Raw genomic sequence first — 64393 nt, 5'->3', positions numbered from 1 at the left:
GGGTGCTCGCACACCTATATATATGCTGTGTAGACCCCTGTGTGGCCTTGGGGAGCTTACTACTTACTTAGCGGGGCTCCCATTTTGTCACACAGGTACAGCACCCGAGCTGCCCCTCCAAGTGAAAAGCACGTAGCTAGCAACAAGTAGAAGATACTCTGCTCGAATAGAACTCATCATCTGTTACTATCAATGTGTGCCAGAGTCTTGAACTAAACCTCAAATATGAATTTCTATAGTTTATGTACCTCTTTCTAATACTTACTGCCACGCGTGCTTGTGAAATCCAAACCAAAACAACCCCCCACCCCCCCAAAAAAAGGGTTTTTTTTGCCTTCTATCTTTCTTTCCCCACTGCGATACTCGATATAGATGAAACACTTTATGCTAGAAACCCCGAGCGTTATTACTTCCAGTAGGTCCAGCCGTCGCAGAACTAGTAGCTGTCTTGAAAACGCCAGAGTAATCTGCTGCCCCTGTCCCAGTCTGAGTCTCACCGTGGGTGTTATTGTTGTTGAGGCCCGTTGGTTGCATCAGACTATCCAACGGCGCTGGCCACCCGTCCGTGAGAGAGGTTGGAATATGCTTGCCCAGCACGACCGGGACAACTATCAGTCCGACAAATAGGGCTAGCATAAGGAAGTATAGGATAGTGTAGCGTAGTACTCTCTTCTTTCTCAACCTCTTCTGCTTCATAGAGTAAATGGGAGGTCGGATTTGCTTGCTAGAACCTTTCCGTCAGCAACAAGAACCCAGTCTATCAGGATAGGATAGCGTACCTTGGACGGAGCCAGAATAACATCATTGAGTGTAGTCTGTCAATATACGGAACCACAATGACGGGAAGCATCGTGAAGAGCAGTATATGCCCCAGGACAAAGTCGGACGCAAATAGGCTCAGCTCAGTAATTTTGCAGATGAACTCACGGGCCGGCTGCGACATAGAATACCAACCCATAGAGTACCACTTTCCGGTCCAGAAGGCGATATTGCTCTGATCTGTCTTCATCTCACGTGTCAAAGCAAGTGAGATGATTAAGTTTATAGCAAATCTCTGGATGGCTACGACCGCAATCATCCCTAGGAGCGTCCTGGTAAAGTTGAAGCCCTCCAGGTAAAACATGACCTCAAAAGATGCAAGAAGACCAATGACGGCAAAAGTATGAGCGATAGCAGCCAGAACGCTGCCAAAGCTGCGACAACACATGCTAAGCACTGGTCCCATGCAGCAGGCTAAGCCAAACATCGACACGGCAGCACCAATGTTGATGACAATCGGGGCGAATGCTACAATGAGCACTCTGACAAGCGACCCAGTAGAACTTGCGGTTTTGACGTTATCTATGACTCCCGTCTGCGCATTGATGAACATGTAGGGGATCAAAGTGGCCGCAAGAAGAATAAGCGGCACAAGAATCTCAGCGGCGAAAAAGTTCAAGAAACTAGGCCGAGGAATGTCTGCGGACTTGTTTGCGCTAGGTTCTCCGATGACCTTCCGCTTATAGCCGGTAATCTGTGTTCTAGACAGCCGACAGTAGGAGATCCAGGAGGCGGCGTGGGACCGTGAATTTCCTCGCGATAACCAACGTATAAATTCCCGATAGTCAATAAAAAAATCGCTCCATGCAAATTGATGAGGGTTGAACAAGAATGGAGAGATACAAAGGGCAAGTATGGACACCCAAAAATACGTCAAAGCCGCTTGCCAGATCGTGAGGGTTGCGAAGAGCAACATCATCAGTGTGCGAGCTCCAAGATAAATGGATGGCCCAGCAAACCGTGAATAGAGAATACCGAACGGGATACGAGCAGTAGCGAATCCGCGACCGGTGTTAATATACCGTGCTCCACCAAATGACAGATTTTGTTGGACGGAATTGGCGTAAATCTGAATGACAAAAACTTCAAAAAACGGGGAGAGTGAGCAAATATGTCTCATGAAGCGAAGGCCTGCTCGAATAGGCCCACGATCTGCCAGCTCGTGGATAACAAGAGGTATGAATGAGAGGAAGAAAACAATAAAGATTGATAGAACGCTACGATAGACCCAGTCTGTAAGTGCGTCGGTGTTTTGACATCCGGTAGGAAACAGAGGATCTGTAATAGGAACATGGCGGCTATAGTGACAAGGGATTGTCTCATGTCGTAGTGCCCCGAGACTGAGGAGGGTGACCATAAACATCTGGACTGATAGCATGATGAAAATATTGTTGATATGAAATCCAGGATGGGCGTAGTAGAAAGATAGGAAGCGATCTAAAGGTAGCTGCGTCCCAAGGTAATAATATTCTCTTGAAAGCATCTGTTCGCCCATACCAGTTCCGATTTTCGTTGTAAAGTTAAGAATAGACCCAAAGCCTAAGTCTCGACCTTTTCCACATTGATAATATTCACAATGCTTGATTCGGCCACCTCGTAATATTGCGGTCATTCCAGCAAAAATATCCTCATTTAGATGTAATCCTTTCTGGGCTTTTGACACACCGCCACGAGTAGTCATAAAGATACCGTTGAGGAAGTCAGGATGGCCATAATGGAGCTTGCCACCGATTTGGGCCATTGTACGGGCAAACAGAGTACCAAATGTTTGTTCTTTGCCAGCGGCAATATCACCGAGAATGCCAATGTTCTCCGAAAATATATATTCCCGTGCACCTAAGATTGCGACCGGAGGGCCGACCTTCTTAGCTGAGGGTACATATGGTGATACATCGTCGACTGTCATCTCCTCGAATTCGGCTAGAACGCTGCGGATTTTCAAGCATTCTTCTAAATAGTTGTCCTGGTTAGCGTCTATAAGTTGAATATATTCGCCACGGTAGAAGATAAGTGCATGATTCTGATTATCAGACTTCCCATCGCCAAGTATCGGGTTGCCAGACAGCTGAATACGGAACTTTGGTCTCCTAATACCATTTTCGAGGATTTCGGAATGACCATCGATTAGTGTTGAGTATATCCTTGGCTCCTCTCCTTCAGTGACTGGCGGATCCTCATCGAGATATGCGATCTGTAAATCTGGATAGGCCCTAAGGAGAAATTCGACGTTTTCCGCCTCTTCCTTTTTGAACTTTGTATACCGTTGCATAGACACACAGATTTTGAATTTGCGGCGTGCCATACGCTCAAGTTCTCTCTCAAGCTTATCCGTATTTTGACCAAGGTACTGTACTATCTCAGGGTTTTCAACCCTATAAAGTAGCTTGATAGCTCGAGCATAGTTCATGAAACCAGAAACAGTACGGTAAAGGGTTTGAGACCGAAGGGAGGCCCAGATTCGTGTTCTCAAAATATACTCGGGAGCCGAAGACTTAAAACCGATACAGTAGAAAGGCAAGTCATCAATTTTGCTCTTTTGAATGTCTCCTGCTGACTGTGACGTCTCGTCAGCTAAGACCTTTGTGTCTTCAACAAAACACTCCCACTCATGAGGGTATAGCTGTTTGAGGTATTCTAATAGTGTAACTCGCGAATAAGGTTCATCTTCACGAATGATTTCCCTAAGAGATAGCAAAATCTTTTCGCTATAGTGTGGAATTAAGACAGTAAAGGTCGGCATATTATCGATCGGGACTGGCTCCGGAACAGGTGTTGACAGTGATTGTGCAAAAAAGGAAAGACGACGCTCTGCTTCGCTATAGGTCGGGAAATATTCCGTCTCAAAAGCTTGATCATCCTGCGAGCTAAAGAAGGTTGGAGCACGTAAAGTGCGTTTACCTTCTTGCTCAGACGGCACCTGGTGGTATAGTAGCTTCTGTACATGCTCGATAGATAAAAGGTGCTCCCGGTACATTGAAATGATGACTGCATTCCAGATCTGAGAGATCAAAACCTTCGGTTTATATTTGATCTCCATGTGGTTAGTTGCGAGGACTTTCGAGTAAATACGCTTAGGGAGTCGTAAGAATATGTTTCGCCATGGTGTCAAGACAGTGCTTCCTAAGAAAAATGATCGAATGATTGAAAATACCGAGTTTACCAAGATATACCATAGGTAGGTATCGAGGAAGAAAAAGACAAGATCGGTAACGATCATTAGGATAAGAAGGATAGTAGGTTGTCTTTTGCATAGTACGTTGCCTATGATAGAATCTCCAAGGCAAGTAGAGACATCCATGATAGACAGATATCGGATAGGGTCGCGGATCGATAACGTAAGATAAACGTATGATTCGCCGAACTTAGCACCGAACACGGTAAGCCATAGCCCAAATGATACGACCCTGTCGTTAGGATCTAGAGCAGGAAAGCTTGCGGTAAAGCTTTTGCTAGCTGTATGTTTGTGTGCCTTAATGAAAAAATTGCCGAAGAGGCCACGTAGCGGCATGATTGAGAACCAGATATAGGTCCCAATGGCGATAAGGAACTGCACGACTCCAAGGATGTGCGCAATTTTGCTTTCTTGCTTAGTTTGGTAGGCTGCGTCGTTACTAGCGGGCATGAAGATGTAGACGCTTGGCGCGATATTGATGATCAATACAACGATCAGGACTACGAGACGCACAGTCAAGTTCTCAGCTCCGGGCCATCTCCGGGGCACGAATGTCCATTCTGCCAATGTGGCGAGTATCTGTATAAGCGCTGCCAGGCCACCTCCCAGGGCCACGATGGACAGCTGAGCCGACGCCGGAGGTTGCTGATTCACTTGCTGCTCATAGTTGTGGACCAGAAGAGTGGGAGCGTTGTGAGCGGTATAGAACCAGAACATGCATATATGAATGACCCAGATCCGGTTAAAGTTCGTCAAGAGGTGTGACCACGAACGAGTCTCTCTGTAAGTCTTGAAGAAACACTTCTTCCAGTTGACGCCTTTGAGATTGATATACCGCTCAGCTGAAGGCAGATCAATGAGCCTCGTCTTATCTTCAAGAATAATACGCTCGATTCCCTCAGGGTACCAAAAAAGTTGGTTACAGTCATCATATCCAATGATCTGATGATGATCCTTCTCCCGGCGTACATATACGCCATCGAGAATCTCGTAGCCTTGGTCGCGGCAGTATTGGTATAATGGGGTAATGACGTTGTTAAGGTAGCTGTAGTCCTCAGCTCGTTCAACTTGACGGTCGTAGGCCGCGGAGTTGAGATAGTCTTCGGCACACTTGTAAATAAAACATAAGGCCTCCGGCATAAATCGCACCTGGTTAGCCTCACCCCAGCAAAGGAGATATAGTGCTAGCTGTCTTGTACGATCGTACTGGGACAGGTGGTTCATACGAGACTTCCAACGAGACTCGGCTGTTTCGAGAGAATCGTCGTCATCTTCAATGGAGGTATCATCCTGAACTTCATTCTGAGTCGTAGGCTTTTTGCCCGCTTTTTTTGCCTTCGCCTTTTTTGATTTGGAGGATCCAGTACCGCGATCGAGGCCTCGAAACGCTGCAAAATACCACTTCTTGTAGTTCGCATTGTCTCCACCGATGTAGTCGGCGTGCAAAGATAGTAGTGACTGGTTGGGGGTCATGCGCGATGCTCTAGAGTCAAGTAGAGTCATAAAATGATCATACATATTCCTCATACTGTCGCGTTGAAACCCGAACTTGTCAGTGAGATCGACGAAGATCTGCTCGATCTCTTCTTTGGTAAGCGGGATATCGCCGTCAGAAGTCCAGGCAGGATACGGTTCATGAAGGCGCTGCATGAAAGGGGTAGCGTTATTGTAGTCTAACTGTTCGTTCAGGATGGAGTTTCTGGATGACCTGTTCACGGTCTCCGGTGTTTGTGAAAAGGCGCGATCTCGGAAGGCCGGCGGAATATCTCCATAGTAGCTGCTGTTTTGCTCATCATAGTAACCGTCATCCTGCTGAGCTACCATGGCCCTGTGGGATCTCATGAAGCTTGCTTGGCCTGTCTCTAACTCTTCCTGAGAACCGGTCTGCCAGCGTGTACTTTTGCCATAGCTATCAGGAGTGTCTTCCTGACCGTATTTGTTGTAATCATGGCTCCAATTCTCGTCGCGTCTTTGGTCGTAGCCCTCGTAGTATCCACCGTCTTTATAGTACGGGTTGTTGGTGTCTGGGTTGTAATAGCCACTGAATATCGAGTACGGTAAGCATTTGGTACACTTTCCAATAAAGAAATTACATACAACTCATCGTAGTACCCATTTTGTCCCTGATCTGTGAATCCCCAAGAATCGAGGCCGCCATCTCCGGAATGCTGGTGATATTCATCTGAATTATACATATCGTGGCTATCGTCATATCCATGACTTGCATCGTCGTAACGATACCTGGCTCTCTCTTCAGACATGATGGAAGACACTGTAGGCAGTAGCGTTAGAACTTGATCAGAAAAAATCCATAATCTATTGACGAAAGCGTCTAGAACTCAAATGGAATTGTAGTATTGACTTTATGCACGGCAGACGTACAAGCAAACAGTTATTGAACGCAAGAATCTGTAAATAACTTCCAGTGTCCCAGTTTAATGATGGCTGAAGGGATTGTAATAAACAGGGAAAGAATGGCAGGGGAAAACCACAAAAGCTTGGAGCATGGATAAAACGAGGGTCTAGGATCAGTGGGTACCAAAGATGTGGACAGACAAGTAAGGCGGAGCTCGTCGATTCCATATATCCTCAATCCATCCTTAGTATGCCCCTTTAGGCACTACCCCTATCGTATTTCCCGGGCTCTTGCGGCAAACAAGCGCCTCCGCCGTCTCGTAACGGTTCGCCTATTTAGATACTACGCGTAATCAGCTATGGGCCCGACTTGTTTGATCAAAACTTTGTATGGGTTGCAAGAACGGCCAGTGCTTTAGGGTGTGAAGTTTGGAATGGCTTTGATGAATAGAAGAATGAGGAGGAGCCCGGAGTATATATACATGCATAATACGCGTGTTCAGGACAGTCCCATCCCCCCTCCCCCTAAGACCTAGAGCCCGCCTCTACTTGTCACGAACTAGGACTAACGCTATCTGCGTGGCGCCATTTGCATGGCGGTACACACACGGGTTTTCATCAGTCCTAGCAGCTTGTCTGACGTTATTTTTAGTCTATATGTGTTCTCTTCATCAACTAACGATACAGGGTTTCAAACGCCCACAGGTACTACGGTGGACCTGCGACAGCCCCGATGCAGGTACGGAATGTAACACCCACAATTTTGCCGGATTCGCTCTCGGCATTGAGCTTACTGCGGACTACTCTATATCTACCCAAATAAGATAGTCAGCTCTTGGCGGGAGGATGGAGGATACACAAGCCCACTCTCTTGCCGATGCTTAATTCTTGACCACCTATGAAATACGCTCAATAATGCAATCGCACGGGCACCTCACTGCTTATTCAGCGGCCCTTGCGCGCTAAACAATAACAAGACACCCGAACCGGGAGCCATTCTCCAGAGTCCGGCCTCGAGAGAAAGGTGACCGGCTCGTCCGGACTCATTGGAATGGCAATGCTCGACTCTCAGTGCGGCGACTATGCTGACTCCTGAGTACTCAAGTAAATCTTATTCGAGTCTCCACAAGTTGAAAGGGTGTGTGAGAGCTAGTCTACGGAGATAAAAATTTTGTGTAGATGCATAATACGCGGATCCAACTCCACACTATCTGGCTCATTTTTGCTAGTTACACGTATCGGTAATGTTTTGACAGGGCGCATAGGCGCTACGAGACAAGATCTACTTGAGCCCTCCGCCACAATGAGATACGTGTCTCGCTGGAAACCCGGGAGCTAGTGTAACCTTTGCGGATAGGACGCCCCGGAATGCGGAAAAAAAAAAACCCCTTCCCTTATGCCTACTTCGGAATCGGGCATCGAACCCCTGCCAAATTTTGCTATAAACCCAAACAGGCGCCCAAACGGTACATTTCGATACCAAATGCGTTAAATACGTTCCTACTACTACGAAAATCTGTTAATATCAATTGAGGCTATGTTCAACTACTCACATATAATCGAATGACAAAAGTAACGCACACTCTTCATTTTTTCACCTTTTATTTTCTATACCCTTTTTAATAATACGCTAAAACGCAATCAATTTATATATCAAAAATAAACAAAAATACTAGCGTTTACCAAAATGAAAGGACTCTATACAGTTTCTTTTTAAAATATTTTGTATATCATCTATTTGCTTTGATAACTACTTTTAAACGTCTTCTCATTATTACTATCAACTTTCTTAATAATTTATTTTTAAACTATTCTTATATATTAATCGTAGTTTAGATATACAATTAATTTTATGCTAATTTAGCTATAAATATATTTATATTATCTTAAGTGAAGATAGAGTCAAGCTTATAAATTGTAGGTAGATTCTCTTATAAATACTCAAAAAGTTATACTAAAAAGACATCTTTATTTTAATATTAAATCTTTTGATAGTAGCTATAATAAAGTATTAAAATCATATGAAAACATACTCTAGAATATTTAAGAATGTCTCATTAGCTTGATTATGACTCTATATTCTTTGGATATAATCTCTTTTGCTAGGATATACTAATAGCTGAGAAGTATATAAGTAAATAAACTTATAGTTTCATATTAAATATTGACCTTAACGTTTTCTTAGGGGAGCTTTAAGTTGTTTTGCACTATTAAGACGCTATAGGGCTAAAGCGGGTTTGTTTTATAGATTATTAGAATAGTCTATATAGATTATACTAGTAGCTAGATATCCCATGTCACCCCATCAACAAACTCTCTCTCGCTCTCACTTTCAAAGCTTTCGCTTCGTAGTTTGATTCGTTCCCCCATATTAATTGGATCCCTAACGAAGGGCGGGGTGGCTTACGCCAGAGGCGGATATGTCCGTTGCTGATCCTGTGTCAGGGCCAGGAACCAGGCCGCTGCCCCTCCAGCACTAGACCCGGCAGTCAAGTATGGTACTTCATTGTCTAGCAGTGGAGTGACATGAGGGCATCTTTGACTTTTGGACGAAGTTTCCATATTGAGGCTGAAGAAAACAACCCTTCGAAATACGTCGAGAGAATCATGCTTGGGTAGGTCTTTGGACAGAAGAGCTCGCACGATGTCACTCTTCGAATTGCCTGCTGAATCATGATTTCATGTAACTCCAATGTGTATCGTAATAAAGGGCAAATACGAGCTGAAACGTTGTCTCCGTTTGTAGGCAGGCGTCGCTCTCATTGAGATCATCGCGCGGCCGTCGACGTGCTTGCTCCATTGAGGCTTAACCCGAGCTAACCAACGATATTATGCAGCCTGCTGATGCATCAGGCAATGATCACCTAGAAAGATTTTGCGACTCGTGGTCAAGGCTTTCAAGTACTCATCATATAGAAATCCCTGCTCAACAAGTTATAGAGTCTGTCCATACTAACGATTCCTTTGCTTCTGGCCTAAAGTTTGCGTTCTCATCGATAGCTCAACAGCTTAAAAAATACCTGGACGATCATGATTTCTCAACATGATGTTAAGGACAAGAACGTCAAAAGGAGCTAGATGAATCATAGCTCTTCACAATTTCCCCCTATCTGCTAAGGGTACCCGATCAACACTGAAAAACGAGGAACTGTTGCTGCTGCTTTTCTATAAAATCGAGAAAGAAGGTATACACGCCTAAAATCTCAAGGCGGTCTGCAGAAATCCGTCAAAGGCAAGACATATCTTTGAAATGAAGTTCTAAGCTTCTGGCCTCCATGGGTTCTCTTAACAAACACGCTTGTACAATACTCAACTACCAGAAATCAAGTTGTTGACATTTGTTCAACGCTAAACAAGGAGTACTGATAACGATCAATGACTATTGGGAGCCAAGGACAGTGCCAGCCTTCCGTTCACTTGCTGCCTTTCGACAAATTGGGAGCCGTGTGTACCTGCATCCTCGTGTTTGTGGAGAGCAGCAGGCTTTCCAAACCTCAGCCCACACAGAAACGCCGGGTCCAAAACGAAGCTTGAAAGTCGCACTGACCTCATCCAGTCAATCGCCCAAGCCGCGAATGTGTAATGAGTGCTGAAGCAACCATCTAGAATGAGTATCATGCATACGGGGATATTTGAGGATGATACTAGTTCCTCTGTCAATTCTGTCTCTCGCTGCGTAGATGAGTACTTTGATGTATCGTCTAGTTTCAAATTGCCGTCATAGAAGCCCCTTTGATAGCTGTTCATAAAGAGTCTACTCATGGAGAAATACAAAAGTGGTGGCTCTAAACATAGGCAGACCAGGTCAGTAGCTATGGCAAGCGCCCGCTATTCCGGTGCTTGCATAATCTGGAGCACCCCTGAACTAATCCAGGTCCAAGTTCTATTTTTGGCGGAGGGAAGGCTAGACAGCGGTTGCAGGAGGAGTACCTAGCTGGACCCTTTTGTGTTTATATACAATAAACTTCCCTGTAACCTGACCCACTCCAAAGCTTGTCACTTGGGGCTTGGTTCATGCTAGCCTCTTCGATACGGAGATTCGTTCAATGCAAATTGTTGTACGCGTGAAAGAATGTAGGGATCTGACCAGTTCCTCTTGATTTAAAACTTCAACATCTTGCGTTGAATATGACGACAGGTAAAAACCGGTTGAAGCTACAATGAGCTTTTCACCATTCCGCACCACTTCTGGACACCTTTGTCTCATCTCAATGTTCACATAACGGCCATGTCGTCTTGCAATGTTCTCTATCAATATGTGCCATCAAAATCAGTAGCGATCATCTTTGCGTTATCCTTCTGCATATGCGCTCTAGTCCATCTTGTGCTGATGTGGCGCTGCAAACTCTGGCTCATGACTCCTGCCATCATCGGTTGCGCACGTGAGTAGTTCTATCTATTCAAATCACTAGCATGATTATTATTGTCATGACGCTATTACTAACAGTTCTTTTGCACTTATAGTCGAAACAACAGCTTACATCGTGAGGGCTGCATCATCCGGTCGAGAGTCCTGTTCCTCACAGTTCTCCACCCAACGCCTCTTGCTATACATCTCTCCCGCGTTAATCACCACACCGACGTGTGTGATGCTGAACCCTCCAGTCGCAATCAATAGCAGCAACTACAAAGCATTCTTCGCTTCTCGTCAAATGATTTTTGGGTTGCTTGCTAGTAATTTGTTGTCTTTTCTGACAGAGCTTGTCGGTTTGTCTTCCCCGAACACGGAGAGTCCATCAAATTTGGCCAACTTTGATATTAACTCCATATTTTAGGTAGCAGTCTTGAAACCCAACAAGGCCGAATTCACAAAGTCGGCAAAGACATTATTATCATTGGCCTTTTTATGCAAATTTCCAGCATTGTTCTTCTGGTAGCCGTTGCAGGCAAACTACACTACCGAGTACACCAAAGTATCTCAACTGCGAAGTCTGACCATCAGCAGACTGGGTGGCGATCTCGTTACAGAGTGATTTACATGATTAGCATTCTGATCACCGTTCGAAATGGGTTTCGCATTGTGAAGCTTGTGGTGGACATGGATGCAGATGTATCTGAATTTGTTCCATATCTTTACGATGCGATCCCGGTTCTCCTATCATTGATCTTAATGATTCGGAGCTATCTAAGCTCTTCGGATAGGTAGCAGCCTTTATCAAGCCTTTCAATGAGAATTCAAGCCATCCATACTCCTCTTGAAATTCCAGAGACCAATATGCCTATGCCATTATGTACCTCGTATTGGCCTTCAATTAATCAAGACATCCAAGTGCGTCTCAGTTCCCGACAGACACGACAATACCAGGCGCAGCGCATTATTAGACTAGGATTTCCCGTTTCGGGGATTCCGGCCACGAAAAGAAAACATGTAGTTCTTATGCCATACCTGATCCCACGTTCCCGTGCCACCTTGACAATGAATTTCCTTTCACGTGACAGTGGTCATCCGGATTGACAAAGATCGAACAAATATTCCTCAGAGTCTGACGATCTTGTCGGATTACGGATTATCCAAAGTAATCATCATATACATGGGTGACTTCCCCATTACCGCTCCACAGAACATGACGTTATCGAATACGACACGCGAAATAGTAACAAGTCCTGCATACCGTAAAAGATCGAAGTCGGCTCTCAGCATCGAATGCTAGAGCAGCGCTAATTGGCATTTCCGTCATGAAGGGGATTGGATAAGAAGTTCTTTGCTTGTAAACTACATGAACGAAGCTCTCAAAACCTCTACGGCAGGGGTATAACTACAATCCTTAGTATATGCAAATACGCGGGATGATTATTCTGTCCCACCAATCAATGAACGACTAGACTGGGGCTCGGGTCCCACAGAGAACACTGCCTCAAGTCTGGTCAATACAGTCGCTAAAACGAATCCATCATCATGCATAAAGGGGTAGCTAGACCAGTTCTAATTGTGGCAGGCCCTTTATCGCAGCTGAATTCCAGATGTCATATATAACCATTCACCTTGCACTTCTTTGAGTAGTCTTGCAACGATCTCGTCTCTAATCTCGTCTTTAACACCACTTTCCTTAATTGACATAATCATTTTGCGTTAAATTCGCCAATTATCAATAGAAGAAACGAAAAGAAGCAACAAAGAAGTGCTGAAAGCGCGGTGAAGCTTAATTGGGTTTGCGCCATGGCGGTTGGTGAATTCGTCCTCTACCATTACAATCCATCACTGCCGGCAGCAGTCATTTTTGTCGTGCTTTTTGCTTCATCGGCATGCTGTCACCTCTTTCAGCTTTTTCGGTCAAAGACATGGTATTTTATACCATTTCTCATCGGCTGTACTTGTAAGGTTCACCTTGAACTGTAAAATTACTTGATGTTGACCTAGCTATCCTGTTAGTTGAGGCTGTCGGGTATGCTGGCCGTGCGATCTCGGCCACCCAATCGCCTGACTGGACAACACTTCCTTACATCATCCAAAGCCTTCTATTACTTCTTGGTCCGACTCTTCTGGCGGCGTCCATCTATATGGTACTGGGCAGGCTGGTTGTCCTCCTCGAGGGCGATTCATTGTCTCTGATCAGGCCGAGATGGTTGACGAAGGTATTCGTCCTAGGAGATGTGATTTCTTTCTTAGCTCAGTCGGGAGGTAGGAGACTAATGCTAGACTCGTTCGATACAGAAACAATTTGCGCTAACGTTTTCGTGAAGGCGGAGGCATGCTTGCAAATGCGAAAACACTCGATGATCAGAATCGTGGCGAGAATATTATTATTGGTGGGCTCGGCATTCAGATCGTCTTCTTCGGATTTTTCATGGTAGTAACGTTCGTCTTCCACAGACGCATCGTTGCCAATCCGACGCGCGCCAGTCTCTCCTTCCGCGGCCCCTGGCAGAGGTATATCTTCATCCTCTATATAGCCAGTACTTTCGTCATGATCCGCTCGGTATTCCGAATCATCGAGTATATCACCGGTGCGGATGGCGCCCTTCAATCCACAGAGGTCTATATCTACATTTTCGACGCTTCGTTGATGTTCATCGTGGTTGGGGTGTTCAACGTGTACCACCCGAGCGGTATCATTTCTGGAAAAAAAGACTTCTTTGTTGAAATACCGGACCAAGGGGATGGACAGGAAACCTATTCTATGAATCATAGACATGCACCCAGCGACCAAAGTATTGCCCCGCACACACCATCCCCAGACTACCATGAAGCCCAATCCTACGGCTCATATTACCACCAACCTCAGTCATCCTATAGCTCCACACAGCAACTTCGAAGATGATAAGGCCGATGAATTCGAAAGTTATCTATCATATGAAGTTTGGGATTTGTTTAACAGAGCCGGTCGATACAGTCACAAATTGGAGGAGATTCACTCGGGGTAGAATGGAACGGCTATCATTAGTGCCGGCTCACTTGAAGCTTTTTGAGGGAATTGGGTACCGGGAGGTTAGACTGCAGGTGGGGAGTTATTTTGTATCAAGTGATGTGTTTGATAATGATATAGACTTTCCTTTGTGAACCTGACATTGAGAGAATGTTACAGAGAATATGCTCAGGATTTGAAAACACTGAAAGAGCCTTTGGAAGATTGGGCTCTCGGTGACAAACCTCGGAAACTTGTTATATGAACACAAGTCATACTGGAGACCCCGTGCATAAGAATAGGAAGGCTAACTAAAGTTCTACGCCATTGATGCCGCATATAGCCTCCCTTGCGTAGGTGGCGGCCATATGTTCGGAGCATTCTTTCCAGACCGTCCCGTGACTTTGACGAGACAAGGGTGGCTGGCGAATGTGAACTACTACATAGTAGCGATGCTCACAGCAATTCAAGGTCATTCGTGACTCATTGGGTCCCTGACAAGGAGCGCGGAGTCTGGCTATCTGCTCATCCCGAATCTGGACGGAGCCAGCGACCGTGCCATGCTGGAGGCTGGAGGTGTGTTGATCAATACTAGGATAGCTCAGCCCAGTCAAGGGGGTGACAAGGAACAGAGACCGCAAACTCGCTAGATCTAGGTAGTTATTCAACAACAAACCCTCTTACTTCACATAGCTTCTACACTACTATCTTTAAATGATAATCTCCCAAACTTCGATAGAAATGAAAAGGTCTTTTGAAGTTATATCCTTCAAGTTTTTAGAATTTTCGAGGCACGTTGAAAAACGCGGTTGACGCTCGAATTTTGGCTGCTGTTTTGCGGTGCTCGTTTGTTTGTCACCCCCTTGCCAGTCTAGAAAGCTTGTACAAGGTATCAGTAGCTCCGGTAGGTACCTAGCTGAGCCTAGCTAGCCTCGGTAGGCGGGGTAGAGATGGGGAATCCCATGCCCCATAGTTTTGCCTCAACTGACAACCGTCAACGTCAGGGGCAATACTCGATAGATGCATGATACGCGTGTTCGGAAGGTTCCCTGACAATCCACTGGTCCATTTGCCCTTGGCTTACCCATTTTGCAGATCACATAAATTCCGTAACACTAGCGGGACTGTCCAGCCTCGTGTCGTCGTACTGAACCCGCGCATTGGGGAGAAGTTACGCCGACCTTGTTGCAGATCTGCTGCCACTGGCCTAGACAAGCAGCAAGGCTGCTTCTGCGGCCCGAATAGGAAAACGGATCGGGCAGATGCGCAACGCATTGATGCTGGTTTGACGTATTCTTCGGATTACGATCTGATGGAATACCGGTATGTCCGTCTGAAAGAATCCCAAGTCCCTTCAATCTGCAAGCAGCTTGTTCAGAAGGAGTGCTCCTTTCTTCTTACGGATTGTGGACTAGTAATCAGCGGTATGTGCCAGCCAGGTTGCGGTGGGAATGTCTGTGCTGGCATCGTGCGGCGCGCAGTTCGGCAGCACGATAAGTTAAACAGAGTACGCATAAGCTACTGCATGTATTACTCAATGCCTCACGGCTGTCATGGAGGACGGTAAATTGCTTAATTGCATCTTGGCTGTGGTTGTTGCACCATTTCGAGCCCATTGATTTTCGGGGCGGCCCTGAAAAGAATGAGCCGAGAGATCCGGAAGTTATCGGCCCAATGCATACATATTTGGCGTAGCGTGGGGCTGTTCCTCGGAACTCCACTTTCAGCCCCCTGAATAGCGCTAAGCCTCTCGGTCACGCGGATAAGAGCCTTCCTGGTGGAAAAGTTGAGAAGTCAACTGTGCTCAATGAAGCCCTGCAGGCTATTAATTAATTTGAAGCTAACGGTACTACTGTACTCCGTAATCCGGCAGATGAAGTCACTGCTGCTGGGGTTATCGCCGATCGATGCCTTAGATGGTTGCAGGGTGGTTGTATCTTCGAATTTAAGTGCATTGCCGCGGAGTAGGCTGAGTGATACTCAGCGATGCCTCCCTCATCCACATTTGCCCAATCATTTGTGGTGATTTGCAACAAACTGCTGTTCAAGGGCCAGAGGGCCGCGCTATGTCGCACACAGAGATACACAGTGCTGAAATTCCTGTCTCATATGTGACCCTCAATATATCCACCCTGCTCAAAGCAGAAAGTCACAGTTGTCTGCGTAAAGTCCCAATGAATATCATGGTCTGTGGGCTCACAGTGCCTGCGTGGGCACGAAAGTCAAATACAAGGCATGTCATCTGCCTCCAGGCCGCCGACCGTTCCATTATAAGTATATGGACTGCCACCTCACAAGATGTGACTTCTACGAGAACAACGAAGCCCACTGCCTGAGCCATAAGAAACATCTTGCCGCCCACATCATAATTTGTTCACTGTCCGGTAAAAATATTTGAATATGAAGGCAGTTATTCTTTTCACTTGCTTAGCATCCGCATCGAAGCACGCAATTCATGGACGGCAAGATCTATCATGGGCGCCTCAGGGGCCAAATGAGTGTATGATACTCAACAGCGCGTAGTTACTATCACAGTCCTAGCTAACGGTTCAATTAGTCCGGGGTCCTTGCCCTATGATGAACACATTGGCAAATCATGGATTCCTTCCACGCGATGGTCGAAATATCACAAAAGCCAACGCTGTTGCTGCCTTGGGAAATGGCATCAATTTCCACCCTGATCTTGCTTCCCTTATGTGGGAACAGGCTGTGATTGCTAATCCGGAGCCCAACGCTACGTTCTTCACTCTGTAGGTCACTTACTACTTGTTTAGGCCGAGGACTCTCAAGACTGATGGAGGACTTTGTAGTGACCACCTGAATCGTCATAATGTTCTGGAACATGATGCTAGCATGAGGTGAGCCTCTACCAAAGCATTGTTCCGTGTTGCTAGCTAACTTGAAGACCGCTAGTCGTTCGGACGCATTCTTTGGAAACAACCACGTTTTCAATCAAAGCATCTTCGACGAGACATTGATCTACTGGACTGATGAAAATCTCACCGCTCGCATGCTAGCGAATGGCAAACTTGCTCGACAGATCACATCGAGGTCGCAGAACCCTAATTACACTTTCACGGAGACCACTGAGCACTTCAGTCTTGGAGAAGTAGCCGCACCCATTATAGTATTTGGCGATATGTTGGGCGGTACGGTCAACCGATCATGGGTCGAGTACTTCTTCGGTGAGCTTTGAGCCCGCGTAGCTTTGCATTGGGAATCCGCCAACTAATAGCATTCTTAGAGAACGAACGTTTGCCAACCTCTTTGGGATGGACTAAGAAGACAGATCCCGTGACTCTAGAAGATGTTAGCGGTGTGACTGATTTGATCGACGCCAACACCGTTCTCACAACTTCTTAATCATTTTGTCGCAAGGAAACAACCGTATTTATCGATACACGTGCAGTGGGGCATAGTATTTATGAATTGCATGCTGGCCGTGCGGCTTTTTCTTTCTGCGTTTTCTTTGTGTTCGAAGGAGCTTTCATATGATGCTATGTGGTGAAACATGGTATTGTAAATGGTATCTATTCGATAGTCCTAGTAAATGAGACCCACTGCTTCGAAATCACTTTGACTGTGCCTTTTTAACTCGCTGGATGGCACGAAATTCTATGATTTGACTTTATAACATGTTCGTGGTTTGCTGCTGAACACTCCTGGAAGTCTAAGGCGAAATTGGCTATGCTATAACGCTCTGGGACTGATGATTAGGGCTGTCCCAATGGTTGGCTCCAAATATTCACGTACAGATTCTTGAACACGCTTGATTTCCTGAGCAGCTGAGCTCAACCGTCCTCATTTGAGATGGGCTCTTATAGATGACGGTGGGCTCTATGTCTTAAAAGCATAGCATAATGAGTGTCTATTAATTGAATTATGGTGATCCCTTGCAAATGCATTTACACAGCCGGCCGCGATGGATGTCCTGAGCCGTGTCTTCAAGTCTCTTCTCAATGCGATGATTTACGGCCGAGAGAATGGATATATTCATGATCCCCTGGAAGTTCCACCGGCTCCGAAACCGCAGCAAGCTCGACAACGATAGTCTTTGACGGTAGCTCGGCAGTTGGAGCTACTTGGTCGCGTATGTGATGATTCTGCTGACCGCGACCAAGAGATTCGAGTGATTCCGAACAGCTAGGAGGAGATACTGTCGACAAGTTCGTGGTTCTTTGGCTTTCTTGGACGAGGATTTGTAGCAGTTCTTGTACTCTTTTATCCCTTTTCCCCCGGCGGGACTCGACACATGCTCGCACGAAGAGTGTAAAGTGTGACACACTAGAGTAATTGTCGTCAGTGATACGAGTTGGATGACACCGTCGTAGCGCCATACTTACGTAAGGACTGCTAGCGATCCGGTGAGGGCACTCATGAGGTTTGATGCATGAGCACTCGATGCTTGTTGCATTGCCGTTGCCGTTATTCCGATCACCCACAACAGTGTTTCGATGACAATGTGGACGGGACGGACTTGATTCATCCAGTCCCTACCCGTCTGCGTCAGGATCACAACCACACAGTTCCATGTGATACAAGCGAAAGACTGTTGCATCCATATGATATCAGCAATTTCCAACAGTTTAATCTGCAAGCAATGCGGGCAACTCACGAGTGTGATGGGAAGGAGAGGCGAGACAACTGGAGTGGGCGATGGAAGCAGAATGAATGATTCGGCCAGGGCTGCAACCGCGACTGCAAGAGAAATCACGCGAAGCACGATCTTGACCCGGTTCCACGCGGTCGCATGGCGTATCGACGACAGTTCGGTCAGCTTGTCCTGGGTCGACAGTGCGTCGATATTCATATCGACGTCTCTGTGCTGGATGTATGTCAAGATTGAGTAGTTGAATTTCTGCTGAGATTGACTGCCGAGTGCCAAAGTGGCTTCTGGGAAAGTCGCGCTAGGTCTGTAATTGATCAGCTAAAGTTAATTAGTCCTGATGCTGAACATGTTGGGACACCTGGATACCTAGCTGAGCCATTCGGGGGTACACATAGGTAGTAGGACCCATCATTGCCAGAGAAGCTGGTAACCGCCCGACACTGTCAGAACATCCTAGCCCAACTTGAAACCACCGGTATACTAAAGAGAATCACGTACTACATCAAAATTCATACCAGCACACTTGGGGGCCCAACTGCGCAATTTCCCAAATATTCTCTCTAGGATATGATCATCTCAACATAGGGGAAAGCCATTTTTTGCTTTACAACTATAGATACATTCCCACTGGTGACACTAAATGTGCAAAATTCCAACTGCCGGCTCCTACAGCAAAGTAGCAACAATACTGCCTGTGACTGTGACCAGGTATCTCAGGCATGGGCAGTACATCTACTTGATCGACCAATCACCAAGGGTTGCGAGCCCATTACTGGATTAGTGGGACTGTATGACGAATGTGGGTTAGGAGGCGAGAACGAGAGTTACCCCTGAGCATCAGAGCACTAGTATGACTCGGCTGTACTCCGTAATTATGCGAACCACAGTAGGTGGCAAAAAGTATTTGGCCAAAAAAGTGAAGTAGCTAATTTCCCGTAAAGTCTTGGCCTTATAATGCTAAGCCCCATGTGGTAGTAGTCGGCCTAAACCCTAACCCTTGTGCAAATTCGAGGGTTAGGGTTAGGGATGTACTACATTGAGCGTAGCATTATGCTGCCAAGACCCTTACACGAAATTAGCTACTTCAACTTTTGGGCAGATACTTTTGGCCACCCACTGTAGTACCCCTCCAAAAAGACTCGACACGGCATAAGTATGCCATCCCTGAATGGGACTAGATTAGCACGATTAGATACGCGTATAGATCCACATACCAGACACAAAAGCCTTGACGTCCAATATCTCGTGGAAGAACAAGGACTTTGACAGGGGGTAGGCAGGCTCACACAGTACGTACGGCATTGCAAAATAGGCCCTGCATGTAGGAGGCTTCCCTAACTCGAAAAGAGCTCTTCCATAAAAGTTTTCTCACCAATACCAACTGGCCTGCGGCGGTCTCAATTCCTGCCTCACGCAATGGCGTCACCATCCCCCCGAGGTTTTGATTCTGATATTGGGAGGAAGCTCGCCAAATCGCGCCGAGGCCACACTAAATCTCGGACGGGATGCATAGAGTGCAAGAGGCGTCATATCAGGGTCAGTTGGCTTCTTGATATCGCCTGATCCTGCTAACGTGACCGAGTGCGACGAAAGACGCCCGGTATGTGCCAATTGTGACATGGCCGAGAGGCCGTGTGCCTATGTTCCGGAAACTCTCAAATTTGTTATGCCAGTTCTCTCCTCTAGAGTTAGAGCCCCTCTCCGAGTACCGCCCGAAGTCAGCAGTCCAGCGTCCACACCCAATTTGACGACAGGCGTGGAGGATGGCGTCACTGTCAATTTCTTGCACTTAGAGCTCCTACATAACTTTACCACGGAGACATTTATCATAGGTATGGGGCAGGACTTCCCTGATCCTACTCGATTAATGATCGACGCTGCCCTAGAGGCTCCATACTTGATGTATGAGGCTTTAGCTATCTCAGCTCGCCGTCTGGCTTCCCTTAATCGCTCCAGAAATGGCGAATACTTACACGAAGCGATGCTTTTACAGACGCGTGCAGTGTCTCTTTTCAACAAGGATAAGGACGAACTGAACGGATCCTCCTGTGTCGCAAGGCTCCTTTTCTCGTCCCTCTTAGGCCGTCACCTATTAGCAGATACACTTGCAAATCGAGCTGGCAGTTTCGAATCCTTCCTCGGACGATACGATCAATTTCTACGACTTCATCGAAGCATGAGGGACCTTGCGACTGACGCACAACCTTATCTTATGCAATCCGAACTTGCGCCTGCTATACTGTGGGGCACCACAATTTTCGATTCTAAGACCACAGGTCATCACTGTGACGGAGCTCTTGACATGTTGTTATCATCAGTCCACTTAGATCACAGGTCCCGCGAAGCGTGTCGACAGGCCGTTCATTTCCTACAAGTAGGATTTGACGAGACTCTGGGTGGAGGATCACAATGGCGCGCAATACATATAATTTTCTGGTGGTCAATCCTTATCTCTTCAGAGTTTGTAGATTTGCTTGTCTGCCGACAACCTGAAGCCATTGTGATATTGGGATACTACTCCGCGCTCTTGCATTATGGGAGAAATATATGGCCAATTGCTGATGCAGGCAACTGGTTGCTTAATGCTATTGCGCAATACCTGGGCTCCGAGTGGGCGGAGAGGATGGCCGGGCCACGAGCCTTACTTTTGGCGGCGGCTTCGTAGAGCCACGGAGTCCAAAGGTAACGATCTAATTATGATTCATCCTAGCTATAGGACTTGGTTCATGCTGTTGTTTTTGTTGCCATAGTTTCATACGTGTATTTCTCAAGTAGGTTTCGCGGCCCAGTGGCTTGGTGAAGCAGAGGGACATGTTGTGGAGTCAAATATTTGCATAATATCAGCATCGAATCGTTCGAGGCTGTGTTTACTCGCTTTTGGAACTATATGTTAACGCTTTTCTTCAATGACTCATGAAGAACAAAGGAAAGAAAACACAATGTCATTGAGAGCGTATCAAAGATCAGCAAAACGAGAATAGGAATAACTATATTTTCTCTACAGACTTCTCCTGTCTTCTGTGTCTCAAAGTACACAATTCAATGCTGTCATACAGTTTTGCGTGTCCCGAAAGTTGCCCTCACTCACCCCAGTCGTTCACCCAACCCGTGCTCCATCACAAGTCTTTATATGATGGTGGGCGCCAGATCAGGCTGAGGCGACTTTGGGCAGTCAGGCTGAGCTCGGTTCAGGATGCTCTGAATACTATACAGTGAAAAATGAGGCGTTACAAGACATGCTTAGCTCCGCCTGATTGGAGGTAAGCGGCTGTGGACTGTGGCGGCCAGTATTTGAGGACCGCAATTTAGCGAGGATGGGTTGTGTAAGACTGCTTATACAAACCTTTTGTTTGTCTAGACATATTCCAACTCCTGAAATGGGACAAACCTTTTGCCTTGTGGCTCCTTGAGCGAAGCTGTCCTTACCTTACTGTAGGCTCGTGCTGCGGTCGAATTGTCATGATCTTCCATTGCCTGTATGGCGGCTGGATCTTCTCGAACTATCGAGCGAGCTCAGCTTCCGGCGCGAGAGTTCTAAGTGCGTTATACTTCATGGTAGTCTGGCTAATCTGAAGTGTCATTTCTGTTCTAAGCCCTTTGAATGGGAAGACTACCGACGTTGTATCTAGGCCTATGAGATTCACTATGATGGAACCGAATATGATAATGGTCGGGATGTATTCCCGCTCCTTCTTCCTTGTCTAAAGTGTAACGACCGTTCTATAAATCGAGATAGGTTGGGCTATAACTTTGGGCGTTTGGCTAATTGATCCTAGATATGGTCATATTCGATGAAACCTACCTTTAAGGTGAAGAAATTGCCTATATCGTCAATTGTGATATACGATTAGGACTTGACCTTATCTTGGTGCTAGAAATAAGTATAACGATTCAGTGGATAAAGTAGCTGTTTTAGCTCTTTGGTCCTTAAGTATGAGAGTGAGGAGGAAAGATCATATATGTAAACCGGTCAAAGCCTTTAAGCGGTTGCCGTAATTCGATCGACTATTGGATATAGTAGGATGTTGATGAGTAGGTAAGAGACATTAAGAGAAGGCCGAGGAGTGGGTTTAAGACTGGGCCGTACTCACAGGGAGCCTCGGAGGCATCGTGTTGCTTTGCAAAAAGCCCGCACACTTCCTGGGTCAGGGGATACCAGACTTCGTCATGACCCTCTTGGCTCGAGGGGCAACCCCATTCCTTTGGACTTAACAATATACCCATACCAGCCCATTAGTTTCCGTGCTCATTGTCTTTAGTCGCATACGTATATGGATGTCACACCTCAGTCTCGAGATAGTTAAGATCGAATTGAGCGTACGAACCCGTGGGCTTATTTGGCCACGCTTTGAAATGCACGAGCCACAAGCTGAGTAGCCCTCGCCGATAGCCCTTGCGCTCAGGTCAGCTTGAGACAGAACGAGTCTAAGTCGACAGGAACGTCTGTAGTAGGGCGTTTAGCCATGGATCGGTTGCGTTGCTCGTATTCAGAAGTCGAGGGATGATGCTATACAGCTTTAGTGAGAGGTAAGTGACATAGATCGAGAAATGAAACCTGCCGGTTCAGCGAAGGCGACAACATGGTTGTAAATAGTCTTTCAGTACTGTACCACAACTAACGTCACAGCTAACGCCCGAAGGCACCAGACGCTTTGGCCAGATTCACATTCACATACATTACGCTCGCAGAGGAGACAAGCTCGCGTGTTCTCGATACTGCTCTCGATCAGCTGAAACCTGCATTTGTCTTTCACTGTCCTCTTGTGGACATTGTGTACATATCAACCCATCTCCAGGTCACGAAACACTGGATAGCAAAATCAAACATGCAATTCTGCGCCAAAGCCTGGAAACGACTGGCCTTTAATCGACTCCTGTCCATCCGTGCTAGAAATCCTGCATCTTCGTGAGGGCTGAATTTCAATTACATAGTTCAGCGCCAATGAAAGGCTTCCTTTCTATTTAATTTTTTTGTGCACCTGGAACTTGATTGACTCTGTGCCCCTGAGATCTTTTTCTTTATAAATAAAAAAAACCAGAAAAAAACCATACAAAATGAGCACTTCACAACATATGCAGCACTTAGAAATACATAGTAAGAGTTTTGAGAGTAGGGGTCCTAGCAGATGCCTAAATACGACGAAAACTCTAGTACAGTATGTGACGTTCTCAGCATACGGCTGAGGCTCCTTCGTCGCCGGCCTACATCCACCTCATCTCAAAAAGCGGCCACAAGCGCGAGATCGTTGTCAATAGGGTAGGAAGTCGGATCAAGACAGTAACGGCCTCGCGCCCTGATCGGCAGACTCCACCTGTGGCTCACCAGTCTGGTGGCTAGGCCTCGCCAGGTAGCCGCTACAGACCAGCCCCCTTGCCCATGCATTAGAGCCTGAGCTGAAACCAGGGTAGTCACCGTGGGAAGCTCCTTTCAGCCTTAACGGAAGCGCCGCGTTTGGGGACCGTTGCGATATTTGGGTTAAAAGACTCATACAATATCCCGCTGTATACGCTGAAATGGGATAGAGTAGACTGACCGTATTGACGAGTCGAGCGGAATATCGATCGTATAAATGATCCATCCGAACTAATCATCTATGTTGAACGACACCAGGTGTACACATCCCGTGGGTATGGGCGGAAGAAAAGGTTGCTGGCCTCTAGCCTTTGGATCTTGCGACGCTGAATATGAGAGACCAGTATTGTTGGTGCAGGAAATTGTTATGTCTAGCTTTTCATCAACTCAAAGGGTTCACGGTAGCTTGAATTGCCAGGTCCAAGTGGCTATATACAGGATGCTATATACAGGCCTAAGGTCTTCCTGATTCGGAAAGATATCCTGAGCCGCCTGATATACTCTTGAGGGTGACTTGATCATAGGATCTAGAGCAACAGCTTCACAAAGAAACAAATATCAAAGGGTATATTCTACTGAATTATATTCACGCCAGATTGTATCCATCCCAAGCTCACTATGAGCCCCAGGGGAACAATCCTTCGTCCATAGAAGCCCATGAATCGACAAAACTGTTTATGTCAAACGATGGGTATGCTGGCGGCAGTGATGGATGCTCAAGCATTCCCAGCCCAGGGTTTGCCATCCACTCCATGTTGTTCCCTCTTCGCCCCTCAGCCGTTGGTCTTCTTTGCTGCTGTTGTGGAATAGACGGCGTGTGCATCATCTGTGTGAAGGTCTCAGCCGCTAACGGCATCGACAAGTCCAGGGATCTGCTCCTCTGCTGTGCTTCGCGCCTTCGCAGAGCCTCTTCAATCAATCCACTCAGCACTAATGCCCGCGGTGAGCTGCGTGTCCCTTCGGGCCAGTCGTCCCATATACCATCAATAGCATGCCAAGCGCGACGTGTTGCCTGGCTCAACGGGCGGGACATCAACTCTCGGACTACGTATGTCGCAACCGACCACTGGAAGTAGGTGGTACTAAGCCAACGCCAGCGCTTGACGGTCTCGTTAGTCTGTAACCGCCTCGATAGCTCGAGCACATGAATACCGAGTAGGAATAGATGGTCTCTGGTTCTGGGCGGCAGACTACCGCCACCATTTTCCTCGTCCAGTGAGATGTACATCAGGATACGACGCTTGGCCAGGATCATGGCGACTACGTCGGCGGCAAACCTTCTAATGGGGAGATCTGTTGTCTCGTCCCGAAAATATTTCAACTCGAGAATCTCACGAACCGAATGTAGACGCTTTTCAGCGCCACAAGCATTCGCATCCCGGTGGGCACTACTCTCTGATTTAATTTGGTTGAATGCGCGGGTGATTTCGTATTGCATCAGGCAGAAGCTGAAGTCTGTAAAACCACCATGCTTTTCGCCCAAAGGCGCATCCTGGCGCTCGAGCTCGAAATCGTTAATGTTTGATGGCAGCTCGGTGTCGGCAGCGATACCGCTTAGCGGCGAGCATCCAAGCGTGGAGTTGTCAGGATGGTCGACGAGGTTGACCAACTGCCACCACAGACGCCTACGTAACTCGACCTCGAGGCGCGAGAGTCCTAACGCGGTACCGTCGCGATTGAGCTTCATCTGGCTGGCCAGGCTGATGGTCGCGCCAGATAGGGCGTTGAGCCTCGGATCTCCTTTATATCTCAGATAGTACAGGAAGAGCAGGAGGGCTTGCAACGTGCGCAAGTCGTCCGCGACGAGGAAGTTCGCCTCCACGAGCGCCTGCTCCGTCGAAGCCGCGCATTTCTCTAGCATCCACTGCTTGTCGTTTTCGAAGTTGACCAAGACCTCCTCTTCCGACATCGAAGTAATGGACAATAAGCAGACTGCCTGGATTAACACCCTTGCGGAGGCACATAACATTGGAGTGTTCCTGTCACTCATTGACATCAGATTCTCCAAGGCCGGCTTATGGAGGATCTTGAGGATGGGATCAACGTTCTCGAGGTATCTATGCAAGCAGACCCGCCGCTGTGTAACGCTCAGCAGCGGAGCACGCAAAGTCGTGGGCGAGAGATTGAGTGGAAAGCCGTTTGGGCTACTCTCTGGCTTTGGCTTATCGAATGACGAGACGTGGAACGAAGAAGCCATAGTCCCACCGACGGAGGTCGGGGTTTTGAGGAAAACCTTGCCAGCACACTCTTCCTCGAGCTTCTTCCAATACTCGTCATCCTCATCCTGGTCTTCGTCCGTATCTTCCTGATGTGATGCAGACGCATTAGTAGAAGAAGGTGATGGATGAGGCTGGCCGCTGGCACTTGTTGGCGTCATGCCGTGAGTTCCGCCAGCCTGATCTTGTAGCTGTTCGTAGGGGAACTTCTGTGGGTCGAAAACACCGTCCCCAACCCCGTCCATCTGCGGAAACTGGGGGCGGTCGTTCAGGAGCGCCTCGAGACGACCAACCCGGTCAAATATGTCGGCACCACTCTTGTCATTGCTGACAGAACGGGACGTTGCCTTCTTAGGCCTCCGGACTGTCCGGACCTGGGGAGGATAGGAGCAGGCAATGCCTGCGATGGTACAGTTGCGGCAGGGCTGGATCTTGGCACACTTGATCTTGCGTTTCCGGCAAGTCCAGCATGCGGTCTTGAATTTTGCGACGGGAGTGAGCATAGCTACCTCGGCTACTTGGAACGGCCTCGAGATGATGTCGTCTTACACCAACTTCACAAGTGTGTTGATACAGATTTGAGGATTCTATTAGGGACGCTGCACCGTATAAAGGTCGCGATATCAAATATCAGCCACTACGCTCCACAAGCCGCCCAGCCGAGAATTACCCCTCCACTCACCCAAGATAAGAAAAGCCAACGAGTCATAAGAGAACTAACTAGCTTTAGCGATCGCTTGTCCCACTCCCCCAGTCGACTGTCAATACTGTGGCGAAATAGGATTTGGGGCTTTTGAATCTTTCCGTATTGGGTGTTGGGACCGACCTACAAGATTTGGAGGACCAATCGCATGGAATGCAATCATCAGGCTCTCGCCATCAAAAGCAGCACGCTCTTGCTAACATTTAGCTTCAGAATGCCCTCGGAGGGGTTTGGTGTTGCCTCCAACGATAGGTTCCATGCGTGCTTCACGTACGTGTACATGCACACACACACACACACACACACACACACACACAATGGCTTTCGGCTAGTTTCATGAGAATGGTATTCATAGCTACGCTTATGCTCTGCCTTTGGGCTCGACCATCTGCTGCAATCTTTGGCCTGCTGGTGATCAACTCGCTGCTGAGACAAGCGACATTCCATAGCACACCCGAGCTACGCAAGCTACGCTACGCTGATAGAAGCTACCCGGGCCAGCTCGCCAGGGACGAAGACTGAACTATCTATCTTATCTCATTCGAACCCCCCCAGAGAGGGAAGGGGGGGGATCCCAAGCCTCGTGTTAGCGCTCATGGCCCCTGCCAAATCGACGGCCTTGTCGGTGTTCTCGGCATTGTCGGTGTTCTCGCTCCCAATATTCCCCAGCTGCACCACCCACTAGCACAGGAGTATTCCTAATCATAGCTAGCTGGCACTGGCTCTAGGCCTCTGGCTCCACCGCGACCGCCGCCTCGGCCTCGACCTCGATAAGAAACTCGCTGGATGCAAGCGCAGCAACGCCAATGAGCGAGCTGGGCGGAGCATGGGCGCCGGCCCCCTCCTCGCCCTCACCTTCGCCCGGACTGAAAAAAGCTGTGATGACCTCGACCAAGTCTCCGCGCAGCGAGGGCACCAGCCCGACCACGAAAATAGTGATCTTGGTTATGTCGCGTGGCGTCGCCCCGCCGGCCTTGAGGCATGCGGCCAGGTTGGAGAAGGCGTTCTCCGCCTGCTCCCGGAATGATGCCGGGACAGGTCCCGGGGGCGAGCATGACGGTGACGGTGGCGTGCCGACCTGCCCGGCGGTGCGGAGGAGGTGCAGCACCGGTTTGTGCGGCGGGAAGGGCACAATTGAGAGGTCCGAGTAGGTGGTCGCGAGGCGCACAATGTCGCTACGGTTGATGGTGCTCACGATCGGCGGTGCCATGGTAAGTGGTTAGTCGGGTGGCCAGAGAGGACCGCAGTACTATGGCAGTACAGTAGTCTAGTGACAGTAATAGTAATAGGAACAGCAGTAGTGACCCATTGGCTTCTTCTTATCAAACAAGCCCTCCATATGTTTCATGCTCTAGGGCCGAGATCAAACAGGAGCATGCCTTGTCCCGTAACAGATAAGCAAGCCCTGGACATTGGCGCCACGGCTGGCCTTTTGCCCCGAGAGCGCCTATCTGTCGGCGGAGCTTGCTAACGGGGAAGCTCTGGGCAAAGCATGACGCGCTAGCGCTATCCTCGGTATTGCGCTCGGTGACACAGGTCTTCGACATCGTTCAGCATCCGGAACCCTGAGAATTATCCATGCTGGGCGTTATCTACACTCGACGGAGTCAAGTGCTGGGGTTTGATTATCGCTGAGGATGGCGTTCCTAGGCCATTATGTATAAGAAAGCACCACAACAATATAGGTGGCTCTTTTTCAGATTCGACTCTCTCCAGAGACAGCACCATACCAAGGCTGTTAGGACTGGCCATCTTGTCTCTCCTTCTATCTTGCCTTATATACGTGTATCATATTCTCTGAAAACCCATAATGGCAGCCGACAAGAAAGCTGTCGAGGAAATTGGCCATGATCCAGCAAGAGACAACCAGTCGCTTGGAGCCGGCGCCTCGGAGAAGTATGAGGACGCCATCAACCGCGAGTTTTATGGCAGCTCTATCTCGGACTCCTACCGCCTGAAGTCTGAGTTGATCGGCCAGTGCATGGAGGAAATTGGCATGGGCTCTTTCCAATGGGTTCTCTTTGTGGTTACTGGCTTCGGTGGCATGATCGACAATTTGTAAGTCTTGCTTCCCCTCTCTACTGAGCTGCAAACCACAGACCACAGACCTAACCATTGAGTCATGCTCAGCTGGTCTCAAGGCATCGGCACCATCCAACCCCTCGTGCGGCTGGAGTTCGCGGATGTGACACGTGTGACATTCAGCTCCATTGCCTACAATGCAGGCCTCATCTTTGGCGCATCCTTCTGGGGCATTTCAGCCGACTACATAGGCCGCAAGCCTGCGTTCAATGCCACCATTCTCATCGGTGGCATCTTCGCTTTGGCCATGGGTGGAATCAACAACTTTATTGGCTTCTGCGTCCTGTGGTCTTTCATCGGCACCGCTGCCGGCGGTAATGTGCCGGTCGATAATATGCTCTTCCTCGAGTTTGTGCCGGGTTCCAGCCAGTATCTCCTGACCGCCCTTTCCACATGGTGGATCGTTGGCCAGCTTGTTGTATCATTGATCGGATGGGTGTTTATTGCCAACTTTGGTTGTCCGTCAAATGCTACGCCGGAGACTTGCCATAAAGAGGACAATATGGGCTGGTAGGAAATCTCGCCTATCCTTGACTGCCGGCTCTGCAAACTGACCTGTTGTAGGCGATATATCATGTTTACTTTAGGGGCAATTACGCTTGCATTCTGCTTTCTCCGCATGATATTTTTCAGGATGCCCGAGTCCCCTCGCTACCTGATCTCAAGGCATCGTGACGCTGATGCAGTTCAGGCTGTTAATTATGTCGCACGTTACAACGGCAAGCCCGAGCCTCTCACTCTGGAGATGCTCCAGCAGATTGACCGTGATCTCGGCATTATAGTCAACCCCGAGGAGGCGGCCCAACATAAACCATCCTGGGTGCAAGTTGCTAGGGAGAGCTTCGCCGACTTCCAGTCCTCCAACTTCAAAACCCTCTTCGCTACACGCAAGCTTGCGCAACACACAAGCGTCCTTTGGCTGATCTGGCTGATGATTGGTATTGCATACCCTTTGTATTTCAACTTTTTGCCGACATATCTCGCGCAGAAGTTTACGGACAACTCCTATACATCTCTAAGCCTCACGTACCGTAATTATTGCATTCAGTCGGCCGTGGGCTGTGTTGGCCCGATGCTGGCAGCCCTTCTGATTCAAACTCGACTGGGTCGGCGCTACATCATGGCCATTGCCGCTGTGGCGACGGGTATCTTTTTGATGGCATATACAACCGCGCGTTCGTCAGCATCTAGCCTAGCTTTCTCATGCGTCCTCGGATTCGTGGGCAATCTTGGTAAGCAATCTTCTCTAGATATTACCATCTCTATCATCATAGGCCGCTGACAATTATCGTTGTTCCACGGTATAGAATATTCCATTCTCTTCGCCTTTACTCCGGAGTCTTTCCCCGCGGCTCACAGGGGTCTAGCTAGTGGTTTCGCCGCCGCACTGCTAAGATTCGGTGGCTTGTGTGCGAGCTTGATCGGGACTTACACAAATTGGAGTGTCGTCCCCATCTATGTAGCTGGCGCCATGTGGATGTGCGCTGGATTGCTCACGCTTGCGCTTCCGTTTGAGACACACCATCACGCTGCCATCTAGTTAGGTTGGAGAATGCGGAGCAGTCAAGGAAGTCTCGTCAAGCTGCCGGTGATGAGCAACATACTATGGGCGTGGTTAGAATAGGTTTAATATTTGAATCGATCTTCAGGACGTGTATGATCTCGCGGTCACGGTGTCTTTAGCTACAGTTTGATAGATGACGAAGAGCAATGGCCCTTTAATGTTTCAATCAAGTTCTTCTCCAACAACACAAGCTACTGTTTTAATTCCTGGAACACTGAGGATGAGAGATCTTGACCACACTCAAGTCATCTTAATGGAAATTGGCGATGTAGGAGGCATCACCATGTCACGTCTAATTAGGAATCAAATGCTGCTCTCCATCTATCATGTATGATATATTGTCATGGAGCAGCAACAGCCCGTTGCAACACGGTTTTTTGGGCTCTCCACGGAACAAGCATGCAATTGACACACATTCAAGGACGACCCAACCAAGTGTACCGCTTGCATTCGCTTTTTATTTCTATATACTTGTATAACCATGAGAAGTACGCGGTAGTAATCGGCATAGACACACTCCATATACACTTTGTCAAATTGCAAGAGGCTACTTTGTCCGCAGTGCTTCTTTACCCAATGTAATAACGATTGAGAATCGTATAAATGCTGTATCCGGACTTAATCTAAAGACTAGCAAATCTCTCCTCGATCTCCCTCTCCCTCCATGCGATGGAAGCCGTGAAGTCCGGATTGCGGAATTTCTGCGTCCATTTTCCCTGGGGCATCGGCTTGCCGTCGACAAACTTGATGTCGTAGTTGACCAGGATGTGTACGAGCAGCAGCTTCAAGAGCACCGAGGCGAAATGGCGGCCGGGACAAGCGTGACGACCAAGCCCGAATAAAAGGTTTTCGGAGCTGGCCTGGGCGAATGTGTATTGGCTCGCCATTTCCGGCTGGGCGCGCATCTTGGCGAAGCGGAAGGCATCAAACTTGGCGGCGTTGGGAAAGATGTCGTCGTCTATTTGACGACCGTGGGAAATAATGCCGATGGAGGTACCGCGGGGTATAAGTGTGCCGTCGCTTAGTCGGTAGTCCTGGATGGCTAGACGCTCCATTTTGACTGGCAAGAAGTCGATGATTAGTAGGCTCCTTATATACAGCATGTAGTGAGTATGGTAGTACTTACCAGCACTCATGGGAGTCAGACGTGCGGACTCGCGGATGAAGCTATCTAGCTTTATTAGATTTTCCACGTTTGCCTTTGTCCACACACTACCTTGGGGCTTGCTACCAAAAACCTCGGCGATCTCAGTGCGTAGTTCTTCGTGGATATCGGGGTGCCGGCATAAGTCAAAGATACACTCTGTCAGGGTGACGGCAGGCGCGTGAATGGCTGTCACGTTGATGTGAAGCATGCGCTGGAGAAGAATTTCAGGATCTCTCTTATCTGCAGGGGAGATTTCTAGAAGCCATTGCACTGATTATAGATATATCAGTCAGTTATGGAGGAAGAGAATCGTCTTTGTTAGACATAAGGTCACTCACAAGCATCATTTGGCATATCTTTCGCGTCATGCCGGTTCTCCATAATTGACAACCTCTCTTTAATGATAGGGACGAGACATTTCCGTGCAATCTGCTGCTGCTTCATGTGGTCGGTCATGAAATACATCATCAAGGGCTTGAGCAGGCTTGGCATATTGCGCAGCATGGCAGCCGAGTCGAAAGTCGCCTTTGTGAATGCACCAGAATAGAAGAGGAATTCATCGTTCCTGCAGAGGTCCGGACCGACCATCATCCTATTCGAAACGCGCGTGACCACCTTAGAAGCTAAAGAGTAGACCTGTGCCTCTGTCCATTCTGAGGGCTTGCCGAGATCAAGAGCAAATGCTCGCTTGGTCTCGTCCTCGAGGTCGGGGATAATGCGTGGCAAATTTTGTGTAAGACTCTTTCGAACGACATCGAAGTGGTACAGATCTTGCTCGAGCGCCGGATGGAAAGTATACTTTAGTTGAAAGATGATGTTCGCGGCGTCTACCTGACTGATATGTGTTTCGGGGGCTTTTCGGAGCTCCTCGAGGAACTTAGGGGCTGCGATAAAATACACCTGCTTTGGTGTTCGTAGAAGAAAATGCTTTCCCCGTTTGGAATACTGTACTCATTCGGAAGGTTAGCTACGTGAATGCACCTAAAGTAGAATGAAGTGCTGGCTATTAACCTCTCGATACCCCTTCAATATTGCATTGAGACTGTCGGCAAGAAACGCTTTCACGTCATCCGCATTGCCCGCCTTTCCAGGCTTGGCACTTATACGAAGAAACTCGACATCAGGCAAGCGTTCTTTCTTCCGAAAGATAACGGCGCTCGACACAATGATGACTAGGAGGAATACCCAATGGTACGTTCGTGGTAAGTCTAGCTCCATAGCGATAAAGAGCTTGTGGTATGGCAGAAGTATTTTTTGACTGTACTGTTTTCTGTAGAGCGAGAATCTGTTGTAATTGTATACCATAAGATGACTTGCAACGATCAACTTAAATGAGGCTTGATGAGGTGATCTATCGCCTAAGTCGAGCGATGTGGTGTTGATTGAAATTTTTGGATCCGCTCAGTCTTTCAGACAACGAAGCAAATCTTATGCATACAAAGCTATCTGGACCTAGCCCTGAAAGTATTTTCTTAGAATGTACTACATGTAACTTCACGAGGCCGAGGCCGATCGACATCTTTGCTGAAACGTCCGATTTTGCAAATGCTTATCGCAGCGGTGCCCCAGTATTACGCTAAATTATTATCCGACTTTCAGGGTATGATGTGGAGCCTAGTCAGAAGCATCCGCACGCCGAGAGGTGCGAGAACGCCGGCCGCCATAGCGACGGTCGGTAACTAGACCGGCAGCCATGAACACGGTAGACTCGGCGCTCAAAACACTGTATCTACAGGCCCGGCCAGAATAGTGATCTAGGCCTCTCTTGGGTATGTTTCCGCAGAGTCGCTAATATGACGCGCTTATCTAACAATTCCTAAGTAAAATGTATGCATGCGACCTTGATGCTTCACGTGTGTCACCTTCACAGAAAAGCAGGATTGGTATGACAAGACGTAGACGTTAGTTCGTCCCAACGTAAGGAAAAATCTTGTGCATTGATTAATTCAAAATTAATATGGCGTCCTCAAACAACCCGTTCGTCAGATTCTCGGGGCGGAGAAGCGTGGTGCACAGCACCAAGGGCATCGTGGCATGCACGCAGCCCCTTGCTGCAGAGGCAGGTCAGCGCATCCTCAAGTTAGGAGGCAACGCGGCAGTAAGTACTACCACAAATAGAGATGCAAAATGTGTAGTAGCCGATAATAAATGTTTGTAGGATGCTGCAATCGCAGTCGGTAGGTTTCATAATTCACTTGGCCTTCATGGGAGATCTCAAACCAACCCGCCATTCTAGCTGCCGCCATGAATATGACGGAACCAGCGTCGACGGGCCTCGGCGGAGACATGTTTTGCCTTTACTTTGATGCCAAAACGAAGGAAATCCATGCGTTGAATGGCTCTGGGCGAAGCGCTAAGAACTCGACGTTGGAGCAAATCAAGGCGGATTTAAATCTGCCTAAATCAGCTGGGGGCAAGATCCCGATTACCAGTCCTCTATCAATCACCGTTCCAGGTGCTCCTGCCGGATGGGTTGATGCGTTTGAGAAGTTTGGCAGTGGTAGATTATCACTGGAGCAAGTTCTCATGCCTGCGATTGAGTTGGGCGAGCAGGGCTTCCCTGTTAGCGAAATATCTGCCAGGATGGTAAGTATGCTTGAGGAAAGCAGTATCGGTCAAAGCCAAGTCACTGACGAAAGTATCTTAGTGGCAAAATGGGGAAGCAGAACTCAAGCAAGCATCTCCAAATTTCCAGGAAATGTTGAAGTACGATGACAAAGCTGAAAACTCGGCCCGAGCGCCTATGGCTGGGGAGATTTTGAAAAATCCTACTCTCGCACAGAGCTTTAGAACGCTTGCCACTGAAGGAAAGAAGGGCTTCTACACTGGTCGCATAGCGCAGGCTATAGTTGATATTGTGAAGTCCAAAGGCGGCTATTTGGAACTATCCGATTTCGAGGACCATCTAACATATGGCACGCAGAAGACTCAGCCCGTATCTTTGAAGTTTCGAGGTCAAGGAGTGAGAAACCGGGCAACCAGAAACTCAGAAGATCATTTCTTCGAACTCTGGGAACATCCACCCAACGGCCAAGGTATTGTGGCCCTAATGGCCTTGGGTATCTTGGAAGAGCTCGAACGAAATGGCGAGATTCCCACCTTTACTACCGATGACCACAACACTGCCCCATATCTACATGCCTTGATAGAGTCCCTCCGCATTGCCTTTGCCGATGCGACTTGGTGGATTACAGATCCAGAACACAGCTCTGTCTCCCCCGCGCACTTGGTCTCGCGTGAATACCTCGCCAAGCGCGCCAAACTCTTTAACAAGGCTGCGGCCGGTACCCATGGGAAAGGCCAGCCGGGTCCAAGCCCGGCGCAAAACCACAGCGACACAGTGTACTTCGCTGTTACCGATGCCGAGGGCAACGGTATGAGCTTCATCAACTCCATTTTCCGTGAGTTTGGCTCTGCTATCATCCCCCAGGGCTGCGGCTTCACGTTACAAAACCGCGGTAGCAACTTTGATCTGGGGCCAGCGGATCACCCTAATATTTACGCCGGCGGCAAGCGACCCTATCATACAATCATCCCTGGCCTAATCACGACGGGTGAGGGTACAGAGCGCCAGCTCGATACCGTATACGGCGTTATGGGAGGTCTGATGCAGCCGCAGGGCCATGTGCAACTGCTGCTCAACATGGAGGTCTTCGGCATGAACCCGCAGGAGGCACTCGATGCGCCACGCGTTTGTATCGCCGGCTTCGCGGCTCCTGGAGGTGACAAGGACATGGGCACCATCTGGATTGAGGAGGGCATCAGTGAGGAGGTACTACAGCAGCTCCGAGCTATGGGCCATGACGCGCGCCTGCTTCAAGGCTGGAATCGAAACTGGTTTGGCCGTGGACAAGTTGTGCGTCGGCGGGTAGATGAGATGACAGGTCAGGCAGTATATAGCGGAGCAAGTGATTATCGTGGAGATGGGTGTGCGTTTCCCGCTTAAACGGTCTTGGAAGCTTTGTTTTGTGTCTAGAAACGTCCCGATGACGGCACATTCGAATAATACCACAGCAGTAGATTTACACCTTGAACTGGATAGCCATGTCTATTCCCGAGCAGTTGGATACTCACGTGAGCTACAAACTGAGTCAGAACAAACAGTTCAGTATTGGCGGGCGATGAATCACGCGTTGCTAATGTACAATTGGCAGAACCACCCGATATATGGTGTATCAACTCATGGGACATGGGAAATATGATCTGGCGTGTCATTCTTTCAGGATAAAGATTTCTATTATAAATGTGATTTGAACCGCGATTTTATTCTCTAAGGTTCTCAGAAAGGACTACGTCTCTAAGTCTCGGCGTAGCTCGTTCTCAACAAGCCCAAATTTTCATGGAGAGCCCTGTCGGTCAGAGCAGTCAAGTAAGCATCATCGTCGTCTCCGGCATGATGTTCCACCCATGACCAAGCAGGCACAATGAACACGTCTTTGGGCTCCCAGCTGATTGTCTTCTCCCCAGTGGGTGCCCTGATTTTGGTAGATCCCCGACCGGACTGTACAATATAGATGAATGACACGGTCTCCCGTGGCAGGGAGATGACGTGACCCTTCTTGATGCGTTCTGCCTGGGCAGCAATGGTCTTCGAGAAGTGGTTGCCATTGGTGAGGTAGTGGTAGACGGCGTGGGCTGTGTCCTGCGAGTTAAGTGCCTTCTGTGCTTCTGTCCATGGAAAGTGAAATGGACTGCCAGTGACGGGACTATTAAGATGAATTTAGGAGTTAGCTGTTAGTTAAGTCCGGATTCTGAAGCTCTGCTTACAGATCAGGCACCTTAGGTGTTGGGTAAAGCTCAAGGAAGTTGACACGAGCGTATAAGTGTAGGGGAATGTCAAGGCAGTCAACCCAAAATGTCGGGATGTCGCCGTCATTACCATGATAATGCCATTGCCAGGATGGTGTAAGTACTAGGTCACCAGGATTCAGATAAATCCTGTGCCCGGCCACCGAGGTGAAGCCTTTGTTGCTCTCGAGGATCAGTCGCACTGCGTATGCCATGTGTCTGTGCGCGGGAGCCGTCTCGTGCGGCAGGACTGTCTGGAAACCAGCATATAGCGAGTCTGTTGTATAAGGCGATGGACCACTCCCAGAAGCTGCTATCAATTAGAACGCTAGTCTTCTTTTCTAGCCAGAGCACAAAGATGCCTGAATATTGACAAAGGAGCGCTTACGAAAGCCAGGGTTTACCATCATGAGAGCCCTCCGCTCTGCCATCTCCTCAGGGACCATGCCGGCGGAATCCATCATGATCTTGCGCATTTCCTTCCAGCGCCAGATGGTGGGTACAGCACGGGGATTGGGGACCAGCTTGGAGACCTTGTCCGTGACTGTCCACATAGGGTATGAGTTGTGACTTTTGCAGACGTCCATTATCATGTCCGTGGCCTCTTGGTCCACCATCTCTGCCTGGGAAGTCATCGTGCTCACGGTGCTGGTAGCCCGAGAAAGTGTAGTTTAGAAGATTCGACGAGTGTATAGAGACGAATTCTTCGAGAGTCCACTCTCCGACGCGTAGTCAATAGGCTTTGAGGTATATGGTTACTATGCTACGGTGCTCTCCTGTTGTTACAGAGCTATTGCCTAGCTTTTGCTACCAGAGATCAGCAGAAAGTCTTGATTGTTCTAGGCTAGACATCATGTTATCGAAGGCCCGATTTCGATTCAGTGCTGGGGCCAGAGCCAGTTCGGCATGGGGCTGTAGTCGGTGTTGTCGGCGTTTTCGGCGTCCGCGCATTGGCCAATCTTACGCTATCATCCCGCAAGCCGGTTACCGCGTGGGTGATGACACAACACAATACCACATATCGCAAGTTTCAATATAGCGCATGCGTCGATTGTTGTTTCCATTAGACGAACAGTGGGGTTTATGTCACAGGTATCTTCTGGTCGTTTATAGTTTCCAGTCATCCCCCATAGAGGCTATTCTATGTCCATGTCTACGAATTATCGAACCCCCGGTTCACTTATCAACAAATACTTGAATGAATATGGCAAACGAATTGAAGGTCATCATCATTGGTGCAGGTACTGGAACAGGAGAGCGAAATGGTTTGAGGCCAATAGACTGACTATCTGGACAGGTGTCACTGGTTTATCTCTTGCCCATGGCCTAGACAAGGTAGGTTCAAGACTTTAGTGATGTAGTAGCAATTACTAATCCGTCTATTTCCCAACAGCAAGGAATACCATATGAGATCTTCGAGAAGCGATCCTCCGATGCGCCCCAGCGCGACTGGGGAATCACGGTCCACTGGGCAGTCGAGTTTCTGGAGTTATATCCAGAAAATATGGGGGCACGCCTGAAGACAGCGCAGGTGGTCCAGAGTAGGGCAGTGAAACCAGAGGAATTTGTTCAGTTTCACAACGGCCAGACTGGTGAAATCATCAAAGAGATTCCCCTAGGACCAGCTAGGCGCTTCAGCCATAGAAAGATCAGAGCTTTGCTCACCGAAGGCATCGATATTAAGGTCAGCGATGATCTTCAGTCGAGACTTCGATATTGAAGCTGATGTGAAAATCTTTTATTAGCACGAGAAGGTCATGGAAACCATTGTCCCATCGGATGACGGCGTGGAGGTTGTCTTCAAGGACGGCACCCGCGTGAAAGGCTCGGTCGTCATTGGTTGCGATGGCAGCAACTCTTCAACGAGGCAATGGCTCTTCGATTACAGTGACGAGGGCAAATGGAACCCGTTACCCGGGCTCATCCTCAACAACTTCTGGATGAAGTTCACCAGAGAGCAGGCTATCAAATGCAAGGCCTCACTTGGGGCTTTTCTTGACATTGCAATCCATCCTAACGGGTCATACTATGGCCTGATACGTAAGACACTTGTTACTCGCATCGATATTACAAACTAACGATTATATTGTAGCGCTTGACATCGAAGAGACGGCGGACCCTGCCGACTGGAAGTTCCAGGTCTTCATGGGGTTACCGTCCGACATCAAGCCGGAGGATGATTCACCCCAGAAGCGGTGGGAACTGGTTAAAGAAGCTGGGAAGCCATTCGTTGAACCTTTCCGATCAGCTATCGAGTGGATGCCGGAGGGTACATATATAAGTCCTGACCGCTATGGGACCTGGGAGACACGGAAATGGAACCACCGTAATGGCCAGGTGCTCCTCGCTGGAGATTCGGCTCACTCTATGACTGCTCGTACGTCACCGAAAATGATTTGATTATCTCTAGATTGTTCTAATGAAAGGCATAAAGATCGCGCGCAGGGCGTGAATCACTCACTGCAAGACGTGTTAAACATCATCAAGGGTTTGAAGGATATTTCAGTAGGTAAGACGACTTTGAAGGATTTTGCTGACAACTACGTGGATGAGGTGGCCGAGCGAGGTTCTCAGGAAGTCCGAATGTCGTTGGAGCAGGGTCGTGCTGTTCACAATTGGGAGTTGTCAAAGACGATGCCGATTTTGAGGGTTGGCACTACACCTTTACACATGGAGCAGTCCATTGTACCTCTGCCTACTTGAGATATCTACATTCATCATAAAGATTCTGTAAATCTTCAAAGAGCCTCTTGATTGTTGTATTCGTATCGTCTCATAAAGCTTGATTTACTTATAGGAAGACTTTGGACTGACCAACTACTATATTTTGGAAGCATGGAGACAATTTATAAGCTTTATATTCTTGATAATGCAAAGGCTTTTCCAGAACTCTGTCTCTGGTTAGTTTATGGCACCAACATTTCTTGTTCCAGCAGTTTCCACATGCATCAAACGCCCCAGTGTTATATGTAGCCAGGAATTACATCAATACTAAGAATTTAGAGATCTACAATACTGCCATTTTCCTCTAGAGCTCCATGAGTGTTCGCAAAGACAGGGTCGAAGCACACCGCTTCGAGTTATTTGCCTAACACTTAATCCGTACTACAGCGTGTGCGAGACCCTTTCATCATTTCCTCGTCGAAACCGTATACAATCGCGAAGGCGACGTTGGAGGGTACATGTAACACTACATGTGCTTCAGCAGATGCACCTCTATAATATGGCTGCTGAGTTAGGCACATACCCTTGGGAACCGATGCTGCGGATCTGGTCTGTCTAGTCTTGCAAATCTGGCAGTCGTTTTTTCTTTACATTAGCACCACAGGGCGATGAGGCTCCCAGTCACATGATTCTAAATATATCGATCTCCATTTCAACCGCCTTTTGGGAGCCAGAAGAAGTTATGGCCCTAAGGAAAAAACGGGAACGAGTACATTTATGGTTATTAAGGCGCTTCTCGGCGAGAAACATTCTTTCATATACGACCCTAAAACCTCTTCGGGGGTGCTATTCTAGAAATGCGTCTACTACGAGGGGCTAGGCTAAGGAAGAGTGTTCCCGATATTCGATAAATGGACTACCTCGTCTAGGCTGAGGAACATCGTATCGCAGGGCCGCCGGCCTAGATCGCCCGGGGGGATATATCAGCTTCTGTCATACTGTCCACACAGCTGAATAAATATGTAATCCGAGATAAGATAGCCTTTTAAGGTAAATTTAGGATCGTCAAGTCTACCGTATATACTATCCCATGATTCGATTTCAGACTGCTTCCGGGCTCGAAATCAGCCATGCCCAGTGATAAACTAGCTGAGTAGTCATCATCTCGCATAGTCGCATGGCCAAGATCGAGGACGTGAGGCCGGGGCAGATCGTATTTGCTATTACCTCTCATATGGTTCTCTGGGGCACCTTTGATCTTTCCTGAAGCTTGAGAGTGCTTAAACGCTGGTTTCCTTTCAACCAAGGCTTGGAGTGTCTCATAGCGATTGGCATGAGTTATGAAATGTTAGAAGCGTTGGGTTAGCGGGTGCATATGACCCTGGAACGCCAGGCGCGGAGTATAATAGGGTTTCGAGGTTCGAGTATGATAGCAGACAATCAACTGGGAGGCCTGAGAATATGTTCCCGGTACCACGGCCAGTATATCGACTTTACGAATGTAGCGAGCCTCTAAATGCCGCAAATTATCTTATAGACGCTGATCAGGTTATAAGTCGATTTAAACGGATACTTGTTTCTAAGGATTATCTTCTTTACTTCTCTCGTCGTCGTCACAAAGGCCTAGTTATATCTTTATATTGTAACGGGTTAAATCCACATGGTGAAAATATGCATGTCTGGTTGCACTAACCCCGGCGGCAAAGACGCAAAAGGTAACAAATTGACTGAGCGACAGTCTCAGTCAAATCCAGCCACCATAAGCACACTACAGGCTGCTATCTATAACGTCAAAGAGTCAAAGGCAGTGCCTTGACCGACTAGGTTAGGTAGTACCTCAAGCTATCGCAACGTTAGGACCTTCTTCTATAGTCTGAGGCATATGGCTCTATCGAGTCGAAATTGGTAGAGACGGAGAGATAGGCTTTGACAAGACCAATGGGCCTACGACTAGCCTTAGACGTTCTTAGATTCGTGATTTCTTCTTAGTCGGTTAGGCCGACTATAAGGGATTCGCCTCAGGAGTAGGACTATAGGAAAGCCACAAGCTAATTTCAGATCTAAACTTCATCAGCGAGCTAATTTACTGTTACGTCAGTCTCAGATATATAGATATATGAGTATATTAGCGGATCGTTGGCTACCCTATGGTGGTCCTCTTTCTTGTATCTCGTTGGCTTAGGCCTGGTAGGTTTATTTACTTTCGAGGGGCGGCACGATTAGTTAAGCTTTGATCTCTATCGGGTCGGGTCGGCCTGACAAGTTGCGGTCAGCCCATAAATATATTCAACATCTGAAACTCAAAATGGAGGGGTATCGATACTACTAGAAACAGAATGTTAAGATCATACGATTATGCGAAACGATAGTTCTGGGACATCTATAAAATAAAGGGGGCGATAAATAGGAATTAGAAAATATTTTTCTCTTAGCTCTTCATAGATACCTACCGCAGCTTAACGACTAGCTGCCCAAGAGAGCAGCGTTTAGCCAGTAATAACTGGCCTATCGACCTCGACCTGACCATCTCGGCCCATGACAAACCCATAGATCTCAATCTCAACATTCTTCCATAGTCAATTATATCGACAAGCTCTGAAGCCATCAGTCTCAAGTATGTAGTCAGTGAATAACTCATAATCGACGTCACACAGAGAATCACAATACAGATACTTCCGGATCTTATTCACCAAGGGGATAGTCCTAAGATCTCTCAATATCTTCTCAAGCTAGTAAGGCGCCTCCGTTCTTGCAACTTCACTTACTCTTCGAATCAACCCCCAATATCGCTGACAGTCCAGGTCTTATAGACTGATGGCTCTGCCGAGTTTCCACAGATGCCCCTTAGTCGGTATATCGTAGACCGCGAGAGATAGATCAACAAATTGACACCCTTTATTAAAAGACAAGCTACACTCATTCAATAGAGAATCGGAGCCACTAAAGGACTGATCGCTAGGAAATTCATCCACTATCTATAATAACAAATAATAGTTTTTTCATTCCAGAGGATCTCCCCATGGTAAAGACAGATAGCCAGTATCGAGAGACTCAGGGCCTGACCCTTCTCGGCTCATGAATACCCCAACGCATGCGATATCGCCAACAATTGGGGCAATGATGGCAAGACGATCCCAAGGCTCTGTCACTTGATTGTCCCGATATCCGATACGATGGCTGGACACTTATATCTGTACTTTTCCGTATACTTTCCTGCTGCCGCAAGCACCTGTTCCATTGCATCGTCTTTACTCGCATTCATTGTTAGAATTTCAAAAACCAGACAGAGTCTCATGGCCCCGTAATGACGAAAGAGACAGATAGTTTCCCATTAATATCGTTGAAAAGCTTTACGCCGTGAGAGCGTTTCTACTGTTCCAGAAAGGATAGATGGGGTATCAACAAAGACGAGCCAACATCTCATTGTTCCTCGATATATTCATATATCGATACTAACGTCTAGGATCCCACCGGAAACGGACCAGATCAGATTCATGATGTGGCACTGATGTACGACAGCAACAAAACGTCCCGAGCCGCTTCAGAACAAACGCAGGTTGGGCATATTTTCGCTACCCAAATATCGCTTTCCGGGGAATCTAGACCCACTATTCTATCGAATATATTTGCTGCGTATAGGAGGCCGAGGTACTTCTTACGAAGTAGTAGTAAGGGAGAAGAATGATATATCTTGTGAAGTAGAAGGGTTTTGCTGACAATAATAATATGGGGGAGAGACTTACCAAGGTAAGTGACGAGCTCATCAGGAGATTTGAGGACGACGACTACCAGGCGTACAGAGGAAACTATCTGGGAGTGAAAATACTTGACAAACGGATGCGTCACGAAAGGATAGAGTATTATGGGAGATGAAAAGGTCGTCTCCGTAACGGAATCTTTGGGGAAAAGAATCGACGATTAGCCTGGAGCGTGTCAGGGACTTTGGGACAGACACAGCGGACGACTGATAGCACTCCGTAAGGCTTCGGGATCTCGCTATAATTGCACGCCAATCAGAGCCACCACACTGAAGCTTCTTGGGAGGGCGGAGATATGAAGCAATGCCGGCTCGTAGCGAGGCAGCACAACTCCGCGCGACGCGACCAAGATCACCATCTTAGTCGTCAGGCTGGACGCCTCGAGGAGCCGCGCGGCGACTTGATCAAAGTCATCACGGCCTTCTTCAGTGTTGGTGGTGGTCAACCACATGCACCGCCCAGCTTGTTGATTGGGGTGGCTGCACTAGCGTCTCCCGACTTTCTTATCGAGGTCGAAGCCGAGGCCGCGGTGGCAGTAGTAGGCCCGCGCGGCTAAGAAAGCTGTTCTGGCGTTTCGGCTCTTGGCACACTGAGAAGGCCCGAGAGGAGCGAGAACACCGAGAGTGGCGAGATAGCCCGTTAGATAAGGCATGAGCTCGGAAATGATTATGTATCTGGTAGATAAGGAATCTAGTCGATCGGGGTATGAATGAAGTAATAACTGGACATAATGGATAGCCTGGAATGCAATGAGACCGTGTTCACAGGCCGAGACTCGTCGTCGGTGGGTAGGTACCTATCGTAAGCCCCTCATGGCGCTATTCAAACCAATAAAGGACACGGAAGCCAAATCTGTCATCCATCTTTCAAAAGGGAACAATGGAGAAGAAAACAAGTTCTACAATCTGTTCATTATTTGCCGACTGTTCCTAGTCTGTGTCTATGCCCGACATTTATCATATACCACCTAAGTACCCGAATAGTAAGAAGGAAAAAAGCCTCTTCCTCCCCCCTCTTGCATTGCATCCACAATCGATGCACTTCACTTCCACGTAGATCAGCCAATTTTGAAGATATCTACAAGCAATCTGCCCAAACACTTAGATATGAAGTAGTCAATTTCACGAAGACCAATAGCCTATCAGTGGTTTCACGACGTTCTCTTTACTCAGACTAGGCCAGGCGATAAGTCTGACGCTCGCTGATTGATTTTGAATCGTCACAACAGCCATGCCTCTATAAGTTATAGATACTTTAATACGGCCATTAGTTACAAGGAATTGGTTCAGGCCTGCTAACCTATGCTAGGATGAGCTTAATGAGCACCTCTTTCTAAAAACCCTTCATCAATGATAACTTCAATGCCATCAAAGCTGCATATCGCAAAGAATGATCTCAGTTGGTAGTTCTCCCATGTCTATCGACGGGGCCTGTAACTTGCTAGTGGCAACCCACCGGTCTGGGCGGTCTTGCACGCCATCAACACCAGCTATGAGCGTTCGGTTCTCCAATGTGGTCTATTATGAACATCAGGCCTACATCTGTCCAGACGTATCTAGCTCCCACTGTATAAAGTCACAATCTATTGAAGCCTTATCAATGCCTAGCCCATTATATCACACAATGAAAACCCGTCCGTCCGTCCGCCCTCAAAAAATCCAATCTGATATTCTAACCTTTTAAACCATCATACCGGTCTGCGCGACTTGCCATCGTCGGCCTGTTTAATTCTCCCTCGACGGCGTTCAGCTGGCCGTCTTAGTCGCCTTGGTCCTTAGTTTCATCATCAAAAACACAAGGCCATAAGAGCTGATGCAGAACAGAGCCGTGATTGCAACCTAGAAGCAGAGGTCAGCGTCATAAGAACTGAGAAGCGGGAACTCGGTCCCAAGCGCAAACTACCCACATCTCTCCATCCGTAGTAGCTAGCATTAATATTCAGGCTCTTCATATAATCCGCCCCCGTGCTGTATTCGCAGTAGTCACACGAGGAGGTGCTCCCAGGGTCAGTCACGTAGCCTGCATTGTCTGCCAGGAAATCGGCCATGTAGGCTCCGCAGGTGGTGTTGGCTGGTAGCCGGATGGAAGTGACCTCGTTGGGTTTACACTGGACGTCAGCGTCCCAGATGACAGGCTCCAGAAGGCCGCCCATGAGATAAGTGAAAGGGTTCATCCAGTAGATCCAGTACCGCCAGAAAGTCGGGATCAGTGAGTAAGGAACCACGACGCCACAGAAGCTAATGAGGGCGGCTCCGAGTATAAGCGGATTGGCAAGAGCGGCGAAGTATTGATTCGGAGAGTAGGCGGCGATGGCCTACATGTTGTGTTAGTAAGTTTGACGTGAGAGTGCAAAACAAGAGAAGACAGCTTACCTGGCCGATGGAAGTGTACAGAAACTCGTATACTACATAAGGCGGATCAGCCACTCGTGCTCCGAAATTCCAGCTCATCACCTCGCATGCGATAGACGAGTGGGGACTCACAGATCATTTGAAGGTACACTTGGCCCGAGGCGCTGGCCTTGACCGGAAATCCAGCCGTAAAATACCAGCAGGCGAAGTACACCGTTGCGCAGACGATCAAAATAGGAACCTCCGACATAACCTGCGCGGACACGAACACGAGCCAGTGGTACGTCTTGGACTTCTTCTCGCGGGTTTCGAACAAATCCCTGTTGCTGATGAACAAAGGCTGCAGCTGGTTGATGCAACCCGGGGCGACGAAGACGAAGTTGAACACCGCCATGAGGCGCAGCTGCAGGTCGAAGGACCCGTTGCCGATTTTCCAGAACGTGAAGCCACCGAAGAGCGCGTTGCTTATGTGCAGGAGGATCTTGTTCCATACATAGTCTGGGTTACGCCACAGGGCAACCAGTTGCCGTTGGGTGACGACACGAATCTGATAGAGGATAGGCGTCGCGAAGTCGCTCACCTCATCGTCAGAAATGCTGGCATTTGTGTCTACTACCTCGGTCTTGCGGCTGGCCACTGCAGGAGACGAGCTATGGAGAGAGTCCAGCTCATCCATGACACCTCTGTATTCTTCAGACTCCAGCCACTGCTGTGGCCAGTCGATGTCAGTGCCGAAGCGGCCCTGGACTACATCGACGATATGTTCAGCCGGGTTGACATCCGCACAAGACGGCGCACCGTTACGGGCGAAATAATCGAGTAGGATGCTCGAGTTCTCACCAGTCGGGCCAAAGTAAGTGGTCCTTCCTCCCCTCGCGAGCAATAACAGCACATCGAAATTCTCAAACAGGGTTGCGGACGGCTGGTGGATTGTGCAGATAACAGTCTGGCCTGAGGCGGCGAGTCTCCGCAGGAATCTGCAGATCTGGTAGGCGGACTGGCCGTCGAGGCCAGACGTCGGCTCATCTAGAAATAGCAAGGATGGTTTCGCAACAAGCTCAACGGCTAAAGTCAGCCTTTTCCGCTGCTCAATGGAGAGTCCCTCCCCAGGCGTTCCAATGACGGCGTGTTGCAGTGATGTCAGCTCCAGAAGATCCATGATGCGACGGACATACTCTTGCTTGTCAATGTCCGGGACAGCCATGGGCTGTCGGAGCCGCGCAGAGAAGAGCAAGGCTTCCCAGACGGTAGCAGTCGGCTCGTGTACGTCGTTTTGCTCGCAGTATCCCGTGCTGCGCTGAAAGCTAACGCCCTGCGGCTTACCGTTCACCATGATACTGCCCTCGATCTTGCCGCTATCCTTTCTCTGCGCAAGTACATCCATCAATGTCGTCTTTCCGGCACCGGAGCTGCCCATCAGCGCCACCAGTTGCCCTGGCTTCACGTATCCCGAGACGTTTTGAAGCAGCTGCTTCTCTTGTCCCTCATGGTGTACGAAGTATGAAATGTCCTTGAATGTGAAGACAGTCGAGCCGCCGGAGATATGATCTCCTTCTTGAGGAGAGCTCTGGGTCTCTGCCTTCTCAGCGTCTTTGTCTCTGTTCCGCTGCTGATGGCTTCGACCGCTGTACAGGATCTTGGAGCCGGAACCGCTGTGCAGATTTACCTCAAACGCGATGGCTGTAGAAACGGCGAAAAAGACCCAGAAACCTATAATTATACCGACATTTCTCCAGATATGGCTTGACTTCACCGCGTACCTGAATCCCACGTACTGCTCGCCGTCGATGGTCGGATCGCCTGGTACAGAACCTTGAACCGTGCAGCTGCGGAACTCATTTGTCTGATACGATGGGCCGTAGGGAACATACTGAGGCGCGACACATTCCATCGTGCGACTACCCATTTCGCTGGCCATTACCGCTTCGAAGGCGTATGATGGAGGGTTGATCCAAGCGATCCAGCGGAACCACGGATGCATGCTTGTGACGGGAATAAGGTAACCTGTCAGACACAAGTAAGCACGTCTACCCTGCGTATGTGCCAAGAGTATGCTGGTCCGACTTACCAGCATAGATCATCATGACCATGGTCACGAATCCGCTAAGCTGAGCCGCCAAGCCAAAATGCCGACACCACGCTCCGATGCTTCGATAAAGCGATGTATAGGCCAGTGCAGAAACGTAAAACACAAACCATAGTGTGAAAAAATTCCCGGCATCATTTCTTTTGAATCCAACCATGAAGTAATAGATCAGCTCAAAAAGGCTATACGTGCAGAAGACGATGGGAATGTCAGTAATGACGCATGCCACGGCGTAGGCTGCTGGCCGGTTGAATGCAAGGAGCTTGTGTCTCGTCAAGATAGGCCTTCCCATGAATGAGGCAACAGTCTCGGACATCATATTCATTGCCCACAACATTATCGGAAAGAAGAGGGCTCCGGGCCGAGGGAAGATAGACTGGCTGCTGTTAGGTAGATTGTAATTCAGACTGCCAGTCACAAGAGCCATAATGATGGATGAGGCGAGCTGCAAAATGTTGGACCAGCGGTCTCCCCAGAGAATTTCAAACTGTCTGCAATGCAGTGAGCAGCATGCAATGCAACATCTCAAGGAGGACGCACCTTTGAGCCAATGACATGACTTGCTTGAAAAAGGAAGCATGATACGGGCTCCCTTCTCGCGAGAGAAATGCCATGGTGCGGTTCTTCTCGAGGTCCCGGACGGCCTTCAGGTCTTCAACCTCACGGGCCAGCAAATGCTCCGGTCTCGATGCCATCGCACTCTTCATTCTTTCAAACATCGGGCTCGACTTGTATCGAGCTTCAAACTCCTCGGCTGTATTGGGAACCTGGTTCTCAAAGCCTGGGGCAATTGCTCTTTCGGTGTGAACAGCAACGGCGGTGACAAAGTCGGCGATGTTAGCCCCCGGAGCGCACACGAAGCCCATGTTTTCGAAGTACTCGCGAGCATCTGACGCCGGCCCATAGTAGATCTCCCGACCCTCGGCGAGTACTAAGACCTTGTCGAACTCATTGAAGATGCCATTACCTGCTTGATACAGTGTCGCGACGACCGTCTTCTGTTCTTCGTTCGCTGATCGGCGCAAGACACGGGCAAAGTCGAGGGCGTTGCTTGCATCGAGACCCCTAGTAGAATTATCCCAGCACTGCAACGGAGCCTTGTCTGCTAGTCAGGAAACCTCTTCAGATTATCAGAAATAGGAGAAAGCATCCACATACCTGTGTTGCCATCACCTCGGCCAATGATACTCTCTTCCTCTCGCCGCCCGACACGCCTCTTATGAATTCATTGCCTACCATTGTGTCCTTCGTGTGGGCGATACTGAGGGACGTGAGAATTCCATCCATGGTATGCGAGACGTAGTCACTTTTGTCTTGCAGATGCTCCGGCCGCGTCCCAGGAAGCTTAGTGGACGTGGCGAAGCCGACTGTCTGTCCAACAGTGAGTGTCGGGAAGTGCAAGTCCTCTAAAGCTGATCAGCATTCGACGCTTTTGGAGATGCGCTCTCTCGTGATCCCTTCCTACCTTCTGTATTCATGACAATGTGCTGACGGAAACTTTTGGCTTGCTTAGAGTCCATGTTGCCGTAGCGGACCGAACCCGTGACATTAGGGAATTCGTGGCGATGGTTGGCAATGACCTTCAACAAGGAGGTGCAACCAGATCCAGGCCGTCCCAAGACAAGGAGCTAGGAAGACGTGTGTTAGGTCACGCGAAGGGCCAAGAAATATTACCTCAAGGAAAAGGGGACCCTCACCATCTCACCAGGGCAAACTTGGCCAGTGACACCCTGCAGGATGGACTGCGGTCCGGGTCAGCATCTTGTTTATGTGAGGGAATGGGGCTGTGTAGAACGAACCCGCTTCGAGGTGTGCTTCTTGAAGACGATCCATGAAGTGACAACAGACATGAAAGTCGGCGCGATGTCCTCGCCCTGGCCGTGCACATCGATACCAACATCTCGAAAGGAGACAGTCAAACGCTTCTCCGGCTCCTGGCGGCCGTCGTTGACACCGTAGACGGTTTGATCGCTGTCTGACACATCCATGATGCGGATAAATTGTCATCTGGCTCAATTTCAGCCAGGACGGTCTCGCGAGCCGCAATTGTAGATATATCGAAGGCATGAGGCTGCCGGCAGTCCCGGCGCGAATTCGGAGCCTGTATCTCGGATTTACGGTATACAGCAATCCGTATAAGACAGAAATTAAATACCAGAGACTAGACGCAGCAATCCATATCTCAGTGGGCTAGCCTCCGGCGTGTGCTGAAAGTAGCACGGCCACCATAAGGAATATGGCCGACCAAGGGTATGACAATGCTAGAGAGTATCCACTCGCCTTAGATTGAGCCTTGCTTGTTACATTTTGAGCCTCTAGCACCCTACCTAGTGCATACTGGTGTATACCTGTGGATACGTCGTCCACGCGGTTGGAAGGGTCAGAATGACTAACTATGAATATATGTCTCTTCCAAGAATCCTGTTAATAGATTCTTGTCTTGCGAGGTTTAGACTGGACTATACTCAACGACGGCACTTGTCCGGTAGGTAAATTGGATTTTCTGCCATGAAAAACTTTCTTCTCGGATTTGTACTAGTTTCACGTCAAGTTGTCGAATTTCACAAGGTAATTCAACGAGCATACCCGGCTTGTATGGGGACCTTGCTCGCACGCTTCGCAATGTCGATGATAAATGCGGGCCAGAAGGCGAAGCTAGTGACGGATTTACGGATTTACGGATTTACAGGCGGATCTGTGGAGTAAGGAAAGTGGGAATACAAAACCAAAAGAAAAAACAAAAGAAAAAAGGCCCTAAGAGCCCTCTAATTTTGCCTCCTTTATTAGTCAACATATCAAAATGGCTCGCTCGCGGATTAACGGCATTAAACAAATCCGTTTTGATCCCTTGGCTTCCGGCCGTCCACACTTTGCATGAACATTCCAAACCTCCGTACGCACACGCAAAGCGATGAACCGCAGAGAAAGTAAGATATGCCGCGCCTGCGAGCCTTGCCGCCGCCGCAAGATCCGATGCAGTGGCGAGCGCCCTTGCCAGCATGCCCGTTGCCAGGCCAAACCCTCCGAATGCCGGTACCGAGTCAAAGCTCGTATCAGAGGCTCTCTCAAGGCTGTCCTGAGCCACAGTACTGGTCTTGCGATAAACAGCCCGGCCCAGACGGTTGAGCTGCCTTCTGACGCCCGGCAGATTGAGCATCCCGAACTGGAAGCGGCGGCGGCGGCACCTGCGGCTGCATCTACGTCTACGCCCGGACCCGGACTCGGACTCGGGCCCGATGACCCCGTCCACAACAGCATCACCGCCACACACTCGGCACCTACTGCAACGGACAGCTCACAGCTTTTCTACGGCGCATCATCCAACTTTGCCTTCTTGCACCAAGTCCACCGCGGTATCCTGCACAATGCCTCCGCTCAGGACCAGCCGCGTAATCGTGAGGTCCAGGAGGGCGGGCCGTCTCTTGACATGTTCATGCAGCGGACGCTGTTTTTCGGCACGCCATCACGCATCGATGCTGAAGTGATCCGCATCCGGCCCGCCGCCTCATTACAGCATATACCCCAGGCCCTAGCCAGGGTCTTCCTCGATCACTTCAAAAATGTGTGCCTTCCTCGGCTCCCTTTCTTCACATCATCTGAGTTGGAAACATTCTTGTACGATCTGTATATCGATGAGAATGGCCCGGACAAAAGTGCTCTGCTGCCGCAGACCAAGGCCGTCTTCTTGGCCGTGCTGGCCCTAGGTGCACTGTGCACTCCACACACCAACGCGGCCGAGATCCTCATCATGCAGGCCAAATGTCAGGTGGCCATGTACGACGATGCGGTGACGCTACAGATGCTACAATTCTCGCTCCTCATGTCCGGATACCAGCTGGATATGGGCCGACCCAACTCTGCCTATCTCCATCTAGGCGTGGCATGCCGGAAGGCGTTTGCGCTTGGCTTGCACAAGGAATCAGCGTCAACAATCGACAGCGAAGAGACTCTGGAAAAGCAGCGAGCTACCCTCTGGAGTCTGTACTGCCATGAAACGTAAGTGTGATGGACTCGGGTGCTGTCCCGTCTCGAAACTTGACCCATTTAACCGTCAAACAGTTTGACATCTCTCGTCCTGGGCAGGAAGTCCGCCCTGAAGTTGAGCGACATCTGTTGCCTCATGCCCAAGGATCGGCCACAACTTGTTAGGTTCTGCCGACTCTCCAGCATTATCGAGGACGCTGTAGACACGATATACCATCACCGATCCGAATCCCTCCTCCAGCTCTATGAGAAAGCTGAAAGGGTGCATGCCCGACTGCTTCAATATGCAGACGAGTTTGGCATCGCATCCGCAGGTACAGGCCACAACAGAAATAAGTTTGATGATCTAGGATCGCTGATACTGCATAACTGTGAGAAGCCGAGCCCCTTCCAACGTGATAAGATCACGTTCAACTAACTTTGGGCCAGGGTATTATCTTGCCGTCATGCTTGTGTTCAGGCCATTCCTAGTCGCTGACTTTGCGTTACGCTCCGCTGGAAGCGTCTCCTATGACGAAAGGATGTGGCTGCGACACGCCTGTAGGTGTGCCGTCGACGCAGCGCAAGACTCCATCACCTTTGCCAGCAACATGTTCCGGAAACCGGATCTGGGGAGCACGGACGTAAGAGCCCACGCGGTTCGACTTCATGGCTTCTTCTTTGACGCATGCTGTACCGTCCTTCTCTACGATATCTTGTCCCACCCTTCCAAGTATACCTTCAACCTGGACTATATCCAGAGTGCGCTTCGTTGCCTTAATGCTATGGTCCACGACGAACCCATAACGGCAACGACGAGTTCAATCGAGACAATGCTCAAGGCGGTGGAGATGTCGATCTCACAGCAGCACCACACCTATCACGCGCCGTATCCGCCGCAGACCCTCCTCGCCATGCCGGCGGCTTCTGCCAGCCCGAACACTCAGCTCGAACAACGACCACTTCCGCGGGCCGGCATTGCCCATTCTGCGCCGATTTTCGGCACTCAATGGCTCCCGATGGGCAAAGATGAAATGATTCTCTTCAGCGACCGCTCTTTGTCGCACCAACCCGGCAGCAGCCAACAAGAGTTGCGGCTGCATGAGATACCCGCAGCCGCCTCCGGGACTGGCGAGCTAGAGGCAGTGGCACCCCCGCCCGATCTCTTCTCCAACCTCAACCTCGACGTGCTTACAACGGACCTGCTCAATTTCTTCCCTGTCGGTGTCACGACTCCGGAGGGCACGGCAGCGGCCGTCATGAGCGGGGAAAGACCGGTCCCCTGATTATGCAGCATCAACAGGCAAGGGGGCTGTACAAAGCATAGCCCAGTATGGAATTGAATCCGCTGCTCGTTCTCTATAGCCAGCTCCGCCGGGGTTGAACCACGTGTGGCCAGCCTAATGGGCCAGTATTAACAAGGCGGTACACCCTTCAGCCAGGAACTAGATCCTGGTGGTTATGCAGATGAAGGTTCTTGTGTTTTTGACCGAAGCTGCTTCGCCTTCGCAAGCTCCATGCCTTCAGTGCTTACAAGAACAACTCCACCGAAGCCGCCCTACGCAAATGGGTAGTCATAAAAGTAGCAGCAGTCCTGCATTAACATCTCGACGGGTCGGCCAAATGCTGACCGCGCACATCCATAAGGAGCATGGGGTATGGCGGAGTCGGTAGTCACGATTATGGACGAACGTGCTATCCTGATTTACACCAATAACAAGTCGTACCTTGTGAGTGTTTGCATGAACGATGAAGCTGGCAGCTTTGATCCTGCTGCCCTGTGGGCCTTCGACGTATGCTCCATCGTGTTCAACACGAGAATGAGGTCAAAAACTGGAAAAGTGTATTGCCAATGGAATGATCCAGAGCGTCAATGGTTCTATGGGGTCTCGGACGTTAATGTGGCTGTTACATATATCGGCAAATACTAGCCTGGTACGTACTCTGAGATTGCCAGCTTTCGGGTGATTTGGCCAATTTTCTCGTTCCAAGTCTGTCAATGAAGGTCGAGGCTCCCTCCAAATTCATTGTCGGGTCGTCCGAATCGTGTGAAAAGCAGATATACTACTATTCTTCACAATTGAGTGAGGAAGGCCTTCCGGGAAGTGCTTGTATACTGCTGGGATAAGAAGAAGTACCTTGCCCTTGGCTGCAATAGCTTATTCGGTCGTTGCCTTGATATGTGATGCAAGCGTATCAGGTAGGAGTAAGCAGACTATGTTGAGGGTGATGACTACCAAATGAAGTTCAAAGCCTTGATAAATAAGTATTTCCTACCTCGATCTGGATTTAAGATATAGTTGACAAGCGTAGTCAATATCATCCACCACCTCAATTATCGCCTTCCCCCTAACCAGCGACGAACTACTATACGCGATTTTTGACTAGTAGCTAGGAATCTATTACTATCGCTCAGCGCCCTTGTATTGTGTAAAACACGCGGCCGTTCCTGCTGGCCGGTTTCCAAGGCACACAGTCTCATCGATCGCTTTCATAGCAACGGCATTTGCAAGAGAAATGCAAGAGAATGGGCGACTAGCGAGCGCATCAGGAGCTGGGCGCAATTGAGGTTAAGTGTAGTAAAGCCTTCGGCGACCGTTCGACAGGCACACGCCATAGAAAGGAAAGCAGGCTCCGCGCGCGCACTTCAAATCTCTTTCTACCTTTCTTCATTCTTTTCTTCTGTAGTTAGGATATAGCCACCACTAGACCAAGCACTGAGTGCGCACTATTATTTGGCATTATCACACCACCACATGATAGATCAATGGAACCAATCGGAACTCTTCTTCAGACATATTTTCAGACTTCTCACAAGTCCATACATTATTATCACAGCCAGAAAGACAACCACCCCGCAGACACCCAGCTAGAACAGCCTGACAAGATAGAAACATAGATTACATACAGATAAGATGGCTATCACTTTCTTAAAATGATAGACTTACCAAAAATTAATAATAGTTATTGTTACAATCAATATATATATAGTATATCTTTTGACTTATCTTAGGATATAAACCTAAGGACCCTTAGTTATCTATTGAAGATTCGATAGGAAGGATAGTTATAACTATGTTGGTGGTGATGAAGGGGGTGTATGTAGTCAATGATGGTGGTGGTATATTGACGAACCTTAAACAAGTCATGAGTTATGGTATGTGATGCTTGTTACAACTCATCTACAGACTGTGGAAACTTTGGTCTAGATAAAATGACCATAAATCAGTTGACATATATGCTCTATCCCCGGCTTTCCAAAAGTGACTCTATCTTAGGCATGTGTGATTCATCTATACTGTCTGTGGCTGTTTCTGCTCTACCATCGCCGTCCAAGGCAGTAGTTACACCCGGGTTTGATTTATCCAGCCCCGTTCGCCTTATCAGGTTGGCTGAAAGGTTGGTAGATCCTGATGTCAAATTTCTCTGAAACGAATTCGAAAGCTATCATGACAAGATCTTCTGATGTTTGAGAATACACGTGCCCTACAAGCTTAATTACCTCATTTTAGTATGATCGAGTTTGTTCATTACAACAACACTTAAGACTATAGAAATGGCTTGCAACTCCCAGAAGACTAGTCAAGATTCCCAAGAAGAGCTGCTTGCCGATAGGCCAAGACCTGGAGTTTGTTAGAATTTCAGATAAAGATCCCGCTAAACGAGGTTGAGAGCTATCTGAGAGCGATTATGAATTACAGTACTATAGACATTTGAAAATTCAAACTCTGGGCTAAAATGCCCAAAATGAATGATACTAGCTTGCCAGAAGAAACATCGTCGAGAGCACGAATGAAATTGTTGCCACGAAGTTGGCTCTGTATCACAAGTCTTGCTCTTGTACAATCACTTCTATTCATGACCGCTGCGGCAGAAAGGTCGTATGAAGGGATTAACTTACTGACACTGCCCACTATGACAGGTGCTTCTGTATAATTTTTCGGTAACAGTGTCATTTCTTTTTAAATTAAGGGAATGATAATGTAGTAGTAGGCTTTATCCACTAGAGTTGCTGAATAGCTAAAATAACCAGCAGCCTCTTAGAAGTCGCAAACCTCGGCGATATGTTTTACAGCTTCAAAATTTTCCCTCAAGTTTTCGACCTTGGTCTGAGCTGCCTTGATATCCAGATGTCCAAGCGGCAGTGTGAACTGTTGGCTCAGTCCTTCCGCTAATCCCTGGCCCAAGGCGAAAACAAAGACCTGTTCAGCAGCCATTTGGCAGGATCTCCTGGCTGCTTCCCATTTAATCCGCACACTCAGCGCATATGCGGCTTCTAAGTTTGCCTTGGAGGGCTTGAGCGAGGTGCTTCATATGGAGTATGCCGAATCTGGTATCAGGGTCATTCTGGTTGAGCCTGGCCCATTCCGAACCGACTTTCTTGGTGACAATACAAAGTTGACGCGTCGTCCCATGAGTGATTTTTATCGGATCACAGCAGCAGGTGCGATGCTAGATCATCTCGAAGGATTGACACCTTTACAGTTGATAAATCAAAATTCTTTCAGTGAGTTCTTTAAAAGCATACATGGTCTCAAATACCTCCCAGCCATACGGGGCAGTTGCCTTTGGCTCACTCTCCATACATGCCAGCCATTTAGGGTTGGAGCTGGCCGTTCAGCTAGTGGATGCAAGGGGCTGACACCAGAGATAAGACCCCACAAAGCTGGACTGAAGTCGTAGCTAGGTCTACATGTACGCCACTAAGATGTGTACAGAACCTGATAAGCGGTAGCCATGATTTGATGCATTTCATCAGTTCGCGTCGATGCTTTCTGTGATGGCGCCAGTGAATGTGACAAAATCTGGACCAAGACCTATGAAATGGTCTGGAATACTAAGCTATATATTGCTATGAGATATTCCTGGAAGCTATGTAAGGCAGCTATATCCTCCTGATAACTTGGAGCCTATCTCCTGGTGTATTAATCGGGTTGTAAGCTATCAGAGAACAACCCTCACTCGATTCACACGTTTTCCCTGGGCGGGATAGGCTGACTATGCGTTAGTTCGTTGTTCCTGCCTTCCATGCTTGGGAGCAACTTACAGATTGTGGTGGTACGGAATCGTACCAGGTCACAAGTTTTGGCAGCCGAACATCTGAGGGTGTCATATCTGGGCGGTAGCGTGGACCACTAAAGATGAATGACATGGGAAAACCAGGATCAAAGTCCGCGGCATCGTTGATCTCGTCCATTTCCTCCTCGGATAATTTAATAGACAGTGCTTCAATATTAGATTTGAGGTGTTCAGCTTTGCGGCCTCCGATGACAGGAAAGACGTATGGGACCTTATGAAATACCCATGCTAGAGCCTTTCGTGTTTCAAATTAGCCATGACCAGTAACCACTTTCGCCTTTAGAAAACTTACGATGGCCTGAATACTCTTTCCTTTAGCTTTGGCAATTTTCTCCAAAACTTGGGAAACTTTCATATCGACCAGACGGGCAGGGCGACGATTGAGATCGCGACCACTTTTGTCCTGTTCTCTCTGAAGTCTTTGTTCTTCAGTTTGTATATGACCAGACCCAAGAACGCCCCATGGGCAGATTCCCATATTCTCAATACGGCACATGGGAATAATCTCGCTCTCCATATCACGGAAGGAAGCGGACCAACGGCCTTGGTAGGCGATGAACGGTCGAAGTCCGTGATCTCTGGCATCTGATCACACATTAGATTACTGATCGTACCACTAGTCTCAGAAGATGACAGGCGGTCTCGATATGACTTACATTGATTGGCTTTCGATACAATGAAAGCTGGTGTGTCTGACACTGCTAGATACAAAACCTTGCCATTGTTTACGTATACATTCAAAGCATGCATGACCTCTTCAACTGGTGTGGTGAAGTCCCACCTAATGATTATCAGCTTTGCATCCTAATGAAGCACGCTTTGATAGATGAATCGAACTTACCAGTGAACGTAAAGAATATCGATATAGTCCGTCCTCAACTTCTTCAAGCTCGCCTCGATGGAATGGTGGAGGCTTTTCGCCGAATTACCAACAAAATTAGATTGGATTTCTTTACCAATAGAGTGTTGTCGAAACCCGGTCGTGTACTTTGTAGCAATTACCATCTGATCGCGAACCTTTCTATCTTCTAACCACTCGCCAAGCCACTCCTCGCTTTGCTCGTCCTGGTACATATTTGCACTATATAAATAATGGAACTACTAAGCATTGGACTTGTAGGTGGTTGAGTAGGCGAACTCACGTATCGATAAAATTACCACCGAGCCCGTAAAACGTGTCTAGAACTTCAAACGCACCTTCCTTTGTGCATTCGCCCATGAAATCAGACCTGAGATAATGGTCAGTACTTGACCCTGAACAGCTGGATCAAACATCTACCATCGAGTTCCGAAGCTCATAGTACCTAGACATATTGGCGATACTTTAATTCCAGCGGATGGCGAAAGTAATCGGTGATATCCGAGAGGATTGCCGGGTTTTGGCGCCTCTTTGAAATGTGCCATTCTGTGCACTTTGCAAGACGCTGGCGCCTGTACTAGAGGAAGCTCGTTGACTGTTATGAGTGCTGTGGTTGAGCGGCGTCTCTAAGGTCATGATACAAAGACTTTTGAATCAAGTGCTCCTGCTCCTAGGTAGCCATCATTTCATTTATTCTAGATTGATGAGCGGCACCTAATGAATTATCTCCGTGTTGTTCACGCGTACCTTACAGGGGGTCAAGTGAGTGTTTGCGGGTATCCGAACTACCCCTTGCTATTGGCAGCGACTTCAGACCATTACCACAATCTCACAATCAACCCTAACAACCAACCCTAACCTGATGTTTATCTGTTAGTAGATGCACACGCTGATACCGATACAGTGTCTCTCATGTGTACCTTCTGAAGACAGTCGCCAACCCGGTGTACATGGTATGTTACCGTCATACGCCGAACTAGCACTCTAAGGGAAGGCGTTTTACATCATACCTGTAGGTCATGACTCGCAAGCGACGCTAAGTCATGCCCTGTCAGCCGGTTGCGCTAGTGTGCATGGAGTCCTGGTTATATTTTGGGTTGACCCTAGTGCTGGACTGGGCTAGCGTATACAAGCTTCCGGTCGCTCGATTCAGGTCGCCTCTAACAAGGCAGCGTAATAAAACTGTGTTGAAAAGCTGACGAGCTAATCTCCTCATTACTAGGCTCATGGCTATGAGCGTGGTCTTATATAGAATTATGAAATGCTGGATCATTGGATTATCTCGACGATTCCGTGGTGATCCGGTCTCTTATCTTATCTATACGTGATTTCCGTTGTCGCTGTGCTTGTCCACCGTTCTTTAGGCGCCTGCGGGGTTGGTCTTGTCTCTGGCCGTAACAATTAATTACACCAATTTGATCACGAACTCCCCATAGCGAGCCCACTAGTCATAAGGACCTGGGTGACGACAGCTATTCTTGGGTTATTACCGAGAACCTTTTCCCAGATAAGCCTAAGACATGGCCGGATACTTTGCAAATTTGTTACTAGCAGGTTCAGACAAGATTAACCCGTACTACTTGAAACTATTCGATTCACGACATTAAAGCTCTATAGACCTCAAAAATACAATTAAAGAAGTTACAGGAAAGAGGTTGATTTAGAACCTGACGAAGGAGTCCAGCTTGCGGGATTTATTACAGAGCAAATGCCCAAAGTACACGTACACGGTGTTGTCGACAGGACAACAGTTGGGCTACCAGTTGGAATCGAAGACAATTTTGAGAATGATGGCAATTTCATCCGCGGCCACATCGAGTTGGTCGACGCTTTTCGAGACCCAAAGTAGGTGCCGGACACAATTTGGTTCATTACCTAAACGCAATATGCTACATAGATGCTGTGTAGAGTGATAAGAAATATAATGCTGATGATATGGACTTGGTACCACCGGGAAAAGCTCATGATTTGAGAGATTCAAAAGTTTGGGATAATCATATGTTAGATGTCCACCTATGTCAAATGATTCATGTGACATCGCCAGGCTCATGAAATACGAACTACAGTCACTACGTGAGTCCTGTCCACTCTAATGACTTTGACCACAGTCTCTGAGCTTTCTCCTCATCATAAGCATGACTGCCATATCCAGGACCCCAAGCACCCTTGGATGGATCCCATGCCTCAGCGATCTGGCAGTCTTCCAGATATTTACCGCCTCGCCCCTCGAGAGAAGGGTCGGTAGCAGCCCACACACTTGTTGCAGCACCCTGAGCTGGGGTCTTGAACACCTTCTCTAAGTACGCGTCTTTCGTTAGTCCATCCTGTTGGTCGCTGGACATATGTCGCATCAGATCGGTAAGGACAGCTCCAGGCTGAACGCTCCATGCATGAATGCCGCGAGCACCGTATCGTCGTTCGATCTCATTTGCAGTCCATAGATTAGCCGTCTTGCTTGAGGCATAAGCTGCCATGGCATCATAGTTGCCGTCGAAGTTGACATTATCGAACGGCACTTCGCCGAAACGATGTCCAACGGAGCTTAATATAACGACACGCGATGCCAGCTCTGGCGTTGAGCCTGCGAGTAGAGCCGGCTGCAGGAGGTTGAATAAGAGGAAGTGTGCAAGATGGTTTGTCCCGAACTGTGTCTCGAACCCGTCCTCGGTGCGACCCTCGGGTGGCGTCATAACGCCCGCGTTGCAGATCAGTATGTTTAGAGACTGGCACTCCGACAAAAAAGTGGCAGTACAAGAGCGTACACTTTGGAATGAGTTGAGATCCAGTTGAAGAAGATGAACACGGTCGCTACTTGTGAGGGCTCCCAAGGCTTCCTTGGCCTTGGCCAGATTGCGCGCCGTTAGATACAGCGTTGCTCCCGTGAGAAAGAGCGCCTTCGCAGACTCGACGCCTATACCAGATGAACATCCAGTGATGAAGATGGTCTTCCCTTGGAGTTTTCCCTCCAGATGTTCGTCCTTGATGATTTGTTCTGCCGTGGGGCGAGAATCCCCTGGGCCTTGAGGGGTATGATGGACGGCAGCATATCGAGAAGACATCTTGACGCAAAGAAAGCGCCACAGAAGGACTAGGATCTAGACAGTGACTGGTATTGAAGCTGGACATCACACTCTATATATGTGCTCTGGTCTCCGTAATGCACCGCCGCCATACAGCTCTTGACTGAACAAGGTGTAGTAGGCCAGTTGCGTTACTTTTCAGGTGTGGCTCGTTGTCCCCACTTACACGGCGGAATAAAGTTTGACTAAGGCAGGTTATTAGTTTGAAGCTAAGCAGAAAAGGCTCTAGTGTGAGACACTCGACTCACATTAGGACGCCATTCTTTGAGAACCGGTCAGCCAGTTGCAGTGGCTCATCAATTTTCCGAAAGCGAGATCATCACGTAGGAAAAGGACTTACTCGGCGATATGCGGCGATACGTGGCGATAACTTGATTTTATGTGCTGAGGAAAGGACAATTCTGGAACGTTGACTGAAGATCGATGCAAGGTTCGAGCGGCTCTTTGTTAAAAAATTCAGTCAGATTCAGTCAGAATTGATATCACTAGTTCCACCCAAGTCAACAATAAAGCTTCACAGAGTCTTGTTCGGTATATTTCTCTAGAAGTTACTGGTGCTGTCCATACACACAAATACCACGCGACATACAGCCTGAAACCTTGTTAATTGCCTAATTATGCCTGTAAAGTACCATGCTAGTTTAATTGGAGTCTGACGACGCCGCCAACAGTGGAATTGCCGCTGGGTTGAGCCGTTGTAATATACAATGCAGCCTTGTCGGCGCAATCACGACCAAACGCAACTGATGATTCAGCACCCAAAAGCTTGGAATTGATCAAGACCCTACTAGTCCTTGCCAACACATCAACTTCAATGAGATTATAGGCTCCGTTCATGGTGACCCAAGCCTTCTTGGCGTCGGCGGAAAGAGTGAAGTCATCAGCCACGAACAGGTCTGTGGCCAAGACGTCTATAGAACCAGTCTGCTGTCCCGTGCTTGTTGAGATAGGTACGCGTCCAAGAATCCCCTGATTCAAATTCGTGAAGAAAAGCTTGTCGCCATGAGTGTGAATACCGTTGACAGCTACGGCAAGATTGGTCTCGTTCGAATTGCTGAGCTTGGGGTCGTCGATAACAATGATCGCCTCGCCAGAAGTGACGTCGATTCGAGTAACAGTGCCGTTGATTGAGTCAGCCACCAAGATGTGACGCATGTCGTCTAAAGCAAGTCGTGTCATGCCGTTGAACAAGATACCCGAGTTGGCAGCCACCACGAGTGAAACGGTAGCTGGTTCGACCACTTCGCCATTGGATGTGACCCGCATTGAACGCATGTCGACCTTCCAGATCTCATTATAGGGGTTTGAAGCTGTCAGCGTCACTGCACCTGTGACGTAGAAGACATCTTGCTCGAGCTCAGTGATGCCCAGTAGAGCAGTCAGGTTTGCGAATTGGTGAATAACGACGGAGGAGGTCCAGTTCTCGTTGGGAGAGACCAGGAAGAGCGAGGATGAGTGAGTGGATGTCACAAGTAGCCTGCCATTGCGTTGGACTGCAAGATTTTCGAGGGACGGAGTTTCCGGAATTGTTGTGACGAGCACTGGCTGAAGTGGAAGACCCGCGCCTGAGACGAAGCCGAAGGCCGCCAGTTGGACGAGAACTCGCAGGACAATCGCTGGAAACAGCATCCTGAATGATTTGTGTGAAATGTAGATATCATCCTTTCAGATGGCGGATGCGATTTTTAAAGTCTACGACACGTGGATATCTGTGTAGTGGTGGTAGTGGACCAAAGGACCCGCCTACTAGCAAAGTTCTCATTGCGAGATTACCAAATACACTAGACTCCCCGTCCTAGCTAGCCTCTTTCAGTAAGGCTCTACTTGTAGGTGCCTGCGCTATACTCCACACAGTATGTTTATCAGCATCCATTATCCTATAGTTCTCTTTACTAAAGGAAGTAGAAATAGTAAAGCACGTAACAGCTAGTAATAAAGAATATATTGCCTAGATCACAATAGAGTACTTTATTTACCTATATAGATAGCCTCCTTTCTATGCATTTGTAAAAATATGGCAAGCAGAGCCAACTTTGAGCCCGGAGCTTGCACGTGCCACTGCTGGTAAGGCCGCGATTGACAGCACGCAGATGTATGCCCGACTTCGGCGTCTCAGCCACGGGTCAACAGGAGTAAACCCCCTCCCCAGTGATATCCCTAATCAGTATCATTGACCAACACGTACCGATATCTCGCTTTCCCTGCTGTCATGTCGACGACAGCTTGATTGGCGTCTTTCATTGACCTCGTCTGGATCCATGGCTTTATCTGCTTTTCGGCCGAGAAGTCCAACATTTCCTGGATCATGGCAGGTGATCCAATTGCGCTGCCTCCGATCTTGATTCCGTTGGCTATCAAAGTGAAAGCATTGACAGGTGGCAGGTTTCCACCATCAGGTGCACTGTAGACTGTCAGCATCTCATGAAGCGATCAAAGGTGGCTGTAAGACTAACCCGACTTGAATGAAGGTACCTCCAACCTTAAGCAAGGACAGATACCCCGACAGTGGCATTTTCTCGCTTGAAACAGTGCAGACAATCAGATCCAGCGAGCGGGCGTGCTTTATGTTCCACTGGTGGTCATCGTCGGTCGCAATATAAGAATCTGCTCCCAGATTCAGGACCTCGTCCTTCTTCGAAGCCTTGCGCGAGATTCCCACGACCTTATCGGCACCGAGAGCCTTGGCGAACAGGACACCAAAATGGCCGAGGCCGCCCACGCCAACGATACCAACAGTTTTACCCGGACCGCACCCGTTCTGACGTAGAGGTGAGAAGACTGTGACACCTCCACACAGCATAGGCGCAGCTGCTTCGGACGACAGGCTCTCGGGGATCTTGAAGACGAACCGCGAATGCGTTCGATTATAGGTGGCATAGCCACCATAGGATTTGCCCTCGCCGTGTGGATAGATCGAGCCGTAGGTATTGACATTCTCGCGAGCGCAGTGATTCTCCAGTCCACTGGAACAGTCTGGGCAGTCAGGCTTCAAACAACTCCGAGCTTGTGCGCCGACTCCAACGCGATCTCCAACACTAATGTGCTTAACGTTGCGGCCTACTCGCACGGCAATGCCAACAATCTCGTGGCCGACGCAGCATGCTGATGCAAGTTAGTATGCAAGTGTCAGACTCCTCCGCGGCTCACTCAAAGCCCGTCCACCTATTGCTGAAGCCTCTTCTGGAACCAGACGTGAGGAGACCGGACTTACGATAAGGAGTTTCGCCCCACCCGGATCTGAGTGTGTGCAGGTCCGAGCCACAGATACCACAGTGAGTGATCTTGATATCGACGTCATCCTCCTGCCACTTCTTGGGCTCGAACTGTCCCCATTCCATCTTTCCGTTGACCGCATCGGGAGAGTGACCGAGCCAGCCCTCGAATTTGTAATCCGTAGCCATAATGGAAGGTGAGTGATTTGGGTGCAATTTGCCCGGCTGCAAATACACGCGCGCACAAATATATATGTGTGTATACAAGTGTGTGCGTATTTGTTTGTTCGTTTGTTACACGCCTTTCCTGATACGCCTGTGTCTGGAACAAGAATCTTCACAAGTTCTCGTGGCAAGTTACGAAAGAGTTCTTATCAATTTGTCTCTTCTTTGCCGTGTGGGACTGAGGTCACTTGACTCGGTGAATTTGTCTAATCGCCGGCTCCAGGAGGCCGAAAACGTTCGGCCTCTCGTCACACTGGATCCAGATACTACCAAATACACTGTAGAGTACCCGCAACGGGTGGGGCAAACCGCTACCCGACAATCTTGGAAACTGTGGAGTAGTAAAGGGTCCCAACTGCCGAGGAGGATGACTCGCGAGATGCGTCGAACTGGTCATGACATCATCATAGAAGGGAGAAAATCTTGATGCAAATTCCCCCACCTCCAAAGTTAGCCTCTGAGAGAATGAGAGCAGTCCTTCGGTCACCACACGTATATTGCGTACTGTGTAAGTCGGCGTTGATGGAGCTTCTGAAAGAAAAGGGGAGAGCTGCAAGGTAACTAAGCCTTACCTAGATGGCCTTAGCGCATGATAAGGTTGCGTCATAGGTGAGAATTTTATCATGCAAGTGGCTGACGCGCTAAGTTTGCCGCGCCCTCGTGTTAGAAGAGTCTCGCCGCATCATACGTTCCCTGACGATAACACACCAGCTCCCACTCCGCGTCCCTGTGCGGCCGCTCGGAGTTGCTATGCCATATTGACATAAGTTCACCGTGTTAAAATGACCAAGATGGCATCAACTATCGGACTCCCTCCCTCGGTCTCTGACAGCCCCGGCTCGATTGCATGCTGTCCCAGTCGTGTTCATGAGCAAACCCCAACAGGGTATATTTGAGACGGTGGTTCTAAGGACCTGTGACAAAAGAGAGCCCCGCTAAGCCTAGTGGTAAGCTCCTTAGCCCCT

General features: G+C 48.5%; 11 protein-coding genes across 11 annotated transcripts; 4 read left to right on the top strand and 7 right to left on the bottom strand.

Moving 5' to 3' along the window:
• Nucleotides 1-3890: 3890 nt before the first annotated feature.
• Nucleotides 3891-6107, bottom strand: UCRPA7_2086 (putative -beta-glucan synthase component gls1 protein; the record flags this gene model as incomplete). Its single annotated transcript, XM_007914660.1, has 4 exons — nucleotides 3891-3939; nucleotides 3990-5474; nucleotides 5541-6015; nucleotides 6089-6107. 4 exons carry the CDS (start codon nucleotides 6105-6107, stop codon nucleotides 3891-3893), a joined length of 2028 nt encoding a protein of 675 aa, XP_007912851.1.
• Nucleotides 6108-24733: 18626 nt separating this feature from the next.
• Nucleotides 24734-26370, bottom strand: UCRPA7_2085 (putative c6 transcription protein; the record flags this gene model as incomplete). The annotated part of the gene is made up of 2 exons (XM_007914662.1): nucleotides 24734-24750; nucleotides 24804-26370. The coding sequence occupies 2 exons, from the start codon at nucleotides 26368-26370 to the stop codon at nucleotides 24734-24736; spliced, it is 1584 nt and encodes a 527-aa protein (XP_007912853.1).
• Nucleotides 26371-27294: 924 nt separating this feature from the next.
• On the bottom strand, nucleotides 27295-27780 carry UCRPA7_2084 (putative endoribonuclease l-psp protein; the record flags this gene model as incomplete). Its single annotated transcript, XM_007914653.1, has 1 exon — nucleotides 27295-27780. One exon carries the CDS (start codon nucleotides 27778-27780, stop codon nucleotides 27295-27297), a length of 486 nt encoding a protein of 161 aa, XP_007912844.1.
• A 600-nt stretch (nucleotides 27781-28380) lies between these two features.
• On the top strand, nucleotides 28381-29934 carry UCRPA7_2083 (putative hexose transporter protein; the record flags this gene model as incomplete). The annotated part of the gene is made up of 3 exons (XM_007914652.1): nucleotides 28381-28628; nucleotides 28701-29162; nucleotides 29286-29934. 3 exons carry the CDS (start codon nucleotides 28381-28383, stop codon nucleotides 29932-29934), a joined length of 1359 nt encoding a protein of 452 aa, XP_007912843.1.
• Nucleotides 29935-30839: 905 nt separating this feature from the next.
• Nucleotides 30840-32581, bottom strand: UCRPA7_2082 (putative cytochrome p450 protein; the record flags this gene model as incomplete). Its single annotated transcript, XM_007914654.1, has 3 exons — nucleotides 30840-31633; nucleotides 31702-32263; nucleotides 32429-32581. The coding sequence occupies 3 exons, from the start codon at nucleotides 32579-32581 to the stop codon at nucleotides 30840-30842; spliced, it is 1509 nt and encodes a 502-aa protein (XP_007912845.1).
• A 739-nt stretch (nucleotides 32582-33320) lies between these two features.
• On the top strand, nucleotides 33321-35309 carry UCRPA7_2081 (putative gamma-glutamyltranspeptidase protein; the record flags this gene model as incomplete). The annotated part of the gene is made up of 4 exons (XM_007914663.1): nucleotides 33321-33461; nucleotides 33522-33540; nucleotides 33600-33949; nucleotides 34011-35309. 4 exons carry the CDS (start codon nucleotides 33321-33323, stop codon nucleotides 35307-35309), a joined length of 1809 nt encoding a protein of 602 aa, XP_007912854.1.
• A 351-nt stretch (nucleotides 35310-35660) lies between these two features.
• On the bottom strand, nucleotides 35661-36786 carry UCRPA7_2080 (putative gentisate -dioxygenase protein; the record flags this gene model as incomplete). The annotated part of the gene is made up of 3 exons (XM_007914661.1): nucleotides 35661-36069; nucleotides 36131-36401; nucleotides 36540-36786. 3 exons carry the CDS (start codon nucleotides 36784-36786, stop codon nucleotides 35661-35663), a joined length of 927 nt encoding a protein of 308 aa, XP_007912852.1.
• A 569-nt stretch (nucleotides 36787-37355) lies between these two features.
• Nucleotides 37356-38551, top strand: UCRPA7_2079 (putative fad binding domain-containing protein; the record flags this gene model as incomplete). Its single annotated transcript, XM_007914656.1, has 5 exons — nucleotides 37356-37392; nucleotides 37449-37486; nucleotides 37545-37835; nucleotides 37897-38191; nucleotides 38244-38551. 5 exons carry the CDS (start codon nucleotides 37356-37358, stop codon nucleotides 38549-38551), a joined length of 969 nt encoding a protein of 322 aa, XP_007912847.1.
• Nucleotides 38552-44318: 5767 nt separating this feature from the next.
• Nucleotides 44319-48998, bottom strand: UCRPA7_2078 (putative abc multidrug protein; the record flags this gene model as incomplete). Its single annotated transcript, XM_007914659.1, has 11 exons — nucleotides 44319-44411; nucleotides 44480-44887; nucleotides 44946-44977; nucleotides 45057-46928; nucleotides 46993-47072; nucleotides 47121-47501; nucleotides 47551-48095; nucleotides 48169-48416; nucleotides 48476-48638; nucleotides 48708-48752; nucleotides 48810-48998. The coding sequence occupies 11 exons, from the start codon at nucleotides 48996-48998 to the stop codon at nucleotides 44319-44321; spliced, it is 4056 nt and encodes a 1351-aa protein (XP_007912850.1).
• A 923-nt stretch (nucleotides 48999-49921) lies between these two features.
• On the top strand, nucleotides 49922-52259 carry UCRPA7_2077 (putative c6 zinc finger domain protein; the record flags this gene model as incomplete). Its single annotated transcript, XM_007914657.1, has 3 exons — nucleotides 49922-51006; nucleotides 51070-51365; nucleotides 51424-52259. 3 exons carry the CDS (start codon nucleotides 49922-49924, stop codon nucleotides 52257-52259), a joined length of 2217 nt encoding a protein of 738 aa, XP_007912848.1.
• Nucleotides 52260-58980: 6721 nt separating this feature from the next.
• Nucleotides 58981-63392, bottom strand: UCRPA7_2076 (putative nadp-dependent alcohol dehydrogenase protein; the record flags this gene model as incomplete). Its single annotated transcript, XM_007914658.1, has 7 exons — nucleotides 58981-59822; nucleotides 60158-60176; nucleotides 60240-60253; nucleotides 60780-61621; nucleotides 62177-62392; nucleotides 62445-63093; nucleotides 63203-63392. 7 exons carry the CDS (start codon nucleotides 63390-63392, stop codon nucleotides 58981-58983), a joined length of 2772 nt encoding a protein of 923 aa, XP_007912849.1.
• Nucleotides 63393-64393: the final 1001 nt, after the last annotated feature.

Source organism: Phaeoacremonium minimum (assembly GCF_000392275.1).
Source record: "Phaeoacremonium minimum UCRPA7 unplaced genomic scaffold PA7_03_scaffold_147, whole genome shotgun sequence".
NCBI lineage: Eukaryota > Fungi > Ascomycota > Sordariomycetes > Togniniales > Togniniaceae > Phaeoacremonium > Phaeoacremonium minimum.
Note: the sequence above shows the minus strand (reverse complement) of the source record. Positions and strands in the feature narration are given on the sequence as shown.